At 48.6% G+C, this 72,089-nt stretch overlaps 1 protein-coding gene across 1 annotated transcript; it reads right to left on the bottom strand.

The window, feature by feature from the left end:
• Positions 1 to 40,534: 40,534 nt before the first annotated feature.
• LOC144168201 (uncharacterized) lies at positions 40,535 to 45,350 on the bottom strand. Its single transcript, XM_077697237.1, has 3 exons — positions 45,141 to 45,350; positions 42,385 to 42,557; positions 40,535 to 40,767 (listed from the first exon to the last, which is right to left on the bottom strand). Exons 1-3 carry the CDS (start codon positions 45,348 to 45,350, stop codon positions 40,647 to 40,649), a joined length of 504 nt encoding a protein of 167 aa, XP_077553363.1. The 3' UTR covers positions 40,535 to 40,646.
• Between the last annotated feature and the right edge of the window lie 26,739 nt (positions 45,351 to 72,089).

Below are 72,089 nucleotides of genomic sequence, written 5' to 3'. Positions count from 1 at the left end.
AATCTATCAACCTACAGAGACTTGCATTTTATCTTCACTGTCATTTAAAGTTGTGCTCGAGTATATTGTGCGAAGTAATATCTTTTTTATTGCTGCAAAAGCCATGACGGTTAATGTACTGGCACTTGGTTTTATGAAGCCTTTGCATTCCTAATTTAGGTACTGGAATTCGCAGGGAACCTGGCCTTACAATTTTATTACTGTACCGAATTATTCAGTTCATTTAACCATAGTGTCTGTTTTGAATTTTACGTGTGGGGCATTTTTTTTCTTTTTTGCTTTTTCAGGCAGATGTTCCTCTGACCCCCTGCCTGCATTCCGTGAACGGGGAAGTTAGCCTCCACATCGATGGCCAGCGTGTCTTGACTGCATCATCTTTACTTGGAGGACTGTGTAGTCTGTTTGCATCGTTCTGGGTTTTCAACATTCGATATCCCAAGAAGGCACACAGAGCTCTAACGTTTGTGGAACATGCCTTTTTGGACCTTGCCTGCACCAAACCACGTGTGAAGGATTAGAACTAATTAACTTTTATCGCATCAATATCGCTCACTAATATTTGTTTTCAATCCTGTACTCATTGCATAGTTTTCAAAAAGAATTCCGTATTATATTTCTGACTTTTTCTTTTTTCTTTTTTTTTACTGAAAAGGGGATATTTGATGGGCCGTTCTGTATGCTGATAATACAGCTATCTTTCAGTGAAGCAATAATATTAACAAACTAATTTAACTGTAAACAATTATCTAAATAATATTGGCAACTGGTACGAAATGAATCAACTAAAAATTATCCGAAAAACACGAATTTCATGGCTTTTTGTTCTCACTCTAAAGAAGCTGTCGCGATACCACCCATTCTGTTCTATATCATTGCAATTAACCCGTCAGACTCGGTCACTTTTCTTGGCGCATTTGTGTCTTTATCAAAACGCACTGGTATTTCCCGCAGCATATTTTTTGTTCTTTATATTACTCATTTATCCATAGCCATCTCACTGCAATCTGTCTACTACATCATTTATCTCTTGTGCCTTTACCACCGACTAAATGCTTGTTACCTTTCAATATCAAATCGTTGCACAGCTCTCGCTCATTTCACCACAAATTGAAAAATTGTTTTGTTGTTGTAAACCACTGCAACCATTTTTTATTCACTTTGTGTACTTTGTACTGATGCGTACTGATAAGTTCTGTTAAATACTGACGCGTTCTCGATCCTCTAGTATTATATAATGATTTCACTTACCATGCGGTTGTGTTTGTGCCTATCTGTTTTTTAAGTATTTCCAGTTCTTGTATTATTATTGTTTCTACAATTTGTTCAACTAGCAGACAGCTCTCGCTCATTTCACCACCTACTGAATTTTTTTTTGTTGTTGTAAACCACTGCATTCATTTTTTACACTGTGTACTGAGCGCTGATGCGTACTGATAAGTTCTGATAAGTACTGACGCGTTCTCGATCCGCTAGTATTCTATAATGATTTCACTTAACATGCGGTAGTGTTTGTGCCTATCTTTGTTTTTCGCGTATTTCCAGTTCTTGTAGTAATATTGTTTCTACGGTTTGTTCAACTAGCATCGTATTGCTGTCTTAAATTTCTAACTGGCGTGTTATTTAGCAATGTACCATTTGTACTTTCTTATAGGAGGTCGCCATAAGTATTTATTTGGGAACCTCCTTGTGTACACCATGTACCATGTAAACTTGTCTGCGAAAGTTCGTTTGAAATAAACCTGAAATCAAGAAAAACCGTGTGAAATCAGTACTCCCGCAGGGAACTAGAAATTCTCCCTTGTGGCCTTGAAAACCTCCTTTCGGAAGGCCTACAAAACTCCCCAAGCTTTCGTCAAACTCCATTCAAAAGAAGTAAATGCTTCCCTTGAACCTCCTAAAAACGCCCGTAAACTAACATAAGTACTTCCAAAGGGAGCCATAATAAGCTCCTATTCAACCGCCTAAAAATTCCATAAAAATCACTTAAAAACGCCCTTCAGGAAGTAAAGAATACTCCATTTTTACGTCCTTAAATTCTCCCGAACATTTCTTAACACTCCCTAAATACTACTTTCTATACCCTAAAAACGCCCTGTTTTGAGGAGGTAAACGAAACCTCCCGGTTCTATGTAGTAAAAAAACTCCTACAAGGAGGACCACTAGAGAACAGGCGAAAAAGAACCTCTAGGGAGTATATGGGAGGAAAGAAAGTTTAGAGTGAGTGCTGCACCAGAGAAATTGCATCACATATGACCCGAACTTCAGCTACCTAACATCTTCATTCGCGGAGTATTGCTGTTCGGACGTTCATATTCATAAGTGGTTGAATTTTACAAGAAAAACTATTGTAGCGGAAATTATTAGCTAGCTGTCATGTGACAGAAAAAAGGAATTTAGAATGTGCGAGCTCAAATACCTGCGTGCACAGAAGGTAGGCGGTGTGGGGACGGTTGGGGACGAGGGGATGCGGTGACGAGGGGGTGTTGGGCCTGCGCCTGCAATTAATGTTCTATCGCACACAACACACCACGCTTACGCCTTATCGAGGTCTTCTGTCACCACGACAATCACCCAATCTGTAAGGCCACTGATGAAAAAAAGGTAACGAAGAAACAGTAATCAGAAGCAGGAGCGTATATCCAAGGACGGGGGCCAGGTTCCCATTGAAATGCGTCATCTTACCCCTCACCCTCATGTTAGCTCAAATTACATTCATCAGACCGAAACTGTTTTTTTCTAAAGCCCATTTTTATGTCTGTTAGTACCTGCTTCATAATAATGTTCTCAGTCGTAGCTCACAAGCTCCGTGCACTTTTCTGACACGTGTCCGGCCTTGCATCTGTACGCAGCCGCTTTTTAATTAAAGAGGAGTGACCGGCTACAGGAACGAGGAGATTGAAAAGCACAAGGCCGTGAGCTTCAGCGCTGACCAGACCCAAGGGACCAAGAAACACTGTGGTGCATGGCATGCAGGCTGGAAGTAAAAGTAAGGCGGTTGCTGGAAGTTTGAAGATGGGAAGGTTTGTGCTATATCCACGTCGTAAACGTTTCTCTGGGAGTCCCGTCAATACGGCAAAGAGTAGGGCGTACCGAAAGCGTCATTCGCGAGTACAGACCCTGCTCAGACCTGTCAAAACATTTCTGCAGCCTACCTTGGGTGGTTCTACCTTGTAATCAAGCAGGTCGGTGATAGTTTGCTTTGAAATAAATCCGCGGCTCTGGCCGGGGCATTTAGGAATTTACGCCTGTGTGTGCTAGACTTACGTGCACGTTCACGATTGCCAGGCGGCCTAAATTAGCTCCCCGTTGCTGTGCACCTCACAGCCCACGTGTCGTCTCATTGTGTAAACCGGCAATTTGAGACATCGCTTTTGCGGGTTTTTTTACTGTGGTACACAGTACTAAATATGCAGTGTACTGTCCACCACTAACAAACAGTTGGCCACAGCATAGGCCCCGTGAACGTTATGGTTAGTTATAGCAAATACAACGGAAGTGGGCATTTGCAGTGCGTTGGTCTGCCTTTTTTTAAATAGGCCTGGTCTATATTTAGAGATCTAGTTTCGCGATCCGAAAGGAGCGGTTCCAGACATTTTGGAGCACAGTTATCACTTGAAATGTACGCTTAAATTCAAGGTGCCCTTTTCTAGGTCCTTTCCTCACTGCGAAAGCGGCCTACTTTGAGTGATCGTCGCCATCGCCCGTATACCAGCGCCCCTGTATTCATTCCTTCGTCCTCTCCTTCAAAGCTCAGAATATCGTAACTGATCTGAGGATACAGTGGGAGGGGAGAAGCACGGCACGCTGTTTATATTTGCTGCGTGTTATATCTGTTAGTAACTGTCCTAAGCCCGGCCCTGCCCATAGGATCGCTATAGCGCCATCTTGTCCGGTGCATCGAAGCCCCACACGGGGCGGGAGCGGCCACAGGCTTTCCGTTAAGCCTGAATCCTTGCAAAGCTCCTTCGACGAGTCGCCATAAGTACGCGGTCGATCAGCCACGCTCTTCCCGATCGGCTAGGTGAACCTGATGCAAGGGCAACCATGCTGGCAGGGAGATAGATAGATCTTCGAGGTGCTATTCATGGTTGCGGCCGCCGAACGCCAGCTGTCAAGACATTAGAGAAATGGAAGATATCAATAGCACGAAAATAAAGCTAAAATCTTCTCCGTCTAAGGACGAGTATGGTTTAAACGCGAGGCTTTTCTCGCGCGCGAAAATCAAACGGCGAAGTTCCAAAGTCAAATCCACTGCAAAGTACAAGCGCCAACGATCACATTGCGAACTGCCTGCGACTCAAAGTCTAAACTCAGTGGACAGCAAATGAGCCGCTCACCCCCTTCCCTATCCATCATGGTCGCTAGACCATAGTCACCGTTGGAAATAGGGAATTTGAAGTTTGTTTAAGAGAGAATGCGCTAAACGTGTAGTATGTGGTGTTTTTTTTAATGAAGAGGCGTCACGTAATTAAACACTTCTATTTTATTGCCTTGAAGTATTTGCTCTTGCTGTAAACGTTACGCATGGACACTTTCAACGACGGCTTTGAACTTGCACAGCATGGCCTTGTTGTTGCTGGGGTAGACGGTCAGAGGCTCTGCCATGGTGACTAGACACGGGTGGTTCGCAAAAGTAGGGTCTATGCAGGAATGGTTCTGCGTCGTGGGCTTCGGTGGCGACGTCTTCAGCTTCAACGATTAGTGTTTCAGCATGAAGCTCTCGATCGACTTGTCGGTCGGTTGGGAAACGTCTACGTTAGAGTCACCGCAGACGATGAGGTGGGCCCTGCGGCTTCAGCTGAAGGCCCACATAGTTTCTCCTGGGAAGGCTTTTTCGCCGTATGGAGACGTGTTCCGTCTTACGTACAGGCTAAGGCAATCACACACGTCGCACAGGGTACCAAAGTCGTGGTCCACGGACTCAGGCTTGAAGCGACTATAATGGCTCCCGCAAAGATCGGCTTCAGGTACCTTTTCCGTGCTGGTGGGTGTCCCGAAGAGCTTGGCACCACTTCTAGTTTGCTCTTACACGCGCTCTTTATCAGACCACACGCGTTTTCCTATTGTGCTTTATTGAGCTGACCATCAAAGCAGAGAAAATGCGAAGCGTCATGTACAACCCATTGTCTGCTGCGCCTCTGTCAAAGTACAAAGCCAACGCCCGCGCAACGAACCCAAAGAAAAAGCTGAGCGATTCGAATGCGGTTATGGCGCAATCGGCTAGACGTCGGCTTCATAAGCAGGGAGTCCTAGGTTGAAATTCGAAATTTGGAAGCACCCTTTTCTTGTTTCTTCATTTTTACCATCATAATGTGCCCTCCCACTACGTAAAGTTGGCTTTCGGCACCCAGTTTTGGTTACGCAACCGCCATCAGTGAGACCAAAAAAACGTTCGCTTTAATCTGCTTGTTCTCACGTAAATTCACAGTGTTGCTGTGAGCGCCAGCAGTGTTATCAAGAATTCACGTAGATGGGACCTCCATCTAAACACAAATTTTGTAATCTATCCATTGCCTAATAATAAATGAAAAATGTCCACACATCAGCTGACCTCACAGAAGAAAATGTGAAACTAAAACCTGGAGCATCAATGCATAATCTCCTAAGTGATTTGCATTGCACTGAAACCCTGAAAAATATTTGTAGATGAATACATTCCATGCCAAACGTCCCAGCCGTAAAATCGACCACCACGGATTTGCTCAGTAAAAATTGTGGGTCATCCACGAATAACCCACAATGCTCCTTGAAAGTGTTTTTGTCCAAAAAAAATTTCGTTCTGTTTCTAGCGGCCCTTTTATCTCCAGGGTTCCAAGCAAACTTACGTCTGTGAAAAAAATTATGAAAAAGTAAATTCTCTTACAATGGCCACCATTTTTTTGTGAACATCATGTTGAGGCTCTGGGCTGCTGTATGCCAAATGTTTCAAATGTTTTTTCCTTTTCTTTGCTGTGATTACGCCATTCAGAAAATACACGATGTCGAGCATTTTCAGACATTTTTAGCAAACAAAAGCACATTCTCTCAGCCAATGAAGCATTTGTACCTGTATCTCTGCATTGTGGAAAATTAGTAAAGACTATATTTACACTGAAAAAAGGTGAAGTGTGCGAGAAAACGTTTGTCAAACTTGGGAAAATCTCTCTTATGGCCCATGTTCACCTTGAGATTGCGCATTGTTGTGCTCGTAGTAAAAATATCAAATGCGAGCCATTCACTAGTACAAATGATCGTAGTTTATTTCAGAAAGTTTAATCAGAACAGTTTTTGTTTTAGCAGTGAAAAAAAAATTTCAATTTGTACAGCGACACTACCTCATCGCGTTGTTCCACCGAGCGTCTTCTCTGCACGGCATGCACCTGCCTGCATGAAAGAGCCGCGAGCCAGCGGGTTTGCACTACAAGAATACCTTTCGTCGCAATGGTAGTTCGTAGCGTCAGCACAGGAAAAGGAATAATTCGCGTGTTAGTGGGAAAAGTACAACGTGGAGCTAACGGTGGTGCGCCCATTCTATGAGCGCGGGTAAATCAACGGATGCACATCAGCTAGCCACCTTGCTTCCATTCATACAACCTTTACCTGACAACAACGCTTCAAGTCTAGACCTTTGAAATCCCGCGGAATAATCAGTGCTTCCATGAAGGCTCCCAGTTAAATGTTGGAAATGGACACATTTGTATGTAGAGTGAACTGCCATGACGCTGGAAGCAAGCTTACGCTGCGGGCAATGACAAGGTCGGAAGGCTTGTGAGCATAGCGCCTCATCCCAAACAACTATAATAATAAAATTAGCGAAAAGATGCGAAAACTAGAGAGGTGGCCAGAAATTGAAGCCACCAAAAAGTAGGCGTGACGAGCGGTGGCGAGCGCTTTCGCCATCGCCTCCACGCGTAGGCTCTCCAGCGGTGAACGCCTGGGCGGCAGGCTGCAGCCCAAAGTGGCTGGCGTGGCAGCGGCAGTCAGTCAAGCTAATACGACCGGCGAGAGCCTGCGGTCGCCTCTAACTCAATTTGCAGGACAGCTTCCCACTCTTCATTCTCGCCGCTCACCTCCCCATATCCTGTTTCTGCGGCATCCTTGTATATTTTTGCCTCTCCGGTCTCCTTTTCTGTCTCTTGCCTACCATAGTTTTACATCCTTGCGTAGCTTCCGTCCATCTACGCTATACCCTTGCCCGTTTGTCTTGCCCGTCACAGTTTCCCATGCCTCTACGTTCATTTGCTCTCTTTCATGTCTTCGCTATCTCTGTTGGCCCTTTCTCGCTTCTGCCGGTTACCAGCTTTTTTTTCTCTCGCCCTCACTTCTTTTTTTCTTTTTTTATTACCATGGTTGTCTGCATTTATTTCTCGCTACCTTCACCGTCGTCTGTTGTTTCCTAGTGCATCTTTCAGCGGGTTTTTTTTTTCGGAACTTGCGGCACCGTTTTACTTTTGTTGTTTTACTCCTTTAGGGCGGGTCTCGCATCCTTGACTTGCCCGAGAGCACTTTTGGGCGGCAGTTGACCGCCGCAGCTTGGTGTACCGGCCGAAGGCCACACTGCGCGGTTTATCTCACCGAAATACCTACCTGAGCGAGCTGTGGAAGTCGCGCGCTCTAACTTTGGCGAGAGGTGCACTTTTGCGCGAACTTGCGACCTGGCCGAATCGCAGACTTGTCGCATCTTCGTTAAGAGTCATCGTAGCAGAATGTGAGTGCAGAAACCACGGACAATGTTTGTAGCAAATTGCCAAAAACAAGAAAAAAAATTCCCGGCCATCCTCAATAACGTGAAACCTGGGGAGGGGCGAAGAATGCAGCGTATAAGTGTATTCTTGGCACCTTGGCGGTATTTCCCACGGAGATGGAACCGTTTGGGGGTAGAGGTATATACAGGTTTGCTGTAAAGGTCTCTTGTCTTTGAAGCACGAAGCTCTCTAGCGTAAGGCATAAAAGAGTGACCGGGTGTGTTTTTAGTACGCCTTACGAAGCGCTCCAGCGCAAGGCGTAAACGAGTGTCCCGGTGTTTTTTTTTAGTACGTGTTACGCTCTATCGCGAGGCGTGAAAGAGTTTCCCGATGTTTTAGCACCGGAACTACATGAGACGACGACAGGAGACGCCAACAGCCCCAGCCCTTATGGGGCTTCGCCCCTAAAACACTTGAAGAATGGACACTGTAAAGACACAATAAGATCAAGTGATCATCGCGCTTAAAGCAAGCACCTCTCCCAATGCTGCGGCTTCATTTCAATGCTGACTATATGCAGAGTTGGCAATGCAATTTCGAGAACAGAGGAAGGGTAATATGGGAGGATATTTAGTCGATGGGGCATCAATTGATACGCCACGTTTTAGCAGAAAGCTGGTGGTGTGCTCCGGCATTACTTGCACCGGTGGTCTTATGCTGCAGCTTGTGCTTTGTACTGAGCTGGATTAAAAATTGCATATAAGGACAAGGGGATTATCATGCACTGTACTTCACACGGTTAAAATAGTGCTGTAGATTTCTTAGAGGCTATTAAGTGCTTTGATTACGATTGGCCCGACTTTTATGCGATTTGTCATCTTAGAGAGAAAAAAAGCTGAAACATTTTTGTCCTACACGAAGGGGCAAAATTAGAAAACCCCACCACTGAATGCACGTCATATAAATTTCTCAGAATAGCTTTCCTTACTCCTGATCTTATATCGCCGCAACACACCCGAATTCCGTCGTCGTAGGTGAGAACTTTCCAAGACTATATAGTAATGTATTTGCATTCTCATTATCCTTCATAACTTTGGGAGATGATTTCCTGTCTTTCTAATTGAAAACCACACCATCTTAAGCCCACGAAAATGAAGTTTCAGATAAGCCATCCATCTTGCCTGCAGCTTGCTCAAACATGGTGTGTGACCTAATCTGTACTAGGGTTTGCTTAAACTGAATTGTCACAGATAATACAAATAAACTTTGAAAACAAGACGTAATGATAGGTGAGCAATCAATTCAAACAAAACTGGGAAAATGCGTCAAATTCGATGTTACAGAGCAGTGCTTTAGAAGAGGGCTCCTTGACCCACACATTGAAGATTGCGAGATTGGGAAACCTTGAGTGAACAGTCAAAAAGGTCGCCCCAGTCTCTTCAGGGCTCACTATCTACAGGGAAGTGAAAAAAGAAGGGAAAGAAAGGGCTCAAAAGAGAACACTTAAAAAACACGGCATGATAACAAAAACAAATCCAATCAAAGAAACAAAATCGGCCACCTTCGCAATTGAAATGCGGAAACTGAGGAAACTGCTGTGCTGGTGCTCTCCACTACCTTTAACTTGCTTTTCCTAGGTCTGCCCCTTTCGTGAGAGAAATGTGTTAAAAGCGAACAAGAAGAAGAAAACAACTTTATTTTCAAAAGGATCCCCTAGTCCGGAATTCCCGGGATAGCCGACAGGCCCTTCTCTGCGCGTTCAATGAGTGCCCTTTGCACTTCCGCGCTAGAGTCGGCGAGCCTCTTTTCCCACAAAGTGGGGGTAGCTTTCTCCATGAAAACTTAGATCAAGGTCCACAACCTACCGTCCTAAAGTCCAAAACCAAAGCTGTCAAAGTCTGAAGCCAAAGTCTATTTCAACTGAGCCAAAGTCCAAAGCCAACGCCCTCGCTACGAACCCAAAGTAAATTCTGAGCGCCCCGAATGAAATGGTAGCATAATCGGGTAGACGCCGGTTTCGTGACGCTTGGGACCCAGGTTCTATTCAGACCACGGGAAGCGGTTTAAAGACGATAATCTATCTTGGGCTACTAAAACGCAAACATTTAGGTCTGTCTGTTTGTCTGTCGGTGACTCGAATCAGCCACCCGGCCAAAGCGAAATAACATCTGCGCAATAGTCTTATATACTCCCAGCCAAGTCTAAACGTCTAAGCCCGGTGCTAGTGTTCATATACTTGTCAACATTCTTGAGCAAGAGCTTAGCATTACGCAAATATAAGGCAGAAAATCAATACCTAAGTGATATTTGCAGTGTTCCTTTATTAAAAATTCATGGATGCTTAGTTTTTGGGATAGCAAATAAAATACTACATCCACGGCAGAAAACCGTGGCCTGCTGTGGCAAGCGCTACCTCCTGGCGGCATTTAAGAAATCAAACGGCAATAGCAACGAAAGGTTCCACTGAATGGGATCTACGTTCCGGTTTGAACGCTCTTGCAGGAGGACATCGCGGTTCTATAAATGTTGTAGTATGGTACCTCAATTCACGCGCGTCTCCGCCGTGCGGCAGCGCTGGCATCGAGGCACCCGACTTGAAGCACTGCAGTAGAACCCGGTAAATTTCAATTGACTTGAGCAAATCTCCAGCGTGTTACCTTGGGAGGAACGAGACGGAAAGGAACAGCATAATAGGTAAGCGGGAAAGAGAAGGGAGGCGTTTACTTGGCAGGGGCGCCAGTCGTCTATCGTCTTTCGGAGATATTTGCAGCGAAAGGAGCATACACGCGGCCATTTTTTTAATGCCGAGCATGCAGTATTTGCCGAGTATCCCCCTATTAAAGGGACAGACAACCGATTTCTGTCGCGTATATGTTCTCTAGCTCATATAAAAGCCAGCGTTTTATATAGTCCGGTAACCACAAGCAATTTCTAAACAAATCGTCGGAAATAATTTTAATTTGGCAGCAAACTTCCTGAAATCAGAAGGGTGGCGGTTCATAGTGTCGACTGGAAATTTGGCAGCACGCTTAAGAGCCTGGTTTTCTTCCCTGAGCCTTTCGTTCTCCATGCGAAGCTGAGTCAGTTCTCTGCGAATCGTTCTCAGCTCATTTAGAAACGTTTCTGGAATTTGCGGGGGAGGGAGGGGAGATTGCAGTGAGCCAGCAAGAGGAAGTCGTTGGGTGCTCACCTTTGCTGTTGAGTTGAGAGAGTGAGACGCCTGGTCGGGCTTGCTCTTCAGGGCTTGTTTGGTTGAGCTTCCTGCGGAAGAGGTCTTTGGGACCTGTTTTGGTCCCTGTTGGGTCCCCACTGTGGAAAGCAGAGTGTTGGCGGCCACTTGCGCGTACGTGGGCGATTGCCTCCGCAGTTGGAAACGGCGGGGGCAGTCCGCGGAGCCTGTGGGGTGGGCTCCTTCACACACTATACACTTAGGAATGCACGGGTGGTTGTCTATAGGATTGGTGAGCCCACACAGTGAGCAGCGTGGCTGTGGCTGATTTTCAGGGCAGACGTCTTGGCGGTGGCCAGTACGCCAGCATGTTGTACAGGCTTCCGTCTTTCGTCTGAATGGCTTGCATCGGCACGTAGCTGCGGGGTACCGAACCCAGAAAGGCACCTTCGTTCCTTCGAAGAGGATTTGGACGATGTTCGAGGTATTGAGCCTTCTTGCCTCCAGAATCCCTATGTCGGGGTTATAGTGCATAAGGCTATGGAGAATTTGCTCAGCCGTGTCTGTGCTGGGGATATTGAAGATGACACCGAGCGCAGTGTTCGCCGGGGCTGAAACGTGCGTTGCGACCGGATACTGCTGCCCGTTGAGTTCGAGGTCAGTGACCCTGGTGTATCTCTTGGCACGTTCTTCATCGGGAGTACTGACGATGATGAAGTTCGCTTTGGTTGTATCCGGACTTGGTCTGTGTCGTTGGGTGTTAAGCATGCGGCCTTCATTATGAGGTCTGCCAACGTGGCAACGGGTACCGATGTAAGAGCAACCTCCGCAACCTCTCCCTGATCTCCCTATGGCCCCTCACGCAATCTCGCAACCTCTCCCTGATCTCCCTGATGGCGCTGAACAAGATTTCTAACACTCTTCGAGTTTGGCAGTGGAATTGTCGGGGGTACAGAAGGAAAAGGGACGCCCTTCTGCTTCATGTCCAATCCCAATCTAAAATTCCAGATATCATATCCAACCAAGAGGCAGGCATAAAAATCAAATTGCCAGGTTACAAAAGCTTCCAAAGCTCCGATTCAGACCTAACTGCTGTCTTGGTTCAACGTAATCTCACTGCGGATCTTGTGGAGCTAGCGGAAACGGAAATTCCGTACAACTTCATAGAAGTCATACCCAGTAAAGCGGACAGCAGTATTTTTATCTTGAATGTATACAGCAGCCCCCGAGCTCAGCATCATAGGTTCGGCTCCCTGCTCGAGGCGGCTAAACAGAAAGCAGCGCGAAATCCTCTCTTAATAGTTGGGGACTTCAACGCTCCTCACACGTCTTGGGGCTACTCATATACGACCAGAAAGGGAAGGCTACTATGGGAGCAGATTCACAAGTGTCACCTCACTCCTGAGTCTGACCCGTACACGGCCACCAGAATCGGCACAAGCGTGCAAAGAGACACGTCCCCAGACCTCACGCTATCTGTGGGAATCTCACAAATGCAGTGGACGTGCACGGAACATACGCTGGGTAGTGACCACTACATTATCCAGTCTGACATCCTTTCCGTTAAACAATACACAGCTCCGATCAGACACACCCACATCACGGACTGGGACAAATTTCGCAGAATCAGAGATCAGGAAACATCCGAAGACCCCTCAGAGCAGATGGATTTAGAGAGCTGGACGCAACAGTTAATTAAGGATGCTAAAGCAGCCAGTAGTAAAATTGATCCCGAAGTACCGTCAGAAAGAATGGACTCTTGCCTGCAGCATCTATGGATGGCCTACCGCAGCATGCAAAAGAGATGGCGGCGAAACAAACGCAACAGAATCCTCCGCCGAAAGATCGCTGAATTGGAAATTACCATACAAAATTACATTAAACAGTTGGCCAGAGAGCAATGGCACCACATCTGTGACCAGCTCAAGGGCGCGCTAAGTATGAGGAAAACATGGACTTTCCTGCGACGCCTCCTCAACCCCCAAAACAATAAAACAGATCAGACCCACAACATACAAAAACTCGTCCATCAAACCCCCGGCACAATCTCTCAACTCATGGATCGCCTTAGGTCAATCTACATCCCAGATGGTGCACGAGTGGTTCTCCCGGACTACAAGGGATATGAAAACGAAGCCCTAGATGCGGACATAACCGAAGCGGAAGTCAGAAGCGCCCTACAAAATGTCAAAACAGGCTCGGCCCCCGGTCCAGATTCTGTCACTAATAAAATTCTGAGGAACCTAGACGATAAATCCGTCGCCAAATTAACTGAGTATTACAATCACTATTGGCGAATGGGCACCCTACCTAAGCAGGGGCGCACAGCCAAAATAACGTTCATTCCCAAGCCGGGTAAGCCCATGGCTCTAGAACATCTCAGACCAATATCCCTTACGTCCTGCGTTGGCAAAGTCCTCGAACATATCATTCTAGCTCGGCTTACCCGGCACATCAACAAGACGGATGCACTACCATGTGAAATGGTAGGTTTTCGCCCTAAGTTGTCGACGCAAGACCTGTTGATTGATTGATTGATTGTTGGGTTTAACGCGCCGACGCAACGCAGGCGATGAGGCGCGCCGTGGTGGAGGGCCCCGGATTAATTTTGACCACCTGGGGATCTTTATCGTGCGCCGAAATCTCGTACACACGGGCGTTTTTGCTTTTCGCCTCCATCAGAAAAGCGGCCGCCGCGGCCGGGAATCGAACCCGCGACCTCGTGCTCAGCAGCGCAACGCCTTAGCCACTGAGCCACCGCGGCGGGTACGCAAGACCTGTTGCTGCAATTCTCGAATGAAGTCATACAGGCAACCAGTCAAGTTGATAGCACAGCACTGCTTGCACTAGACTTACAAAAGGCCTTTGATACGGTAGACCACACGGCCATTATGATCGGTCTAACCTCCATCAACCCGGGTCGCAGGGTCTACAATTATGTAAGGGCGTTTCTGACCGACCGCACCGCTACTATCCGAATGGGCCAAAATGAGGGTGGACCGTATGACTTGGCTAGTAGGGGCACTCCTCAAGGGGCGGTCATTTCCCCCCTTCTCTTTAACTTGGCCCTCCTGCCGGTCGCCCATGTACTAAGGCGGATCCCGCATCTCCGTTTTGGTATATACGCGGATGACATCACCCTATGTGTGGCTGGGGGAAGCGATGGACACACTGAGAGCACCCTCCAAGCAGGAGCAGATGTGGTATCACAACAGGCAGCCCTGGCTGGCCTTAAGTGCTCACCCACCAAATCCGAGTTACTGGTGCTTCCACCAAAGAAAAGAACGGCTACGACACCCCAAATCACCATCCAGGTGCAGGGCCACACGGTCCCGCAGGTCCCCAAAATTAAAGTCTTGGGCCTTACCATGCAGCAGAACAGGTCTAACTCGGAGCTCATTAAGCAGCTGAGCTCCCACGTGGACCAGCTCATTGCTCTCCTCAAAAGGATCACAAATCGAAATCGTGGCATGGACGAAAGTGACCGACTTCGGCTTATCCAAGCCTTCTTTATTAGCCGACTTCTCTACACTTTACCTTACATTAGAGCCAGTAAAAGTGAACTGGATAAAATTAATGGCCTCATTAGGAAAGCATACAGGGCTGCCCTTCAACTTCCCCCCAACGCGTCCACCGACAAGCTTAACAAACTCGGAGTGTATAATACCGCTGAAGAGCTCATTGAAGCTCACCTGTGCTCTCAGAGAACACGCTTAGAGCTCACTCGACCGGGACAACAGATTCTCTCGCGGCAAAACATTGCGGTCTCGCAGCAGACTCAGGAGTCATTACCTATCCCTGCTGATATAATTCAGCAAATAATCGTAAAGCCTCTACCTAGGCACATGCATCCTATTCACAATTCGGCACTACGCAAAGCAAGAGCCCGGTCTCTCGCCAGGCAGCTCAGAAATATTTCGGAAGTAGTATACTCTGACGCAGCGGAGTACAGGCATCACGGGGCATACGCTATAGCGATCACCGGTCAAAAAAGCACTGCTCCACTCAACGCCCTCACAGTCATAACCACCTCCCCTACTGTGGCGGAAGAGGCGGCAGTTGCCTTAGCCCTCACACATAGGCCACATCCGGTAATTATAATCACAGATTCGAAAATGGCCGTTCAAAATTTTGCCCGGGGACATATCTCTCCCACGGCACTCAAAATTCTCAAGCAAAATCCACCAGAGGACTCAGTGGAGCTCATATGGACCCCACCCCACACTGGCATGGAGGGGAATGAAACTGCACACGCTATGGCTCGCGAACTCACACACCGAGCCAGCGTGAGTATCGTTCCTCACCACGGGGCGCGCTCCGCCAGAGACCGACTGATCACATTTAATGACATAACAGAGCACTACCGCGTCTCGCGTCGACAATTTGCCCCGCCTCATCCATCCCTTACGATAAGCCAGGCGCGTATTTGGCGGCTCTTGCAAACGGACACCTTCCATAGCAGAGCTCGCCTCCACCACATCCATCCGACAGAATTCCATTCGTCAGCATGCCCCCTGAGTGGGGAGCACGCCTCACTAAGTCATTCCATATGGCAGTGCCCCCAAGACCCCTTCCCTCTAATCACCAGCAGCGAGCAGTGGAGGGAGGCGTTGGGTAGCTCCAACCGGGCTACACAAGAAGTCCTGGTCAAAAGAGCCACCGAAGTCGCTACCAGCCTTAGGCCGGTGGCCACCGCACTTCTCTGACCACTTGCTGGAATAAAGTTTTCTCCTCCTCCTCCTCCTCCTCCTCATAGTGTCGAAACTTGGCACTACAATATGTGTCCCTGTCACGTGACCTGAAGACCTAGCCGCTACTGTAACTGCTGAAACGTTTATTTACGTATTGAAAACCTTTTAACACAAGTATTTATACAAGGTTAAATTGTATATGTATTTCTAAACATTATTTTGAAAATTCTAAGGACACGCCGCCCGCCGCCGCTGGGTTGCTCTCAGTGTGGCTAACTGAGCCACCATGCCCAGAATCAACGGCAGCGTTCAGTTAACAGACCTAGTGAAGGAGCTTTGACGATTCTGCCTGAGGCAGAGGCGTTTGTTATGCCAAAATACTTGATTTCAGTTTCCAAATACGCCAACGGCAGCTTAAAAAAAAAAACTGTGCGCCCGGGGAGAATCGAACTTCCCACCTCCACAACGTGAAGCCAGATTCTACCTATCGTCTATACCAACAGATGGCGCATTCGTGCACAATAGACCGTTGCATTAAAAAACACATAACGGAACAGGAAAGCCTGCGATTCAAACTTTTTTAGCTGGGGACAAGTTTTTAAATATCGTTTTTCATTTGGCATACAGACAAAAGTACGTTGCCGAGCTACTCTATGTCATGGTTGCCAGCATCATTTTTGAGAGGGACACATACGGCTCGCAGATCTAAAAATTTCGATTTAGAAAGGTATAGGACATTATCAGCAAAACCGCTTTTCTTTAAGGTGCTTTAAGTGATGCCCTTTCATTTGGGATAGAGAATATATACTCGACAAAAATCGGTTGTCTGTCCCTTTAAGGACCGTGAAATGTCCTGCTGTTCCACAGAAATCGGGATGTAGCACCTTTAATCATTATAATTGCGTAAATAGAGATGATTGGTCCGAAAGAATTTTGAAAAAAAAAAAAATTTAAGAATCAAGAAAATCAAGAAGAATCAAGAAGAAAAAGCGAAACTGGTCCGCAAAATAACGTTCAAAATAACGTTCAACGAAAATGCAGATTTTACGGAAGTAACACCTTTAAAGGGACACTGAAGTGATATGTAAGCATTGCGGGATTACTGGCGCAAATTGTAGTCCGGAGTCCCCAGGCCATGTTTCGACCACTCTGGGCGCGTTTACGCGATTTTATTTAGTAGAAAAATTAATTCGAAAATGCTGTCCTCCTCTCTTTACGCTCGCCCATTTTCTGTGGCGTTTTCGTGTGACGTCGGGAGGAGCCGAGCTCGCAATTGGCTGCGCTACTGCACGGCTCCCCGGCCTTCAGACAGAGTCAGTCGGCCCAGCGTTTCGTCCGCCAGCCGCCGACGGGTCGTCGCAATTCGTTCGCTCAGTTGAAACGAAGCCAGGACACGTTTGTCAATGGAAGAATGTGCCTTTCTTTACTTGGTTAGTTTGTGCACTGTATCTAGCTCCAAGTCAAGATCGCTTCACACAAGCGCTGCACAAGCGCACATGCGACGCTTCGCTGACTGTACGCCTCTTGAAGGCGGGAGAACAGTCAGCGAAGTCAATATAGGTAGTAAGGAAATAAAATCAACTGATATTTTTACCTTACAGCGTAAAACTGGGGTGCGGGAAGCACTTTTTTGCGCTGGGCGAACAAGCACAGCGGCCAGCAGCACGACTACGCATCTGCGAACGCTTTTCCGTCTAAGAAATGCAATTGCTAGACGTGAGATATTGTGCAAACTTGGGGGATGCTTACTGCACGGGCGCTATACAACAAATAGTCACCTAAAGTACTTCAAATGATAAGACTAAATAAAAGTGTAAACTGGTTATACATTATATACCTTATATATCCAATCTCGGCAGAGCTGGCCTGTGGCCGAGTGGTCTGAGGCTCTAGGTTATCGTTTCGCAAGTTCGAATCCCTGAGGGTACATCGTTTTTTTTTTGCCAGTTGATTTTTTCGTTTTCGGCCGATGTTTTCTTAACTGAGTTCACTATTTTTGGGCCGTAACGTTGACTGCTCCACGAACGAGTTCGCAGAACGCGCGCAGACTGCCACTGACGCGCTAGCGAGTTGTCGTTAGCGTGCTGTTGCCACAAGCACCGACTGCTTGCGGGCAGTGGGCACAGGCCTGAATCAGCACAGCCTTGGCCTGGTGCGAACACGCTTTTTAATATACAGGCATGAGTGAGGCAAGCTCCGAATATGCGGAAAAAGCGCATGGCATTTGAGCGTCAGCGGTGACGCGGAGGGCGTTCATCCACTGCGTAGGCCTCGGCTAGTGATTTCGACTATTCCAAGCCGTCCTGGGAGGCTTATCTCAGGTATTTTACAGCCGACAATATGGCAGAAGGGCGGTACGGCGATTACTGAGATATCGAGAATGCCCATCCAACGATGCCGTCGGATGTCAAGCATGTTGTTTTACAGAACCGAAACCGAAACTTGTTTGAATGCTAACCTCGGACATCGTCCAATCACGGTGCCATCTCCTCGCGACGTCACAGCTCTAGTTGGTGCGGCCGCCACAGACCGCGCATGGTAGTTTTTCTTCTTTCCCGCTTTATAAAATAATTAACGACTTATCAACCGGATAAACGATGAAAAGTGTGGTAATTTGAGCCAGTCTACGCAGTGCAAGCAAAACCGGGTGCTTGACAAATTCACTTCAGTGTCCCTTTAATCGTTACAGTATCGTAAATAGAGATAGATGGTTGGACAGAATTGTGAAAAACCAAAAACTAAGAAACACAAAATAAAAGCCCGCAGCCGAACGTTGGAAATACGAATAAAAATAGCGTATACGGACCAACTGCGTAATACTCCTTGCATCTTCAGATAAAAAAAAACAGAATTAGTGAAGTAAAGGCACTTAATCGCTATAATGGTGTAAATTTGCATCTTTGACAAAATGAAAGAAACGAAAACGATACATCTAATAAAATAATCCCGTCTTTCGATAGTAGTGCTAGCCATATTTGGCTCTGAAGAACTTACACTCTAGACATGTGGCATAAGAATGCTACGCATTATAGACAATTCTCTGACTTTATGCAGATTTCTTTCTTCCCAATTGGCTGCACATGTTATTGCTTCCCGCCGCTGCTAACACCGTACCCTTCGGGCCTTCGGGTTGGCACAGTGTTTCAGGTGGCCCAGGTGGCCCAGGTTGTCGGTTTCACGGCGTGAAGGTCCCGGGGTCGCTTCCCCGGGACCTCCCTAACCACATTTCTTCTTGAGCGCTCCTTGCCTGCTCGCCACTTTCCCTCACACATTTGGCCTAGCATTTTTCACCTCTCTCATTCCCGTCTATCTTGGTAGTTTTCTGTTAACAATCCGCACGGATAGATCTCAAGCTTAAAAAGCTCTGTTGTTAAAAATTAAAGCCGTTCCACTCAATGCGAAAGCTGTCGGAAGTGCAGAGCAGTGATTCGCCATAATGGTCTGTAGCGCCGTTATCCGCTCATTGCTACCACCCAATGCAATTAAAATTTCCCGCCTAGACTTACAATCGCATACCGAAAAGGTTAGAGAACTTCGTACACTTCTAAAGCAGTGCACCCCAAAGGAGTTTTTGTCCCTAGCGGGCAATAAAGTTACCCAGTTCCAGCGCTCGCCATTCCACGTAGCAGTCGCTCGATTGCTCACTTTATTCGCCGTACGTCTATCGACACAAAATGGCGGGTAGTAGCGTAAGGCATTTGTTCAGACTACCGACGTAACAGCCATATCGTGCGCTATGGACGTAAAAACACGGCGTTTTACGCAGTTCGGTTAGCTGAGGCGTCAAATGACGTCATCATTTAAAAATTTTACGACAGTTGCGACAGCAGTCTGACCCCGGCCTAAGACGTGCCTAATCTGCTTCTAACAGAGCATACCTAGCCCAACGGTGAAGAAAGTTTTAAGCGGGAAGATACCAGTAGAGGCAACACTGAAACGCAACAGGAGGAATAAACTTAATTAAGCGATGCGGTGCGGTCACTGGAGTCGTTTCTCCTGAGCTGAAGAGCCTCAGAACAGGAACCTGGAGGAGCTTGCTGCTGTCCGACCTCGCGGCACCAGAACTTCCGGACCTTCAGGTGGCAACCGGTCAATGTTCCCTCCCACTGCTCAAGGGTGGGCAAACGGTTTGGAGGGAGGGACGGGGTGTTGGGCGTATTCCTGAGGTTCAAGGTGGCTGGTGTGAGGCTGTACGCACGTGTGACCGTAGGAAAAAGCGTTGGTATGTGTTACGCGTAAGGAGGTCTCTTCTGCCATGATGAGATCGGGCTGCGAAGGTCTGTCTGGTGGCCTAGGTTGTCGTTGTTGTGTGCGTTGATATGTTGTAGCGCTCGGTGTGGGTCGACGTACTTGGCACGGGCCGTCTCGGCGGGAAGGAAAGAATGGACGCAAGAGGGCTCTAGTAGGATGGACGAGACAAATTTACCACACACTGAGAAACCCCCAAGAAAACACAAACACCTCAAAATAACACAAAACCAAAATAATAAATTGCATAATCATTAAGAAGCGACAACGAACTGAACTATCAAAAACGCCAAGTAATGTTTAGAGTTCAAAACAAGTCCTCACGAAATGGCCCTTATCGCTACGCCTCCCCAGTAGGTCGTCGCCGTAGCGTTGTCATGTCATGGCTATTCTGTCGTGGCTATGGCATAGGCATGCTTGTATGGAGACGCGTCGCTGACGAAGCTCTGATTACTTTCGTGTGGTCGGTGCTCAGTGGCTGCGCCCGTCGTATTCGTGCAGCACAGAAGACAGCGCGCGGTTCCGGAAGCGTCGCCATTGTGGGGGCCGTCGAACCGTGGGCCAAGGGTGCGATGGCGCTGCGCAAAGGCACTCGCCCGTCGCTGCTGGGGCCGCCACAACGCAGGTTGGCGGTGCCTCGAGGATTCTGAAATCGCCGCGCCGGTCTCCTCCTCCACCCAAGCTTGGGTTGTGACGTCGATGTCTCGGCAGCGGCACCCTTGGCTTGCTGTCCCGGACCACGCCGTCTCCTCCTGGCATTCCTTCCTTGTTTTCGGCTGCACCTCCTTTGCGCCTTGAGATCCGCGCCTTAATGCTCTCCATGTACGTCGCCGCACTTGCGAATTTGGCTCTTTTGGATTCGATGGATGCGTCTGTCCTCTATATCGTGTTGCTGAAACTTGTATCCGCAGGGTGCTCAGTCATTGGGCGTTTCCTTGGCGGCAATTCGACTTTCCTCTAAGGGAAGTTTGGCTCCTCCCCTCTTAGGGGTTTGGCCTTGACTCGCGACATTACTCCTGAGGGAGTTCCCGAGGTATTAGCGCGCGGTCAGTAAACTGAACAACGTCATTCCCTTCTAAGACTTGTATCCAGGGGTCCAGGCGTTGTGAATCTCTGGGACCGGTTGAATAGCCTCCAAGATGCGGAGTGCAAGTTGGTGTAGGGGGCCTTGAAGGATATGACGGCAGGCTGTTGGAAGTAGGTGAACACTGTGAGGTGTTATGTGCATGTAGCTGCTGGTATGGCTATAGATGCCTCTGCGGCTGTTGTGACATGCGTGGTGGGTAAAGAAAAGAATGTGAGTGTGTCAACGTACGAGTCAACAACATTGAGATGTAATCGGTGCAGGACACCCATATTTTGTTTCACTATACGCTTCGAGGAGGATGATGCACAGATCTTTATTGAGCGAGATTTATTATCCAGATCTTTTTCATCCCGCCCGGTGGGGGCGCTCCTTAGTCCAGGATGTCAAGGCATCCGGTTCAGGCCTTCGTTACCAGTTAAAGCTGGATTACAAGCTCCGGGCTCATCAGGGGACCCAATGTTTGCAGACTTGGAAATTTCCTCGCGGGGAGAGAGAGAGAGAGAAAGCAAACTTTATTTGGCAGCTCAAGTCCGAGCCACGGAGTTATCAGTCCTCGGAGGAAGGGGGTGTTCCACGGTCCTCCGACGGTGGCGGGCTTGGCAGATGGGCACAAAGTGTTTCAATGTGGGCAGCCAAGAGGGAGCACAGGGTGGCCCGTAGGTTTCTGGGGAGAACGGTCCAGCTAGACCACGGGGTAATCTACTAGAAGCGTCAGTATCTCTTCACACAATACTGCAGCCAATATGTGCAGTTTTCATCTCAGGTCAGATACAGCCGTACTGCCGTCTTCATTGGAATACGGAACTGCAACGGCTAGACGCAGACTGTGCGACACTTTTGCGGCTGCATAAGAAATTATGTATTCCTTCTGGATACCAAGATGCCCTGGAAGCCACTGAATAGATATTTCTGGAACTCCTTGTTAGCACGCGTGTGCAATACATTTACAACTTTTCTGTGGTGTAGTGAGCATGGGGACGATATTTTCTAGTGGCTGTCGAGCCACTGCACCGTTGCCAAGGGTGAACACGCGGATATAGTGGATCACTATATCCGCAAAAGTTCCCTGATTGTCTACACCTCAATACTGCGCCCTCACGTTGCAGGGCACTGCCCTTCTTTGCCAGCAAAATCGCGCTCGCCCGGTGACAGACGCGAGAGTTCCCGGACTGTCGCATGTACTAGCTCGACCACAATAGGCACTGCGAAATGTTAACGTGGCGTGCTCGGACGGCACTATTTTTTCGCCCGGGATTAGTAGTTGCCTTCACCGACGCTTACTGTTTAACCGTCGGCATGGCAAACAACCTTGCTTGTGATGTGTGCCACTGAAGAGACAATTCGACTCATTTTGTGCTATTTAGTCCAGTTGAGAAACGCAGAGGAAGCGCTGCTCGGTAAATTCGATAACCGAATGTTTTTAGTACCGACCGTGTTTGGTTACAGGTGTGGCCCGCTCTCCGCCAAAAATTACAAAAACATTATTTTCTTACAGGCTTCCCTGAACGGTTGGTAGGGCATTGACAGCGTGCAGCGTCCGTTGTTCGTTTAGCAGCTTTGTTCTGTGCCTTCTTTTCTTATCCATGGTTTGTCCTTGTGCGTATAGCTTCGCCCCCGCGTTTAACAGCACAGCTGTTCTTGGTCGAGGCTTTCATAAAGCGAAGTGTGGTAATGCGGTCACAGTGATATGAAGAGGAGATAGCCTAGCGAGGAGGAGAGCAAGCGCTAAACACACATGCAGCAAATTCAAAGAATGCTTGAACGAGAGGCTTATATAGGCAAAGCTTTTCTAAACCACTACATCTGGCGGCAATGTTTATGCTTGTGAACATTGTTGAGCAACAAGAAAATATTAAATATATTTGAGGCCCCACATCAATACATAAGTGATACGTGCATCGTTTCTTTCAATTAAACAATACGTAACTGCTTTATTTCTACAATAGAAATTAAAAAAGTACACCGTGAGAAAAAAAAAAGCGCTTGCGGCGCCCCGCGGTCGTAGTGTTCAAAGTTTAGAAGCAACAAAAGGTTTCAGTAGATGGCGCGTGCAGTGGAACACGGCAAAAATGAATTGGCGCGAACGGGAATCTGCTGGCGTTGGTTGGGAAGTTCTATGAAGCTTAGGCTTTTGATTAGGGAACGACAGGCAGCTTCGCCGTTAACATCATCTTTCGCGACATTGAGTCGGTGAAGCTTAACTAATTAATTTTTTAGGGGCGAAGCCCCTTAGGGGCTGTTGCCGTCTCTTGTCGTCGTTGTAATCGTCGTGTCATGTCGTCACGGTACTAAAACACTGGGAAACTTGTCTACGCTTCGGGCTATAACGTAACGCATTCTAAAAAAACCGCCGGGACACTGCTTTACGCCTCTCGCTTGCGGCGGGGCCGGGTTCAGGCCGGGTTCAGGCTGTTGCCGGAACTGCCGCAATACCTTTAAAGAATGACGCCATTTCACTTCTCAGCCAACCGAACTGCGTGACACGCTGTTTTTTTACGTCCACAGATCATGATATGGCTTTTGCGCCGGTAGTCGGAACATAGCCTAACGCGCACTAAAAAAACCGAGACACTAGCTCGTTTACGCCTCGTACTAGAGAGCTTCGTGCTTCAAGGACAAGAGACTTTTGCAGCAAAACTGTATACCTCCACCCCCCAATGGTTTTATCTCCGTTGTCAAAATGGCCAAGGCGCCAAGAATACACTTATACGCTGCATGCTTTGCACCACCCCAGGTTTCACGTCGGTAGAGATGGCCCGGGATTTTTTTTCCTGAATTCTTTCTGCCTTTCCTTTTTTCTATCCCCCTTTCCTGTGTCCCGTGGGTAGAGCACCGATCCTGGCTCTTCCCTGGTTAACCCTCCCACCTTTCTTGCGTTGTTTTCTTCATTTCCTTTCGGGGGCACAAGCGCGAGAGGAGACCAGGGAGAGTCACATCTGAAGGGGAGAAACAAACAATTGTTTTCCAAGCCGGGCTCCAGATGGCAGCACAATCGCACATTCCCATGCGCAGCAGCTATCGCAGTTATCCCGTGCAGTGTTACCGTTTTGGCGGTTTTCCCACTAAATATAGGGGATTTAGAGTTCGTCTACCGGACCCACCGCGGTGGCTCAGTGGATGGTGTTGTGGTGCTGAGCCCAAGGGAGTGGATTCGGTTCCCGGCCGCTGTGGCCGCTTTTCTGATGGAGGCGAAAAGCAAAAACGCCCGTGTGTTCGCGATTTCGGCGCTCGTTAAAGTTCCCCTGGTGGTCTAAATGAATCCGGAACCCTCCACTAGGGCACGCCTCATGGCCTGTGTAGCGTCGGAGCGTTAAACCCCACAATCAATCAAGCAACGAGTTCCTTTAGCGTGATAATTGCGTGTGCAGTGGCTAGAGAATTTTTAAGTGGATTATAAAACGCTCATTAGTGGATTTTAGTATTTTAGTGATTTTAGTCAAGTTCAGTGGTTTACGAATTTGAGCAAACAAAAATAAATATTTATTTTCGGATATAGTCCACTTTGTAATCTAGTCAGGTCGCGTCAGTTACCTTTCTGACTGTTAATTGCTGTTCTGAAGATTCGTTTTCCTGTTTCACCTGGTTCCTATAATGAAAAATTGGTGTTCCTCAATGGAAAATAGATGTCGTAAATAGAGAGCGACGGAGCGTTGACTTCTGTTAGACGGACGGACACGACAAGGTCTGGTGTGGGGCCATGAGTTAGAGGAGGCCCGTCCGGCGTAAACCCATAAAAAAAAAACTCGCTGACATTGTTGTCTCAATCCTGGCTGTGCACCTAACTCGAACTCGTAAGTTGAACGATTGTGCGGTCGGTTAAATTTACGGAAAACAAAGCTGAGAAATTGGCTTGCGCCAGGCACGGTTACGCCATGGTCAGAGCTGGGCTAGAGAGAGAGAGATAAAAACTTTTATTGACGCCACTGGCCTAAGGGGCCGCCATGGCTGCCCGAAGGGCCGCCACCACGGCTTGTGCTCGGGGGACCAGTGGGCGCTGGGAGTCTTCGCCCGAGCGGCCCAGGGCCTCCATCCAGTGGTCAGGAGAAGTTATGGTGGGGTGGGGGTCAGAGGGGCAGGCCGACATGCGGTGTTGCACTGTGGATTTAGCGCCACAATGCGGGCAGAGCGGAGAGGGGTAGGCGGGTGGGTAATTGTGATGAATGAGGGCTCGCTTGGGGTGCGATTCCGTTTGGAGGAGGCGCCACAGCCGTTCATCCGAGGGGGTTATGGATGGGTGAGCCGGGGGCAGCGTGTTGCGGGAGAGGCGGTAGTAATCTGTTCAATTCAATATTTTTTTCCCAGAATCAACTGGACGACTTCCTGGCTAAAAGCTGCTTGAACAGCTTGACAAAGGCCTCCCTGCTTGAACAGCTTGACCTCCCTGTAAGTGGTGAGGGAGTCCCTGGCGGAGTAAACTCCTTGACGGGAAGTGGTCTCGTCAGGCGCACGGGTGACGAGTGCTCGTGCCGCCTTTTGAGCTCACTCCGCGCCGTCTAGTCCTGTGTGTGCCGGTAACCAGAAGAGCTACATAGGATGCTGGGGGGCTGAATTTTGAAGCAGAATTTTGCAGGCTAGCGTGGAGATACTACCGTTAGGAAAATGTTCGATGACCATTTTTGAATCACATAATATTAGATCAGGGGGAGGCCGGTGTGCGAGAGCCAGGGCTATGGCCACCTCTTTCGCAACATGTGGGGTTGTGGTGGGAATAGTGAGAGACGTGAGAGGAGTAGTAGTCGGCTAGGAGACGACAGCCGCAGTGAAGGCCGGCTTGTGCCTGTTGTAGTAGTCGGCGAGGAGACGACAGCCGCAGTGAAGGCCGGCTTGTGCCTGTGTGCTAGAAAGACATCAGGCTGTGGACTGAATACTCGAACTGACGCGTGCCTGCGCAACAAGTTCTCTCAGTTTTGATCTAGCCCCGCAGCAACATGAACTTTTAATAGACCCTATGCAAAATGCGCCCCGCCATCTCACGTCGACTCCGGTAACTAGGTCCGCCATTTTGGTACGGTCGTTTGAAACCGAAATCAATTAGCAAAACATGGAAGGCAGGCATTGACCGCTCTTGGTGATGGACTACAATGCCGGAACATTGCTTCGTGCCGCAGTGCACGCAATGCGGAAATACTGATCCAAATGGAGAAAAGGAACGTGAAGTTCCACGCTTTTGAACGAACTTTCTGACGCGAACTATGCCGGCGCGAGCAACCTTTGTGACACGCTGGGCGCGGTGCGCTGGGAGCGAATATTTGTCGTTGGTTCGCCAAGCGCGGAATTCTGTAGTCGCTGTCCGGATGAAATATACAGCTGCGTTGGAGTTATGTGGTCCAGCCTTTGTATTCTAAATGAAGCCTGAGCGTGCGTCACCTGCTCATGCGACTGACAGCGGCGCTCGACCGTGAAAACAGTACCCCACGTTGCCAAAATTAGGCTGTTTCTTCACTCGTCCCTGTGGCTCTGCGCCCGCTTCATTTCATTGTTAAATGGTACCGCTTAGCCCCTACACAAGCCTTTATCTTACCCAGGGCTGTAAACAAACTTTTCTTGCCGCAGTACGCCGTCACGGCGCGGTTGAAAATTTCCTCTATGGCGGGCGCGCATGGTATGGGAGTGTGTTGTTGGTTTCTTTTACGTTGCATTTAGCCGCGTGTCGTTGCAGAAGTAGTTTACACTGTTTTGTGATGATCTAAAGTTGTAAAATTCGAGCTTTTGCACTTGGTTCCCGATTTGCCGGGCTGAAAGGTTTGTTGTTACGTAAAGTTAACTTGGTGCCCATTGTCATTTCAGCCACGATGTATTTACTGCCGAATATTTTGCGACTAAAATACACACTCACTCCTCTAGTTTATCACATTCTGCATGCATGCCTCCGACGTAATGATGTAGGTAGCTGAGACAATTTGCAAGTTTTATTCAAAAAAAAAAAAAAAAGAAAACGGCCAGAGATGCATCAGGCCGCCGCGCATCAGCTTGAGTGCTTTTGCTTTTTAGTATCCACAGTGAAAATCCCAGTAAACTAAACTTCTTAGCTGATTTATAGCGCGTGCAGTATAGCAAACTGTGGATATAAATGGAACAAAGGGAAGCATTCGCGCAACCCTGCATGCCGCGGTCTAGTAAACACGACGTTTCCCAGCCTCTGCGTGCTCGCGAGATTACCACGGCGAAATGTGGCATGAATACTTGCTGGTAGCTCATAGGTGACCCTTCAGGTGCCATGCCAGTCACTGTCATGACAGTCATTCTGTCACTGTGGGGGGTGAGACCAGCACAACTGGGGCAAAAAAGCCATTCCCAAGGCTACCAAGTTTTCTCCCAAGCGCCTGCACGGCACTTTGTTGCTGCTCGCATTGCTCCTGTACTCGACGTGCATCGAACAGACGCATTGTCAAGGGAAAGGAGGGGCCATTTTCTCGCGGGCTTCTCCAGTCAATGTCTTGGACACTCGCTGGCTTGATGCCCTGCTGTTTCGGACGTCCCCACTGTTGTGGCAGCTCAGTGCACGCAAGCTCCAGTGGCGCCTCTTAAAACCTTCGGCTTGCAAGAAGGCGAGTAGGTGCACAGCAGCCAGGATGTGACTCCATGCTCCACTGCAACCCGCCGGGCACTCGCACGCTGCCTCCACAATGGCCCCACTGTCCGTCTCAAACGTGAGGCACACAACATAGGGCCGGCCACTTTTCTTATGGGAGCGAAAGCAGCTGCTGAGCACATGGATGAGGCCCAACCTGCAAGAACAGAGAGATTAACAGTAAATAGCACTCAGGGAAGAACAGGACTAGTCCGCTACAGTTTATGGTAAAGGGACCGAGCAGAAAACAGTGGCCGCAAGGAACAGACTCAAAATGACCAGATTTTGTGTCTTGCTTAACACTGTTGCAAGGGCAATAATCTACACCTCAAACAGCAATGATGAAAAAATTGTTTGTCAAGTTCGAGCGTGCAAATATCTCTGCATGCTTTGTTAATGCATTTTCAAGAGACGGAAGTTTCACATTTAAAAACCTCACCATGGGCAATGATACCAGTACGTGCATAATCGTGTTCGTCATAACTTAAGCAAGCAATATTATGATTATCTGGGACTCACTTCCACCAGCTCGAGATAAACAGGTAAACATTCGGGCTATACCGTTGACCCATCGAATTAAAAAAAATCTGGTTCAGTGATATCGAGCTAACGAGGTTTTACTGCATTATCTGTTCGTGCACACCAAAAACATGCGCTTTAGAAACAAACACAACCACCCCACCGCCAAAAAAAGGAGAAGAAAGACACACAAACCGATTTTTGCGGCAGAACATGCGCAATAAATAATGAAAACACACAAAAAAAGAAAATTCAAGGCGTACGTGCACTTTTGTAGTTGACTTCGCCGCAAAGCGCGATTGCTTTGCGGCAAACTCACGGGCGACGACCGTCACGGAAAACGGCCGCAACCTTTCCGTAAACATGTTCGCCAAAAATCATCCCGTGGATTCGATGTACAGCATTTGAAAATACCTAATCCACCCACTAGCGGTACGGTCTGGCGATTGTCGCTTTCCACTTCCAGGGTTACTGCAACAGGGTCGCCGCTACGCATTTGCATAGTAAACAACGGCGAACAAAATGCTATACAAGTGCTCATACCGTTTAACTCGCGTCAAGGAAAAAACAAAGAAGGATTTACTTACTGCGAGTCGCACGTGTTTGTCCGCACCGATGAAGGCGAGCAATGCGCCTCGGTGGCTAGGCGGCATGCCCGGCTCCGCTGCCGCTCGGGTGGGTCTTTCGCGCGGCACCCCGAGTGCTATGAGTCTTCCGACACACTCGGCAGCGCAGACAAGTCCTTTGTCCACAATCCGCGGTCGGGAGCCGGAAAACGCCGTCCAGTTTGAGCCATACCGCGTTACCGCCACCTACTGTTCCACAGTAAACAATACGAGACTTCCCGATCGGCGCCCGAACCAATATGGCCGGCGGTCTCGATTACATCAGTGTTGCTAGATCACCAAGCAATTTCGCATAAGGTCTATTGCATGTTTGATATTTACGCAAGGAGTTCTATTCTTCCCCTCATTTGTAAACTCAGTTCAATTTGTTCATTCTAATCGATTGATTGTAGGGTTTAACACGTCGACTCAACGTAGGCGATGAGGCGCGATGTAGTGTAGGGCTCCGGAGTAATTTTGACCACCTGGGGATCTTCAACGTGCGTCGAAATCTCGTACACACGGGCGTTCTTGCTTCTTGCCTCCGTGAGAAAAGCGGCTGCCGCGGCCGGGAAACGAAATTTGTTCATTCCAAATAACTCCAATAAATTTTGCGGAAATATGGAAATATCGGTCTATGCAGAGTCTTCTTCACACCCTTTATGTCACACTTCGGTTTGGGGCCAATGTTTTAGATGTCCACGGAAAGAGATTTCAATAAAAAGTTTTAGTACTACTACTGAACTTGTAAAAAAAAAATCCCTAGTAGTAATTTCCAGGCCATTTGCGAATAAGTTAGTTGCTTTTGGCTGCTCAGTAAATTTATTTTTTCCATCGCAATGCTCCCTCAGCCCTCCGCGTCCTGCAGTCCATCCCTAACACCCTTGACTTGTACATTCTCTGAACCCCGGGACATGAGTCTCTGGAGGGGAACGAGGTGGCTAATGCGGCCGCCCCAGCGCATATCTACCGGGAGTTCCTTCGACACTCCACCGTCACCGTCGGAAGAGTACCATTCTTTGCCCCAAAAATACAAAAATATCCTCGAACACCACCGCCTGGAACGCCGCATCTTACCCTCCCCCACGACAGGCTGACCAAGGAGAAAGCCACCACCTACCGCTGCGCACGGGAACTATCGACCAATATCTCTCCTTTGTTCTTTCTCAAAAGTTTTCGAAAAAGTAGTACACCGTTATCTCTTGTCCAAAATCCGGCCCCTCATTCATAGTAATCAGCACGGTTTTATACCTGCCCGGTCCGTCGAATCAAACCTTGCCTGCTTTCTGAGTGACGCCAGCAAGTACATACTTTCACGTCAACAAATGGATGCCATCTACTTCGACTGCAGCAAGGCCTTCGACCGCGTAAACCATGATTTGCTCCTTCGCAAACTGTCTGCTTATGGCTTGGCTCCTGCTTTCTGCGAGTGGTTTGCAACCTACCTCAAACAGAGAACAAACTTTGTTCAGTACGCTGGTGCTAAGTCTCGCAGCTTCACTGTACCGTCCGGGGTTCTCTCGGTCCTTTATTGTTTAACTTATTTGTGAATGATGTGCAGTTAATTATAAAGCATTCATCTCTATTGCAGTTTGCAGACGACATGAAACTCTATCGCGCAGTGGGATCACAGGCGGACTGCGCCCAGCTTCAACGCGACGTACAAGCAATCTCCCTCTGGTGCAAAACTAACTACTTAGATTTGAATCCATTGAAGACCGTTACAATTACATACACTCGAAAAACCTCTCCTTTAACCTTCCCATACCACCTCGACTCTCTGACGATAAGAAAAGTAAGCGAAACACGCGATTTGGGCGTTCTGATGGATTCGAAACTACGATTCACACCGCATGTTAACTACCTCGCACGCTCATCTCTTCGGACTTTGGGCGCTATCTCTCGTGCAACAAGGGACTTCTCAGGAGGTTCGTGTTTCCTTGCTCTGTACAAAGCCCTTGTACTCCCAAAGCTGGAGTTTGCATCGGCAGTCTGGAACTGCATGAGTGCGTCGTCGTCTTTGCGCTTGGAAAGGGTTCAGAAAAGGTTCACGCGCACCTTCTCTCGCCGCTACACCCTACACGAGAAATACGCTTACAAGGATGTCATCAAGCGGCTGAAGCTCGAAGAACTGCAATCTAGACGCACAAACCGCGATTTAGTGTTTTTGTTCAAGTGTATCCACTCCAGATTCGACAGCCCGAAATTAGTGAGCTCTGTTCGGCTAAGGGCACCAATTCGAGCTCTCCGCCCCCACCTTTGCTTTGATGTGACCACCTCAGAGATGCTGTCTCCAGTGTGCCGTGTGCAGCATGTGTATAATGATGACTTTCGTGCATCTTTGGACGTCTTTTCCGGCAATGTTAACTCTTTTAAACGCGCCCTGAAAAATGCATGCATTTGAAGCCGCTGTTGCCCATTCAGTATGGTATAGAAGTTATCTCGTGTTCGTGTTTTCCGTTCCCTTCCCATTTTCTACACTTGCACCGTTTGACGTACACATACTCCCGTGTACCTATGTATGTGTGTCCGCACGTGTGTGTGCATGCATGCACGTGCGCATTAGCCTGCACTTGTTCACCTTCACATGCACCCGCGTGGGCATGCGTGTATGTATGTTTTGTTTGCACTCACGAGCGTACGTGCCGTGCATACATATAAATTTTGCTTTATATGTACTTATTTCCAGTATCCATGTTCCCCAGTAAGTTACGACGGTGGATTGTACTGAACTTGCGTGTATGCCAATGTACTTTGTAGTATACCTTGTCACAAGCCCTGTCTCAGCGCGTGCTAATGTACCTGACTGTAATCTTAATTCCTTAAATGTATAAATTGAGTGTGTGTGTGTGTGTGTGTGTGTGTGTGTGTGTGTGTGTGTGTGTGTGTGTGTGTGTGTGTGTGCGTGTGTGTGTGTGTGCGTGTGTGTGTGTGTGTGCGTGCGCGCATGCGTGCGTGCTTACGTGTGTGTGAGTGCGTGTGCGTGCCTGCGAGCACGCGCGTGTGCGGTGGTACTATGTACTTTGTGACCCCTGCACTTCATAACCAGTCTCCATGTTTTACCGTTTGTTTATCTGTGTGTCGCCCTGTCCTTTTTGTGTGCACCACCCAAGAAGGCCTAGTGCTGTTGGTGGGCACCACCCCAATAAACAATAATCAATAAACAATAAACGGCACCTTCCTTCACGCCAACCACACCGCCTTCTACTCCGCTACCTGCAAGTACTGTCCCCAACCCTGTACACTCTACCATATGATTTAGGCGTGCTCCCACACACCATCCCTCCTCCCTCCATCCCGTCCCCCTACCACGAGCAGTGGGAAAGCATGCTAGCCAGCCCAGACCCGGGCGACCATCCTCGGCTGGTTGAAAGGGCCCGCCTTGGAGCGACCGCCCATGGGACTTCTGGACTGAGAAGACTCCCCATGGCCATGACTCCAGAATTAATATAAAAATAAAGTTTATTCCTTCTCCTCCGGCTGCGTGTTCACACTCTTAATACATGAATTGGCGGTTGTTTTGGCGGTTTTCGACATTTTTTCGCGGATTTCGGAGGTTTTTTGGACCGGTTCGGGATTCTCCGACGTAAAGATGGCAACAGTGATCCCATGCTTCTTGGGAGCGAAGCGGCCGTTGTCCTGTGTTGTACGTATGTACAGTGCTCAGCAATTGAAACGCGATACTCGGAGCGCGTGGCTGCCGGTGCTTGTTGCGCCACAGGTGAGTGCTTGCGAAAGCGAGCTGACGCATTGTGCTATACGGTGAGTGTGAGAGCGTTCGTGACGCATGCTGTCTGCATCCGAGAGACCGCCCTTCAGTGTGTGGTTCTTGGCGGCGCCATAGGGGTGCTACATGCAATGGCTTCAAAACGCTGCGCCTGCGTGCCGTGCGCGCCACGATAACACATAGCGATTAATGCGCCTTCAGATTCTTCATAACGCGCGCGGTGCCACCTCCCATAGCTTCGCACGGTACGGCACGAAGTTTTTTTTAAAGGCGCAGTATGTTTTATTTTTTCAGTTTCGTAAGTTATTCATTGCGTTCTTACGTCTGCGCAACTGATATCATCTCTATAGGGACCGGGCAGCTGGACGGGTGGCGCCACCACTCGGCGCTCCCCTCGTCAGTGGAATGAGCCGGTGCATTGGACACACAGCCTCCCGTTGTTTTTGTCGTGTTTGCTTCGGTGCTTTGTGTGTTTTGGTGGCGTTGTGAGCAGACATGTGAGATGAAACGAAGTCTAAACAGATGTGTTGGGTTCTTAGATGCAGTAATGACTACGTAAACTTGTCGGACGCGTCTAAAGTTGGGTATCGGCTGCAATGGCATGAGCGCTTTTTGCAGCGATCTGCGCTTGGCTCCACCCGTTCTGAGTACGAATAAAACTACTATTATTAGTATTATTTTCTTCTTAAATGCACTCACGGATACGCAAACTTATTGGATGCTTGTAAGGTTGGGGAAGGGCTAGATTGACACGAGCGCTTTTTGCAGCGCTCTGCGCCTGGCTGCGCGCGATCTGAGTAGGAATAAAACTATAGCAATATTAGAATTCTTTTCTACCACTTTAAATGATCTTCACTGGTTTCAATGACTACAGTTTCCACGCCAGCCATAGCGCTGGGATACCTCGATACCTGTGCTTTAAATAGAAAGGCACCTGCATACGAGATGGATTACCGTGTAGTCGTAGAAATGTTGCGGTAGTTTACACTTTCTGTAACCGTGATCTTTGTACCTTCGGTTTTGGTGAGTGACACTGTGACAGCATGGGAGCCTGAAAGCCGAAGTGGAAATCCCACGTTTGTGTGGTGGTCATTTTATCAAGAGCCAAAGTTATTCACCAACTCAACAGCCCAAGCTACAAACCATCCCTCCTCCCCTTCCCGTTTTACCCCCTGCGTGGAATAAAGGCTGGCACCGATAGTTCAAAAATGTGGCAGTGTTAACGTCAGCCGGTGTTTTTTAATGCTTAAGTATTCTTTACAGAGTAGCTATAAAAATCGTGTAATGCCCGGTGAAGACACCAAAAACGCGCGATTAGTTGCCTCAAATATAGGTGCATGAGCCCGAGTCCTCCACCACAGACACATTTCCAACACGCTGGAAAAAGTTTAGATTCGGAGAGGGGGCATGGAAGTTCAAAATTAAACAGCAAAATCATCTAGCCCTCGGTCTAATGATTATGGTGGTTGAACACAAAGCTTTCTTCGTGCGAAATCGAATGGGAAATGATCAAAGTCAAAGACGCTGCGATCAAAAGACCAAACTGCGTGCTGGTCAAATTCGACGCTTAACTAGTCAACGTTTAAATCCAGAAGGCAACCAAGGAAACCCATACGATAGAGCTGTGCGATAAACCATCATCGTCGTTAGACGGAGGTGTGCATGATTTTTCAAGCGTAGGTAGCAGCTTGTAAACCGACCGCAGCATTCAGTTGCGAAGTTGAGTACAGGTTTCGGGCACCCTCCTGTCTCGCGTCCTTCTGCCACGCAGGAATTGGTTTTTGAAAAACCATTTACCAACTAGCCAGCAACCATTGCAATTCTTGTAAAGCAATGCTTCTCCACGACAAGCAATAACATTCTACTATCATGCTGTATTTATTCTATCAATGATTCCCGATGACTGTATGATTCCGAAATGCTCTTGCATTTCTCTGAAATTAAACACGTTTCAGCCGTAGGTAATGAAGATACGGAAGCGTCGTCCGTCACAATTTCTGTTTTGAGGTAAATCTTCGAAGACACCCTCCAACTTTGTCTTTCGCTTGTGCACGACGTCGGCGCCGTTTCGTCATCAACTGCCAAAGGCCAGCGCCGCAGCATTCCTAGATCGGTTGCACACACCGGCTTTGTGGGAGCATTTAGCGGCAATATACTCCTCGATTCGCGAAACTGCATGCAGGCATGAAAAAATTGCATGGAGCAACGAACTTTCACTTCCAGCTTGACTTCCAGCTTGGCGCATTGAGCATCGTCTACTATTTGTAAATACCGAGTATGGGCGTAAATAACACACATGACATGCCTCGTAAACATCACATCCACACTCAAGATTTACCGATCTGAAAAATGCACGTGGGGTTACGTTCGCTTTGCAAGCCGCACCGCAAAAAAAACGACAGAAAGCCACGCACAACTACGCTGCGCTGACCGCCACCGGCATTCCACTGACGAGCGGTTCGCCACGGGCGGCGCTGTTCGCTGACACGACGGTGGCGCCATACAACGGCCGCCCGGTCCCTATGGCCTCGACCAATAAGCGCCCCTGGGGGCACTCCGGCACGGCAGAGGTCTGATTTGAAATTGTAATTTTTCTCTCCGCCTACAGAACACTATATGCCAAAATAAATCCAGTAGCCCATCAAAATGCTTTCAAGCTTGCGTAAAGCCGTCGACGAGAAGTTTTGACTCTTTTGGTGCCGCCGGAAGACCGTAGATTAGGCGCCGCATACGACATTGCTCAATCGACGACGCATCTCTTCTAACGAGCGGTCGCATTTTTTTCACTACTCTTGCTTCGAGTGCATATAAAACATTTGCATGGTCGAGCACATTGGGATCCTTCAGACCAACAAATTTCTGTAAGCACCCAAATGCCATTTTTCGCCCAGGTCGTCGAGCGGCGAAGCACGTTATGTAGTTTATTTTCTTACCAACAGATGGCCCCATTGTGCACAAAATTTAAAACAGTGAACCAATCATAGGGACGTTTTTTGACGCATGGGGCCTATGGGGAGTTTCGAAACTCCTATGTCAAGTAACTCTGCGCGCTGACGTGGCGTACACGTTGCGTGGCCGCGACACAGTGCCAGCTGTAGCCGTCAGGTGTGGCCGTCCTGGCGTCGCTGTGCGCGGTCGCTGCGCGCGGCGTCGGCGCCGCGGATCCCGACGTGTGTACTGTGTGGCTACCGCTGTTCCAGAAGCGTCACCATGTGGGGGCCATCACAGCATAGGTTCAAGGGCGTTGATGCTTGCCCCTGCTGTGTCCCTGCGCTCTCCCAACCCAGCCGGCTTGTACCGGGCTAACATTAAATTTAACAGCAGAGCTGTATAAGCTTTTAGTTCCGCCGCATAGCGCGACCAGGAGATAATGCCAAGAAAAAAGACCGAGAGCAGGTGAGCGTGCGCCTCGTGATGAGCGCTCGTCAGCAGCCAGGCTTGTGCCACGTGAGGAGCTCGCAAAAAAATAAAAATACCCAGCGCACGTGATCGTGCGCATCATGTGGAGCACCCGGTGTAGGCCTGCTCGACCTGCGAGAACATAAGGTTCATCCTAAGCGCAGAAAAAAAAAAAAAAACAGGGACACAGCAGACAAGGAAGAGCGCTTGTCCTTGTACGCTGTGTCCCTCTTTTTTTCTGCGCTTAGGATGAACGTTATGGAATACCAACTAGCCCGAACGCAAGAGCCCTTCTGCGAGAACAGTCTGCACAGCGTTCGTGGCGTGATCTCCCGCGTGCTCTTCTACTCGACAGTTCAGCGCGTTCGCGCCTGAAGACGCCGAGATTGTGAAGTTGGTTGCCGCGTGTTCTAGCGAGTGTTAACGCAGTCCACTTTGGGAAGAGGTATGAAAGCCTGTGGACAAAACGATCCGGGACTGCTAGTCATGGAGACGTTTCAGCGGGAAGTTCGAAAATCCATGTGAGCTGCAACAGCCGGGTCTCCATCGAAGGGACAGGGGCCGCCATCTCTGCTTTTTCACCAGCCTTGCACCACTAGTGGAAGTTGCACAAACTCATCTTAATTTTTTTTTTTGTTAAAGCAGAGCTTTCTAGCTCTACCAGCCAACGGTTCTTTCGTGGCGTGCGGGACAACAAACTCCCAACGCGTCGGAGGAGGTGGCGGGGGGAGGGAGGGGGGCGGAAGGTTTCACTCACGGATTACACTAGAAATGGCGGGGCGAATTAATCCAGTGTTCCCCGCGCGCAAGTGCCTGCTTGCGGGCGTCGGCGTCGGCGGTACGGCTTTGTCGCCTGCTTTAGCAACGGTTGTTTTGGGCCTGTTTTGGTGCAGCTTCGCGTCCACTGCGCGGTGCCTTCACACGGATTGATTAACTTGTTCGATAGCACCTCCAGGGTAACCCGCATCTGACGGAATTAAGTGATCGTACGGCAAACATACGTTAAGGATTTTTTCTGTAGTCGCGGCGTTCTTGAATTTACTGCTTTCTTTCGGCCACACGCGTCGTTCCCCCATTCGTCGCTACCTCCCGTGTAGTTGTCGGAGTTTTACTCCGATGGCCCATTTCTTGCGGAAAATTCAAATTTCTTTCTCTTCATTGTCCTCGACTATTGTTTTTGAATGCAATGTCGTCATAGTCATCACAATCTCTTCCGGGAACGCCCCCTGAACCGTGACATGGTTAAAGGGGCGGCCGCTGAGTTGAACAGAAAGTTTTGCAACACTCCCTCCATCCACCTCACTACTTTGCCATCCAGTCTATTTTCTCGGAGGCTATTAACCACAAACGAGGCCAGGTGTCCACGCAGTGACGCTCCTTGTGCTATTGCTGTAACATTTAAAAATGGCTACCGAATATGCCAAATGCATTATCAGTACCGCGAAAGCTGTCGACTAGCGTCTGTTTATAAAATTCTTATGCAGTTCTGAAAATAAATGTATTCATGCTTGACATGAAACGTAAACGAAACACAAACAAGCGTATGTTGTTTTTTACGGAGCATTTTTTACATGCGGAGCATCTCATGCTCGGGGCTGTCTCCCTCCCTCCCTTGTCGTCCGCCGCCCGCACTCTACTGCGTATGCGTGTCTCTTCAGCCCCGTCAGCGCTTAGGCTGACGTCAGCGCAGTCCACTATAAAATAAAATAGTTAGGCAGCGCCCGGTTTCGCTCCCACGACTCTCGGTCCGCAACGGGAGGTACGTGGCGCTCTCCCCACTGCGATACAAACCGAGACGGGAGCATGTGCTACGATCGCGCCTTATGTCCTTCACTCATTCAAACTACGTCAAGAAGCTACTGATACAACGAAGGAACGCGAAGCTGAACGTGAACGGAAACGACGAACTGAAAACTAATGGGAACTTCAGTCGACCCCATGGATGCTTCGCATACTACTCGGGGTTTCCCTACGGGAAGATGGTGTAATTTTTATTAGCAGTCCGTGTGTTTGCAAACGTAGTGATAGCGTCATTCAGAAGATACAACATTCCTTTTCATATACGAGCACCCCCCCCCCCCCCTCCTACTACCCCCCATTACCTCACACCTCTCGTATGTTTGAGGAAAATGTAATCACACCACGCCGGCTTTCGAGATTATTTTATGCCTGTCCTTTTCCGCCACAATATCGGTTATGCGAAATAAAGTTGCACTGGTAAGTCCTATTGGTCGCAGACAGAAAATACGTACTGGCTGTACAAGCGATGAGCGTGGCCACTGAAATCGCCCTAGCGGGCTGTTTCGATAGCTGCTGCGGGTGGCTCCGTCCTATTTTCCACAGTCGCCGCTGGTTTTGCGGCACGTGGGCGGCTGAGATTTCCCATTTGTATGCAGTGGAAACGAATATTTATGCGGAGCAGTGCCTCTGTTCGCAAATGTAGTGTATTCACGAAAGAGCAAATGCTTAAATGTTTATGATACGACGTTAGTGTGGAATCAATCAGCCTGTATAATTAAGCGCTAGATGTGTGCAACAGACCAGTGCCACGCATACGCATGGTGCTGACTAATTCGATGGCCTTGGAATTTACTAACGATGTCTTTGTAAGCAATGTTTACTCAGATGGCCATGTACGGCCATGCACTGATTTAAATCGTTATTCACAGCATGTTTACAAGAAGTATTCAGAACATTAGATTGGGAGCAGGTAGGAGTAAGGGTTAATGGAAAATACCACAGTAACCTCAGATTTGCTGATGACGTTGACGAATAGCAAAGCATGCTTTCCGCACTGGACAAACAGAGTAGAACCGTGGGCCTGAAAATTAATATGGAGAAAACGAAAGTAGATCAATAACCTCGTGACACCACAGAGGTTTGAAATAGGTGGCGAGGCTGTGGAAGTGGTAAGCGAATATATCTACTTAGGCCAAGTTGTGACCACGGATCCAAACCAGGAGGCAGAGATAATTAGAAGGATAAGAATGGGGTGGAGTGCATACGGCAGACATTCTCAGATAATGAATGGCAGCCTACTATTATCCCTGAAGAAGAGAGTGTATGACAGCTGCATCTTGCCGGTACTCACCTACGGGGCAGAAACTTGGAGGCTCACTAAGAGGGTTCAACTTAAATTGAGGACGACGCAGCGAGCAAAGGAACGGCAGATGATAGGTGTAACATTAAGGGACAAGAAGACAGCGGAGTTGGTGAGGGGACAAACGCGTGTTAAGGACATATTAGTAGATATTAAGAAGAAGGAATGGACGTGGGCAGGGCATATAATGCAAAGGCAAGATAACCGTGGTCATTAAGGGTAACAGAGTGGATCCCTAGAGAAGGCAAGCGTGGCAGGGGGTGGCCGAAAGTTAGATGGGCAGATGAGATCAACAAGTTTGCGGGGATAAATTGGTCGCAATTAGCACAGGACAGGGATAATTGGAGAGTAATAGGATAGGCCTTTGTCCTGCAGGGGACGTAGATAGGCTCGTGATGATGATGATTATTATGATTATGATAATTTAGTGGAGCACTAACACTCCACAGCAAGCCAGTTACGCTCGCCAATATCGTACCTCGGTTGTTGCCCACTAGCAAATGTGGCATAAAGTTTACGAACATTATGCGAAAGAAGTACGGTGTATAAGACAAAACTGTACTCGGTGATAAGCACAGGACAAACTATTTAGGGCTGAATAGTCTTGTCCTGAGGTAAAAAGCCGCAAACATTCGCCGTCTGCTAGACGGCCTCCACAGGCAGCGCCGCGCAAACGGGCTCATCAAGAAAGCCCCGTCCGTGACTAAACACCTCTTGTAAACATCTGCAGATGACGCCTAGTTTCTTGATGTACCGTATTCGGACGAAATGATAGTTAAGACTTTCCGCTATGTCCAGTAGTGCCTTTCGGACCTAGTTGAGTCTGGTGAGTCATACTTATCTAAGTTGAGCCGAACTTCACTGACGTTTTTGAGGATGCATCAGGTATTTTTCATTCCCGTACGAGCTATTCTGTTTTAGACTTGCAGCACATTTATTATGGCGTGGTTTCATTAGTGTCCTGTTTTTGCTAAAGGCAGTCAATGTTTACACATATAACAATATATAGCCTTGCCCTACGCTTATTATTTTTGCGGGCCTCATATTTAGATAAAATGCACAGGTGGTTGCCAGGCATTGTATAATCTTGTAACATATTTTTCTGCAATCTATATATTTGAAACGAACATACGTTCTACGCTCTACAAGACGAAACCAAGCTGTCGCTGCACAGGAATCAGCTGTAAGTGAGGCGACAGAATAATTCCCTTTTGCCAGACATGTTCAGGGGTGACAGCGGTGATATGTTATCGCTGATGCTCCTAAAAGCCGTCGTGAAGCGCGCATAATGCATCCCTGGGTAGCTTTTTTAAGCGTTTGAGTACACTACATAAGTATAAGCTGTTGTTTGAAGCGCCCTCGACGTACTATTTCCTTACATACGTGACTATAACAAGTGTAAATAGAGCGTGGAAAGGCAAAACGAAGCAAGAGACAACGAAAACACTTCATAAGCCCCGGTCAGCCGCGCAGCGCTCATCCCGTAGACGCCGCGGAAAGGCGGCGGCAGGTGGTGCAGCAATCGCAAAGCCAGGCGCCTATCGGTGTATTGTTTTTTTATTGCATATAAGGCAAATCCAAGGATGTATTTATAGGCCCGATGGAGTTAATGTTCTTGTTCACCGTATTCCCAGAAGTATTCGTGGTATTGGGCCATTTAGAGGTAGTAAAGTTTTGGAAGAGAACTGATTGCTTCATCCTACTTATTCTATATTTTGGAGTCCACGCTTGTTCAACGATTTTACAAACCCAGTTCTTTATTAGGAGAAGAAAAAGAAGTCCGCCACGATCACATATGTCGATAGAAGAAAAAAAAACAAAGTTGTACAGAGGAATTAAAACCCCAAGTTTATCCAGTTTGCGCTCTCATACTGAGTGGTGGTGCCGAGGCCTGCCTTCGTAGCCAGTTGCGCGCCCGTAGTACACGGGTGCTTGGTTGAACCCGCTTTCGAGGTCATAGGGCCAAGCGGGAGGCATTCTTCCTGGCCTGCGCATTAAAACAACAAACCAAAGGATGCGAACAGTTAGAAACGAGCTGTAGTTTCAAACTTCTGGGTTGGAAACAGTTTAACCTCGAAGCTCGAACTGTAAACATTGCGTTAAGAATAATTCGTCGGCACAAAGACGTGGGTTTCATTGAACAGAAATTGAGGACGGCTAAACACACCTCAGGAGTTGTGAACGCGAAAGAATTATTCTCCTAAAATAAATGTCGCTGAGTGCTCCTTCTTACAGTTTCGCACTGCGAGTCATTGACTGTTGCGCCGCTGTGCCAGGTCAAAGGGGCGCATGTATGCCACCGAACGCCGCACTCACAGCCTCAGCTGCAACTCTACCCTTTCCAAGTGGCTCTTCCACGTGGCCTGGCAGCACGGTTCATAACTCGTGTTTTAACTATGGCTAGGATCCACCAGATCGTCTCCCACCGCAGCGATGCAGAAGCCTTTATATATGGGCAACTAAAGATCTCTCCCTCTCTTTTCCTCTTCCCCCTCTCGCCTTATGTCCCACCATACCTCCCTCCGTCCCTCCTCTCCTCCCCTCTCTCTCTTCCTTCCTTTCTCTCTCCCTCGTTCTCCAGCGACATACTGAGCATAGACCAAGCATTTTCGACATTATGGGAAAACTTCAGAAACGAGTAAAAATATCCTAGGGCCTCCATATTTGATATAGAACAGCCTTTATTGACCCTTAAAAAGTCTTCCCCGCAATGCCATTGTGTTTACAGGTGAAGCTGTCTTTAAGGGGATCAGTGTATACCTGGTCTTTGTAAGCTGGCTTTTTCACATTGAGCCATGGACTCTTACAAAGGGGGGTGTGGTTACAGGCCACTTTGGACTCCTCTCACCGCCGCCGCGTCTTCACCAAGTATTATTATTTTTCTTCCTCCAAGTTTATTCAAGGCAACGTGTTATTATACTATTCGTATCTCTCCACCTGACATTGCGCAGTGCCGCGACGATCTTTGGCGGCCACGTGTGCGGCGCACTAGAGACGTCATTGTCTATGCCCAGCGATCCTATGCGTCCTGTGTCTGTGATGTAGAGATCACGCCACTCTCCGCACAATACAACCCGATCATCATAGCACATCCACAATATAGCTAAACCTCAACATAGCAAGGGCGGTGATTTTATTCTACGGATTAGCTCGAGGCTTGCTTATGGCGCCAAAACTACCCTGTCGGCGGTGTCCTGCTCTCAGCTTTCTCTCCACCGCTCGAACAGCAGATCAGTCAACAGCCCGTCACCGTGCACGCGCTGCACCGAAATGGCGGCTACAGTGACGCCAGTGCAAGGACGAGGGACCCCTTCATCTATGGAAAGCGCTTTTCTTTTTTTTTGCCAGTACGCCAACGCCGGGCGCGGGATTTTTCGCACAGTGGACCCTTTATTACCTGGCATTTAATATATAGGCAGTGCAGCGGGCGCTCACAACGGTCACGAAGGGTTCGCGGCGTGTACCCTTGCACGCGCTTTAGTGACACATGCAAAATAATGCGCTAGCTTTTGTACTTATCGTTATTTGTAAGAGGTAAACAATGTCATGTACAGAACGGGTAATGCCAGGGCTATCCACAACGAGATGAGCAAACAGAGCTCACGTCATTGGGTGCTCGATCGGCGAACGTGCCGACACGTCGCTCCTGCCACTGCTGCTGCTCGTGCTCGTTCCATCGTCGTCCTCGTCTTCCTCGTCTTCGTCGTCTTCCTCGTCCTCCTCGTCTTCCTCATCCTCCTCGTCGTCGTATGACTCACCGCTGCTGAAACTCGTCGACTGCTCGCCGTCCGTCGTCATCAGGTACGAAGCATACGGTGACATACGGAAAAAGACGTTCGATTGAAGCAAACTCCGTGACAATTTTCCCGGCCTGCACGCTTTTCTGAATGAAAATTAAATTGGTGGAGCCCACGCATAAGTGGGAACTGATTTAACGTGAAGCTTTAATCATGGCCTACCCCGGTTAAAATGACCTTGTCTGTGGTATTGTTTTTTGTGCTAGTTTGCTTGGTGTAATTGCTGATTTTTAAAAACGGTGAGCAGTGGTGAGTGCGTCGAGAAATATGAGGCTTAACGAGACAGTCTTAACGTCTCATCTCCTGGCCAAAACGCCAACAGCTCTAAGCGCAGAGAACCAAGTTCCCTCCACCCCGCAACTTTCATCCCCTCCTGAATCCTTGGGAGTGGTTCGTGGAGGCTAGCGTTATCCGGTGTAACTTTTTCCGCCCCCCCACGTCCCCCCCCCTCCACCGCGGGCGCGATCCGTGGAGGCCAGCCTTATCTGGTGCAAGATAGAACCCAGCGGCTCACCTGGCCAGAAAGTAGTAGTAGCAACAGCAGCAGCAGCAGCAGCAGCAGCAGCAGCAGCAGCAGCAAAATCTGCCACCTCCCCTCCCCCCCCCTCCCTTCCCTCCCCCCCCCCCGCGCCAAACTGTGATAAAAGCTAAGGCACGCAATTTTTGGTGTGCGCAAATACGTTTTGGGAGCGAAAATGCTGAAGACAGCCGAAATCACGCCGAAGGTGCTGCGTGGTTTCTACTAAAAAGGGACGCGCCGGTTAAGAGCCACGGTGCCTTGCACATCCGGCGGCAAAATGAGCCGGGGCACGCGAGCGCGTGGCAAAATGCATTGCCGCGCCATCTGACGCTACACTTCTGGTGTTGACACACCGGTGGGCGCGTGCGCGTCCAACTCCCATATACTGTCTTGTATTTTTCTTGGCTGCAGACGACAAACCTGGGGCCAAATTCTCTAAAAAACGGGCGTCGTTTCGAAACGACGGGGTAGCGCCATGCAAATGCATGTGTTCTGGGGTTGGGGCCGTCGCTTTGGGGTTATGCAAATGCATGTGTTCTGGGGTTGGGGCCGTCGCTTTGGGGTTCTCAGAAGGTGCAAGCCACAGCGCTTTTCTGCTGTGGCTTGCACCTTCTGAGAACCCCAAAGCGACGGCCCCAACCCCAGAACACATGCATTTGCATGGCGCTACCCCGTCGTTTCGAAACGACGCCCGTTTTTTAGAGAATTTGGCCCCTGATAGCATTGAGCGCTTGGCTCTAGGGCCCACTTCTTGGCATCAACACATCTTGCTGGTACACGCTTCGGCGGCGGACGGCGAGGGTGAAGCGGGCTTTGCTCTATCTGCCCGGATCTGACAAAAGACGCCTTGCAACAAGATTTTCATATATCATAGTTTTAAAGGCGAACTCGTTTGTTTGATGGTCTAAAAGGGGAATATTGGTCGGTGACTAATTGAACGCGTATGGAAACAAAATATCTATTTTTATTCTTTTTGTAAAACCCATAACCGCGCCGATTTCTTCTCACGTGCATATTTTACGCAAGTAATACAAAGACATGATGGAATATCTGCAGCAAAAAGTTCGCCCCCCAGACAGGCAAGATATGTTATCTGTCGTACTGGGGCAGAGTGAGCAACGCACACTTCCCCCTCACCTTTCGCCACCGAAGCGTGTGCGAGCGAGGCATGTTATCAAGGAAAGTGTCCCGTGTCGCCAAACGCTGAATGTGACCAGCTTTGCCGCTTGAAGTGAAGAAAAATAGAGGATAACGAGCGTGGTTGGACGCGCACGCGCGCATGCTGTCTCGACACCAGAAGTGCAACGTCAGATGGCGCGGCGATGCATTTTGCCACGCGCTCGCCTCATTTTGGCGCCGGGTATACATTCCGACATGTTTACCGAAGGAGGGGACCCACGCCTGCAAAACGATCCCGAAAACCGATCACACAAAAGTTATACTTGTGTATTCATAAGGCCTCTCAAAGCGTTTCGCGGAAGCTCCCTTAAAAAAGCTTTCCCCTTTGGCCGCATGGTAATTCCGCCTCTTCGCCGCGTTTTCCACATCACGACAGGCGTCATCCTGTCTGGCCTGTACTTACGGCCGGCATCCCTATCATGCCATGGCGCGATCTCCTCCGGCGTTTTTTCGCCCGTGTTTCTTCAGCGTCCACGAAAAATCGCTGAATGAGCTTCAGCCGTTCTCTCGCGCTAAAAGAGGATCAAACTAAGTAAGGGCCCGGTCCATGACACGGATTGTGTTTTCACGCGCTTTATCCTACTCGGTTAAGCCGATGTCGTCATTAACGTGCGCTGCACGAGAATGCACTGTTAAATCACCGGTAATTCCCATAGTAGAAAACAAGCTTCGGAATGATGTTCCAGTTCTAACAGCGAGCCTTCCGCGGGGTTTTAAACGAACCTTGTTCAAGCGGCTGCCTTATAACAACCGGATGTACACTGTCTACGATGCCGATACTTAATGCGTCATGGTTGTGAACTATGCCAGGTTCGCCATCAAATACTGCAGAGACGGTTGTTATGATATGTGCACGCAACTGACCTCACTGGATGACGAATGGCCGCGATCGCCCATCTCGTCGAGGTGGTGGCGCCGATGGCGATGCACGACCCTAGACGCTGGCTGCTGGACTGCATCACCACCGGCCACAAGCACTTCCTGCAGCTCACCGGCGTCTCCCGCGGCCGGCGTGCCCCTGCAAACGCGCGGCAGCCAACGATCGGGGTACGGCAGGGATTGCAGCAGGCCCATGGTCAACAGAAAGAGGTGTCGATGCAGTTCCACTGCTGTTGGTGTCCGATGTCCAGTCGGAGGTGCAGCACAGCTTTTCGTGGGAACAGGTCGAGGAAACCAGGCTGCTGGTGGGGAGGGCACCGGGCAGAACTTCGACAATGCTGGAATGAGCCGATTCACCCTCTTCTTCTTCTACTTCAGGGTAATGGCGCATACCCATTGAGTGGGGATTGACCAGAGGTTGAGATTGGTCTAACCCAAAAAGCTTCTTTATAAGGGAATACAATGATAGGTTTAAAGAATACTGGAAAAGTCCGGAGGGGCGGGGGACGACAGATGATTGTAGGGGTCAGCACAGGATTGTCAAGTGGCCATAATGAACTCATGCACGACGGGAGTAAATTTCTTTTTTTGATTTGCCTACGCTTCTTCTTCGTCTTTTTATTGCACTGATGAGGCAATGGATCTTGGTGGTTGAGGGTTGGTAGCATTGGCTTTATTGCCACTACTGACTGGTGAGGTTCGAGACACCGTCTGCGCGCTTGCCAAAACCGAACGACGTTGTCTTCCTTCGGCCGTCAGCCGATAATCATCGCCGGTGGTGGCCTGATGATGACAGAGAGAGGTTAGCTCCAGAACAGGAGATAGTGCGGTTGACCGTTCAGCGTGTCATAAAATACTAATCATTGCGGCAATACTACTACCCCCGTCCCATCCGCCTCCCCTTTATCTTCCCAAAGCAGCAACCTTTCTTCTGCGCTTACTCTCCCCAGCCTGGCTCGCTTTACCATATGGCATGGGCATGCCAATGCGCCCTACATTATCCCCCCCTCGCCATCCCCTCCTTCGAGCATTGAGGGCTTCCCTTACTGCGTATTTCCAAACGCTTCGCTACACAGCGCCCCTCTTGAAATGTCACTTCGTGCGACGCAGAGCGTTAGTTAAACGTGGACGCAGGTTACGCCCAGAATCTAAAGCGACTTGAAACATATCAAATCGGCAATATTAACGAAAACAACCGGTAGAATCGAGTTTAAAAAAACGATAAAAAGCAAACCCACTGGGTCTCGAACCGAGGCCGCCAGCGCCAGTACCCAGAACTCTACCTCGAGGCGGGCTCCGTTCAGCAGGAGCTCAATAGAATAGCGAGCGCAGTGACTTAACATATGTCACGTGGGGCGCTTCAGCGATGCATTTGGAAATACGCTATCTGGCCAGCACAGGCCCGGATACCCAACCTGGCGAACCAAGCGAGGACAGCCAGTCGAAGCCAAGGATTCCCGGAATATGAAGACGGGGCGAGGCCGATAGCGGTAGCCTCTGCTCGACAAATAAAAGTTTAATCTCCCTCTCTGTATCTCCCCCTTCCACTACTTTTTCTTTAGTTTATCGCAAGGGGTGGCCCATGCTCAGGCACGAGGATTGACCAAGGTTTTAAAAGCGGCTGCTGTTCCACTGACGTGTTTTCAACACTTCGCTGCACAGTACCCCCCACGGGGTATGATATGTCACTTCGCGCGGCTCAGAACGCTAATTAAAGGCAGTGGCTTTTTTACCGGCAGCCGGAAGATTAGACTGGGAGAAAAGTAGCCTTCAGTTCCTTTTCATTGACTGGCCCAGACCACTTGATTACCCTGCCGGCCCATTGTCGCGGGGGATAGCATCGCCTCCTGTATTTTAAAGACGATAGTATTTTTTGGGCTACGTAAACCCAGAAATTTTGGTCTGTCTGTCTGTCTGTATGTCTGTCTGTCTGTCCGTGACTCGATTCAGACACCCGGGCAAAGTAAAATTGATATTGCGCAATAGTCTATATACTCACAGCCACATGTAAACGTCTAAGCCTGGTTTATATGTTCATACTTCTCAACTTTGTTCAACAAGAATAGGACATTACGCAAATATAAGACAGGAAATTAGTACACAATGCATATTTACAGTGTTCCTTTATTAAAAAAATCATGGATGCATCGTTTTTCGATAGCAAATGATATTCTACATCTACTGCAGAAAACCGCCGCCTCCTGGCGGCATATGAAAAATTACGCGGCAACAGCAACGAAGGTTCCACTAGCTAGGTTCCACGTTCTGCTTGGAACGCACGTGGAGCACGGCCACGCGGCTCTATAAACCTTCTAGTCGGCCGCCTCCATTCACGCGTGTCTCCGCCGTACTGCAGCGCTGGCATCGAGGAACCCGGCCTGTAGCAGTGGAACGTGGTAAATTCAAATCGTCTTGCGCAAACCTTTAGTGTGTTTACCTTGGAATGAGCGTGAAGGTACAGGAACAGCATGAGAGGTGAGAGGGAAAGCAAAGGGGGGCATTTCCTTGGCAAATGTCTACAAGCACTATCGTCTTTTAACGACATTTGCAACAAAAGGAGAAGATACGCGGCCAATTTTTTTACAATGCCAAACGCATCATCCCGCACCGGCCGACCAGGCCCTCTCCTTCTACTCCGGCCACTCTCCCCCAATCGGTAGCCTTCAAAGCGCTTCAATCATGTGACCAGCTCAGGTTGGGGCGACGCGTGGTGGAGAGCGGCAACTTTGGCAAAACATGCTCCGCCACGGCTCTGAGCTTTCTAGCGCTGGCGCGAGCGCACCATGGTCATTCAGGAATGGTCATTCAGGAAGACGATATAAGCCACAAATACTCTCAGCAAGCTTGGCAAGACGGCTCAACAGCTGGCCAGAGTAGTAAGAAGGATTACAAGAGCTAAGAAGGGCATAAGAGAGGAGGACACCCTCCGCCTTGTTAAAGCCCTCATAATGAGCCGGATTGCATATAGCCTCCCCTTCCACCGGATGGATCAGAAACAAGGGGAAAGGGCCGATGCAATAAGAATAACTCACAAGACCGCTCTAGGCCTACCAATTTACACATCCAACGAAAAATTCCTGAAGCTCGGCGTACACAACAGCTTCAGAGAAATCAACACGCTATTAGATGCCCAGAAAGAACGGCTCTTCAAAACCAGAACGGACAGAGAAATTCTCAGAAGATCTAGAGAGGAGGTTCTTGCAGCCTTCATTAATAGGATGGTCGATTCAACACCCGCTCAAAGACACTGAATCAAGACCTCTCCAATTCCCAAGAAAATGGACCCCACTCACAATAAGGGCAAAGATTGGCAAGAACTCGCTACATTCGAAAAACATATCAGAACAATCCAAACGCAATCTATACCGATGCTGCCGTAAACAAGCAAGGCAATGCATCAGCCGTAGCTACCAATGAACATGGGAAGATGCTGGATTTCATAATTACCAAAACACTAAATATTCAAGAAGCAGAAACTGCTGCCGTCATACTAGCAATCAGGTGGGCTGAATTCAAGAATAAGGACTCAATAACTATCACTGACTCGACTAGGGCCCTAAGGGAGTTCGTCTGTGGCATCGTCCCAACGAATGCTGAAAGACGTCTTCCAAAAATTCTAAAACAGAACCACACACTTGTCTGGACTCCCACCCATCAGGGGCTAGAGAGTAACGAGGCGGCCGATTCTCTTGCGATGCGTACCATACACCGCAGAGATCCGGAACATTCGTACGCCCTCCCTGCTTACTGTCAGGCAAAGACAAATTAACATCATATAGTCTTAACCGAAGATCAATGCCTACGCCACACCCCAGCCTAACTGCTGAAGAAGCGAGAAATCTTAGAAAAATACAGACGAACACCTACTTACCTAATAAGTCCAGACTATCACTTATGTTCCCAGCAAAGTATAATGAGGAGTGCAAGCAATGTCACCAGAAGGCCGATTTATTCCATAAGTCTGGAATTGACCAATTACTTCGGACAAAAATACCCACCAAACCTCATTAGAGTCCTGGGAGGGAGCCCTGTTCAGCTCGGACCCTGCACAGCAGCTTGCGCTCCTTAGTAGGGCCAGGGATGGCCACAAAGCTTCTGGGGTCCTGAAATTTGGATCCCACCCTTGATCTCTCCCCATTTCCCTCACCCCTTTTCACAAAATAAAGTTTACTACTACTACTACTTGACAATCTCAAACATCGGTTGCCTTGGCAACCAGGCACAAACCGCTCTCGAAGTCAGTTACGGTTGCGTCATCCCGGTTCAATTCGGGGCCCCACCTCGCGACATGTGGGCACTGCAGGCGTACCACTCACTCCCATTGGGAAGCACGCGAGGCGTTTGGCATTGTAAAAATACAGGAGGCGATGGTGCTAGTCTCCCGCCAGCCGGCAGATTAGCCCGGGAGAAAAGTTGCCGTCAGTTTCCCGTCAATGCTGCCCGTAGGCCCCAATGTTGCTGCAACCAGAGATTTCAACTACGGTGAATACTCCTTGCTGTTTCCTTTGCAGGATTTCAAGCCAAGTAGCACAATAAAAATTCTCAGCTAAAAAAAAACAAGATTTCACCGCTAGAAATTCGCGATTGTTTATTTCAATGCTACCAAATTTCAAACAACTTCAGTAAGAACAATATATCCGCATGGAATTATGCAAAGCAGACAGATATCTGAAAAAGATTTAATTTTGCTTTCTTACACCAAATGCAATAGGACGGATTAAAAACAGCGATTTATGCACAATACCTACTATGCCGCACTTTGGCTCATGGCTGCTTGCTGAGACGCACACACGGCAGGTGGTACCACAACAAGCACCAATGACCAAGAACCAATCACACGTACATGACCGAGTCGTGTGCGTCAAGATCATTCTTACATGAGCTACCCTCCCACTCCTGCTTTTGTAGCTTATATGACGTCAGGACACTCTTCCCTGCCAAACAAGCAGCTTCTTAAAAATAAGTTCGCGCAGCGTTCACATCCGAGTTTGCATCCAGAATGCTACAGTGAACATGCCGCAGTGCACACTGCAGCAAGGAACATTGACTGAAGTTGACATCTACGGGGCAGCAGCATTGACAACCAGGGGCAGCACTGCCGGGGAACTGCCGGCGACTTTTCTCCCGGGGTAATGTGCCGGCAAATTAGCCCCCGCGAAAATGTGGCGGCAGCCTGCCAGATCACACCCGCGGCAAGGTGCCGGCAGCCGGCAAAATAGTACCAGCAAAAGTGTGCCTGCAGAATATAACATGGTCTGGTTCAGCCAATGGCAAAGAATTTGCCGGCTGCAGGCGAAATAGCCACTGCCCTAATTTAAACGTGGTCATAGGCTGCGCCGAAAACCTAAAGTGACGTAAAAGACAACACATCACTTTTTAGGACGAGAGGCACGTAGAATTGATGTTGGAAAACGTTGTTATAATAATAATAAAAAAACACCAGCGGGACTGCAGCTCTAGTACCCACAATTTACCTCGAGGCCACAGCGGCCGGACGGCGAGCTCGTTCTAGCGGTTCTAGCGAGCTCGTTCTAGCGGCTCGTTCTAGTCCCCGGCTGTTGTCAGTAGACCATGGCGCTCTGAATCCATGTACGGGGCGACGCATGGCTAAGTGCGGACGGTGGGCCTGAGCAGTATCATGAAGCAATCTTGGAGGACGAGCGATAAACGAGGCAGCAAAACGCGTTTGGCCGTTTGCCACAGCCGTAATCGCCATACCGAGAATTGCGTGAAGCACCTGCCCTGGCTACGTCATTTTCTGACGCCACGAAGCACACGTTTTAACGAGAGATTTAAAAATTTGCTTTAAATTCTTCGATTTCTTCGTGAATAAAGCATCATTAGCTGCTGGACAAGCACTGGGAGGACTATAAAAGACCAAATATTTCGAATCAAACAAACTTTTATTTTTGCTTCATGGTATCTTTAACTTAAGTACTGGACAGTAGCTGGTGATTAGCGTGCCTATTCTCTTTTCCTTAGTCTGAAGCCGATTTTATTGAAATTTTCGTTAAAAGAAGTGTCCGTGTTACTCTAATCAGACGATACCTTTCAAATCATCTAGACTTGTAAATTTTGTTTTTTATGCGACTTCAAATCCAGGGAAACGAAGCGCTGAATATAATGTTACGCCAGGCATAGAAATCCGCATTGGGGTTACCTCCAAAAGCTTTCACCCGAAAACTCTTGTAAATGGGCAAACATAGAAAGCACATAAAACTTCGCAATTCGCAGTCTTCACAAACTCAACGACGGAGTGAGCAGCGATCGCCCGCCTTTAATTCTTTTTCGTCTACTGTCCCCTCAATCACCTTCATTAAAGGGACACTGAAGTGAATTTGTCAAGCTCCCGGTTTTGCTTGCACTGCGTAGCCTGGCTCAAATTACCACGTTTTTCATCGTTTATCCGGTGGATAAGTCGGTAATTATTTTATAAAGCCGGAAAGAAGAAAAGCTACCACGCGCGGTCTGTGGCGGCCGCACGAGCTGGGACGACAGGAGGAGATGCACCTTGATTGGACGATGTCCAAGGTTAGCATTCAAACAAGTTTCGGTTTCGATTCTGTAAAACAACATGCTTGACACCCGAAGGCATCGTTGATGGGCATTCTCGATATCTCAGTAATCGTTATACCGCGCTTCTGCCATGCTGTCGGCTGCAAAATTTCCAAGATAAGCCTCTCAGGACGGATTGGAATCGTAGCAATCACTAGCCGAGGCCTACGCAGTGGATGAACGTCCTCCGCGTCACCGAAGACGCTCAAATGCCATGCGCTTTTACCGTATATTCGGAGCTTGCCTCACTCATGCCTGTATCGTAAAAAGCGTGTTCGCACCAGGCCAAGTGTCTGCTTATTCTAGCGCGTGCCCACTGCCCGCAAGTAGTCGGTGCTTGTGGCAACAGCACGCCAACGAGAACTCGCTAGCGCGTCAGTGTCAGTGTGCGCGCGTTCTGCGAACTCGCTCGTCAATCAGTGAACGTTACGCCCCAAAAATGGTGAACTCACTTTTTAAAACATCGGCCGCAAACGAAGAAATCAACTCACACAAAAAAAAGCATGTACTCTCAGGGATTTCTAACTTGCGACTTGCAATATAATAATCCTAGCGCTTCAGACCACTCGGCCACGAGCACACGCTGCCAAAGCAGGATATACAAGGTATATAATGTACAACCAGTTTACAATTTTGTTTACTTTTAGCATTTCATTACCTTGGGTGACTATTTGTTGTTTTGCGCTGGTGCAGTAAACGTCCCCCAAACTTCCACTATATCTCAAGTCTAGCAATTGCATTTCTTTCGTAGATGTGTGGTTCGCAGATGTGTGGTCGTGCTGCTGACCGCTGTGCTTGTTCACCCAGCGCAAAAAAGTGCTTCCTGCTCCCTAAGTTTGCGCTGTACGGTAAAAGTTTCAGTTGATTTTATTTCCTTCGCACCTATATTGACTTCGCTGACTCTTCTTCCGCCTTCAAGTGGCCTTCGATTTTCCTAATAGCGTACCAGTCAGCGAAGCGTCGCATGTGCACTTGTGCAGCGCTTGTGTGGAGCGACCCGGACTCGGAGCTTGATACAGTGTACAAACTAACAAAGTAAAGAAAGGCACATTCTTCCATTCACAAACGCATTGTGGCTTAGTTTCAACTGAGCGAGCGAATTGCGACGACCCGTCGTCGGCCGGCGGACTGAACGCTGGGCCGAGTGACTCTGTCGGAACGTACGCGAGCCGTGCAGTAGCGCACCCAATTGCCAGCTCATCTCCTCCTGACGTCACACGAAAACGCCACAGAAAATGGGCGAGGGTGCAGGGAGGAGTGCAGCATTTTCAAATTGATTTTTCTACTAAATAAATTCGCGTAAACGCGCTCAGAGTGGTCGAAACATGGCCTATGGACTCCGGACTACAATTCGCGCTAGTAATGCCGCAATGTTTACAAATTACCTTAGTGTCCCTTTAAGATGACACTCAAGGGACGGTTGTTTCCAAACGATTCCCTGCACAGCACCACGTTACCTGTGTGATGCCACTTTACGTGTTATTCTGTGGCTAAGACTGCTAAAACGAGCCCGCCGTCCGGCCCCTCTGGCCTCGAGGTAAATTGTGGGTACTAGGGCTGGAATCCCGCTGGTTATTTTTTTATCACAAAAACGCTTTCAAAGATCAATACTACGTGTCTCTCGTCCTAAAAAGTGATGTGTTGTCCTTTACGTCGCTGTAGGTGTGGGGCGCAGCTTATGACCACGTTGAAATAAAGGCAGTGGCTATTTTTCCCGCAGTCGGCACATTAGCCCGGCAGGCAAGTTGCGGGCATTTTGTTGCTATTGTCTGGTCTAGACCACGTTATATTCTGCAGGCACATTTTTGCTGGTGCTGTTTTGCAGGCTACCGGCTACTGCCACCTTGTTGCGGGTGCGATTTGGCAGGCTGCCGGCACATTTCCGCGGGGGCTATTTTTTCACCAGCGGGAAGATTGATTGATTGATTGTGGGGTTTTAACGCGCCGACGCAACGCAGGCGATGAGGCGCGCCGTAGTGGAGGGCTCCGGATTAATTTTGACCACCTGGGGATCTTTATCGTGCGCCGAAATCTCGTACACACGGGCGTTTTTGCTTTTCGCCTCCATCAGAAACCAGCGGGAAGATTGCCCCGGGGAAAAAGTTGCCGGCAGTTCCCCGGCAATGCTACCCGTGGGCGCCAATGCTGCTGCCGCGGAAATGTCAACTTCAGCGAATGTTACTTGCTGTGCGCTCCGGCATGTTAACTGTACCATTCTGGATGTAAACGCTGATGTGAACGCTGTGGGAAGATATTTTTCAGAAGCTGATTGGATGGCAGTGATAGATAGATAGAAGAAACTTTATTTAGTCGCCTGCAGAGTGACACTACGATTAAATGGCGCCGCGACGCGGGCCCTTACGTCTTCTTAGCGGGAGGTCTTTACTCAACTACGGCGCGTGCTACTCCCACGTTCGGTCGTCCTTGGGGGCAACGTCCCAGCAGTTTCGCTCGGCCTTTGTCTTTCAAGAGCCGCGAAGACCTGCTGAACACGTCCCAGGTTTGAATTTATTTTTCGTAGCACTTCGCCGCAGCCGCGAGGCGCGGAGGAATCGTTGTACTTGTCTACGCGTCGCCGGGGAACTTGCGTCCCAGAGGATGTGCGTCAGGGTGGCCCTCTCCCACTGGCACACGCGGTACACATCACTCACAAACACTTGCGGGTACACATACTTCATCAACACTGGGCGGCTGGATAAGGACCCAGTCTGTAGTTGTCTGAACAGCACCGCCTCCGCTCGGCTCAGCCCTGGGTGCGGGGGTGGGAGTGTCGTTAGAGCCAAGCAGTGGAACTGTGTAAGTTCGTTGAACGTCGTGATACTGTCCTTGGAGCTACACCACAGTGGATGGTCGGTTGCAGCGGCATGGTTGTTTAGCGCTCGCGCCACTTATGTTTGTCGTCTCGTTGTGGTTGTCCTGTTTGTCCGACGCATCGTTGCCCGCGTGCGCCGTGAACCACTTGGTTTTAACACACCTGTTCTTTCGTTCGGTCGAGCGCAGAACGCGCACAGCCTCACCACACTTTGCCCTTGGCGTATCTTGTCGACCTCCGGGATCAGCTGGCCGCTCCTTTTCACGATCTTTATCGCCTCGAAATCCCTCGGCTCGCTCTTGTTTCGGCTGACGTAATAAGGTGGTAACACCAGCTGCTCCGACTTGTTCGGCGAGCAGTTCAAGCCGGATCCGTTGAGCTGGTCCTCGATCGGGTCGACGGCCTCTTGCACCGTGCTCTCGATGTGACCATCGCTGCCTCCCGCAACCCACAGAGTGATGTCATCAAAGTAGATGGTGTGCCGGACCCCCTGAACTCGGACAGCCGCTCGGCCACCCCGATAATAACGAGGTTGAATAAATAACAACGGCGAGATGACCAAGCCCTGGGGGGTCCCGACACTGCCGAGCCTCTTCTCCTGCAGTCGCAGATCGCTGGCGCAAAGCTGGGTGGTCCGACCTGTCAGAAAGGTTTTGATGTAGTTATACGTTCTTGCGCCCATGTTGAGTCTGAACACCTGGGCTAGGATCGCAGAGTGCTTCACTTTGTCGAAGGCGCTCTGCAGGTACAGCCCCAGGATGGCCTTGTTAGTCTTTCGTTAGTTTGCCGTCAATGATCTCATTCTTCAACATAATCATCGCGTCTGATACGAAAAGGGAAAGCCGATCTTCAGTGTTTATTCGCGCCGTGAAGAGAGCGACGCAAGGCCGTGCACAGTCGTACCAGCGCAGCGTTCCGAACACAATCACGAGCCAACGTGCCCGCACGCATCGCCAGGCGCGTGAACGTGCCACTTCGTTGTCGGCGTCTCTCTAATCATTATTACTGTTGATGTTGGCGGTAAACTATAAATCCGCAACAGCGTCTTGAGCGTCGAGGCAGCGCCGAAACCCGATGATCGTGCCCGGGTACAGTACCGACTCCTCCAGGTAGTGCTGCCACCTACACATGAGGACGTGCTCCGACACTTTGCCCACGCAGGACGTGAGCGAGATTGGCCGGAGGTTGTCCGTGTTCGGTGGCTTGCCCGTTTTGTAGATGAGGATGGTCTTGGCAGTCTTCCACTGCTGGGGCAGTGAGCCCGCCCTCCGGCACTTGTTGTAGCAACCAGTGAGGTTCTCGATGGCCGCATCGCTGAGGTTCTTGAGCGCTCTGTTCACGATGTGATCCGGGCCGGCCGCCGACTTGCTGTTTAGATGGTCAGGGCCGCTCGCACCTCCTCGACTCTGATGTCGCGGTCGAGCTTATCGTTGGTTTGACCCCCGTACTCGGGATGCCTTTCTGTGGGTGTGACCGGGAGGTGCTTGCTGTCGATGCGTCTGATTACTTCTTGTTCCCCGTGTTCCTTGACTGCTCCGTGAATGATCTTTGCGAGGCGGTCGCGTTGATAGGATTTTGTTTTGGTCTCATCGAGCAGATGCCGCATCAAGTTCCAGGTCTTGCCGCAATGCATCTGCCCGTCCGCAGTGCTACAGACTTCATTCCACTGTTGCCTGCATAACACGCGACAGTGGGTTTAGATGGCGCGCTTCAGCTCCGCTATCTTCCTCAGTCGCCGATTCAGCCGTTGTTTCATCCACCTCTTTAGGATGAATTGTTTCACTTCGATTAAGTGCGCCAGACAGCTGTCTATCTTGTCGACCTTCGCGTCCATTTCTATGATCTTGGTCGCTGCCTTGATCTTCCCCGCGATGAGGGCCGACAATTTTTCTATGTTCTCGATGTCCTCCTCCTCCATCGGTAACAAGCTATGGAAGGAATCAGAATTAGTAAATTTGTGCTTTCTGGTGTCTTCTGAGGCATTGACCTTTTCTGGTATGATGACCTCCATGATATGGTGGTCGCTGCCGAGCTCGGACACGGTGTTGCGCCAGGTGATCTTGCCCTTCTCGTAGTTCTTCATGAACGTGAGGTCCGGCGTCGTGTAGCTGGCCACGTAGCTTCCGATACTCGTAGGAGCCGTCGGGTCCGTGATGAGGGTGAAGCCCAGGTCCCTTGTGTCTTGAAACAGATCTCGTCCCTTTGCCAATCGCTTGCTGTATCCCCATGCCGGATGGACCGCGTGAAAGTCCCCGCAGGCGACGATCGTGGGGGTCCCCGCCGCAGTGCTGGCTCTGTGCAGAAGTGTCTTGAACTTTTGTTTCCGGTGCGAAGGGCTACTGTAGATGTTGAGCAGAAGGTGCTGTTCTTGTGTTTCTTGCCCGAAGCGACCTCGATGAGTGTATTCTATTTTACTCTTGTGCACCTCGTGTTCGATTAAAGTGACTACCTTGCGAACCAATGTGCATACCCCTCTACCGCCGGTGACGTCTGGAGACTTGGTGTAAACCCTGTAACCGGGGACCGATACCGCATCGGTGCAAACCTCTTGTATCATGATTATATCAGACTTGCGTGCTACATGTGTTATGTATTGCTGCAAGACTGCCCTCCTGCTAGCGAAACCATTACACTTCCAGTGCCAGGTAACCAGACCCTTCACTGCTGCTGTTGTTGCTGTTGCTGGAGCGGCCATGATTGTTGCTGATTGTACTGCTGCGTTGTGATTTGCTGTATGGCGTTCGCTAGCTGCAGACATGTCTGCTCGATGTCGGCGAACTTGTAGAAAATCATCTTAGTGAAGATTGTCTTAATACATTCCTCAAGCCCGTCAAAGCGTTTGTCGATTCGGTCGACCTTGTCTTCCACGTTGTACACCCGGTCGTTAAGTTTGTGGCACTTCAGGTTCTCGATCGCTCGTATCTTGGGTGCCGGTTCTTTGCTGTGGATGTTGGCGGTACAGCACTGCTGGTGCTGGGGTAATTCACATGGTACCGCTGGGGGCGTTTCGTTATTGGTGGAACTGGTCGTCAGAAGCTTCTTAATTTCCGCGATCTATATTGCCATCTTGCTGATAGTCGTCTCCTCCCTTGTGACTGTCGTCTCGAGCTCGTTGTTCTTGCGCCGGAGTTCCTCGTTGGCTTCCTTTAACCCTCTCGTTGCCTCGTCTTCCTTCGTATTGCTGCTGTTTACGCCGACGTTCTTCGTTGTGGTAACGGTCTTGGTGGTTGCGGTGGCGTTGGAGGGGGGTGGTTGTACCACCCTGTGCTTTCATGGCATCATTTCTTGTTGCATCGGCCCAACTCACGTGGTCACGTGATTGGGATCGCTTAAGGTTAACGCTACACCATGTACTCTCGCTGCCTGTGCGCTTCGAGGCTGAGCGCGCTGCACGGCGACCAGCTGGGCCTGCAGCTGTTGCAACTGCTGATGTCAGCGGTGGAAATTCCTCAACTTCGAGCGCCGCTTGTTGCTGCTGCTTCGCTTGCTGTTCGGCCATCCTGCGCTCCTAATGCCTCTTTCTAACTACGTATGAGGTCTTGTACTTATTCTTGCAAACCTTGTCCCCGGACAGATGTGGCCCACCGCACAATTCACATGTGGGGCACAGATATGGTCGTCCTTGGGCTGTACGGCTCCTCAAGCGAAGCAAGTCTTGTATAAGGGTTCGGACAAACGTTGCCGCGGGGGCCCACCTTTCCGCAGTGCTTACACACATCTAATTGCTTTCGGTATAGGCAGCACTTGGTGAGAACGGGACCGTAGCACACGTAATTTGGGACCTTCAGGCCCGCCAAAGCCACGATGACCGTGGTCAAGCTACCAATACTCTTCGCGCCAAGTGCCAGGGGATTTCTCCAGTTTACAATGTTCGGGTCAATCGCGGGCTGGGAGTCCTCAATCGGGATACCTGTAATCACTCCTTTAACGGTGCCTAATGACGTGGTTTGGTATGCGCCAACCACGTGTTCCTTGCCACCAATGCAGTTCGATTGTATCTTGCCGTAACGTAAAGCACGTGCATCGTCGAGGCTACTCCCCACAATGATGTTTTGTTGCAAATTTGGGCAGAAGGTGTCCGCTGCCCCGTCCTTTATTGATACATTCTCCGCCGACATGATTTCCGAAGCCACAATGGCGGTCTAAGGCCTCCCCGAGGCTGCACCACCAGCTTGGTCTCCTCTCTCGGCAGAACGTCCGGCATCCTTGCTGTCCTCGTCACCGAAGCTTTTACGTTTCTAGCGAAGTTCGTCGTAGACCTCGACTGGCGAGGGGCAGTGCCCTAGCCGGCTTGGGCATTTATACGCTGGTTCACGTGCGACCGGCTCGCACCGTCATTGAATTCCTTTGAAAAAATTTCTTCCCCTTCAACTTCAATACACATCCGGCTAACGCCGGAATTCGCCGGCTCCCGATCAATGGACGTCTCCATCTCGGTCGTCATGTGGACGTCTTCATCTCGGTCGTCATGTTTGTACAGCCACCGCCCGAGGACGACAGCCCTCCCTCGCCGAGGTTAGGCCTACCTAGCTGTGGACTCCAGCTGTTCGATTAGGATTAACGGAACGCCGCGGGGCATCACCAGAAAAGTCCCGAAAAATTGACGAAAAGCGTAGCTTTTGTTAGCGACTGGTACTGGTTGATAACCCGCACCTTCACGGACACATTGGTTATAGTTATGCCGCGGTAACCAATAATTAGCACTGCAAAAATGATCATAAAAGCCGGAGCCGATGTGAGCACATCAGCTCTCGTCGACGACCGCAGCGCCCTCCCACATATCTAGAGGAACCTTTCATTGCGTTTGGCGTTTGATTTCTTAAATGCTGCTAGGAGCTATAGTAGCGCTGGCAACATTGGGCGACGGTTTTCGTCAGTTGATGTTGTATTGCATTTGTTATCGCAAAAACAAAGGATACATAAATTTTAGATAAAGGAACACTGAAACTATCAATTGTGTATTGTTGTGCTTCCTTATATTTGCGTAATGTCTTGTTCTTGCTCAACAGTGTTGATAAATATGAACATTTACATTGGACTTGGAGCTTTAGATTTAGCTGCCGGTATATGACATTGTGCGGCTTCTGTTTCACTTTGGCGGGGTGGCTGAGCCTAGTCACCGACAGGTACACAGACAGACAGACAGACAGACAGACAGACAGACAGACAGACAGACAGACAGACAGACGGACAGACAGACCAAAATTTCTTCTTTTTAGTAGCCCAATAAAGACTATCGGATTTAAAAAATTCTGGAACATCTCCACTGACGTGAAATCTGGATAGGGGCGAAGCATGGAAGGTACAAGAGTATTCTTGGGGCATCGGCGTTTTGGTCCACGCAGATGAAACCGTTACAGGCAGAGGTATACATAATGTATACCATTTTTGTCGATGCACCAACCATACACATTTTTGGCCAAAATAGATGAGTGGGCAAGTTTACTAGCACTGGCCAGCTGCGGAAGAAGAGCATGTGCTTGGGGCTTTCAGAAGCGAGTTTCGGCGCGACGCGCTTGCGAGCCTGACAGGGTTGCTGCGCTGTCCCGTCTTTATTTATTTATTTAGTTATTTATTTATTTATTTCTACTATTATACCTCAAAGGCCCCTGTGGAGGTGTTTTGCACAAAGTGTGGGCATACACTTAGTTGAAAGTCAGTACACAATTTTTCTATGGCTTCGTGAAAACGAATGGGACTGGAGTGGACCTCGGCGTCGGCGGGAAAATCATTCCAGTCTTTCGCGGTTTCGATAAACAAGAATTCTGATGGGAAAAAGTGAGCGTCTTTCCTAGGTAAACAGCCAAAGATGGTGGGCGCGGCAAGAGTGACGATGTACTTCTTTATTGACATTGGGAGCTGTTCGACAATGATAGAACTTACGCTCCTGTGATAGGAGTAGTCCGAAAAAATAATCCTTGCCGCGAGGTTTTGTACAGATTCAAATGTATTAGATAAGTAAAAAAGGTTGGGATCCCAGATTGCACATGCGCATTCCAGCTTCGACAGTATAAGTGTTTGATAAGTTAGCAATTTGACGGATGTTGAACAAAAAACGGAAACTATGGCGCTAATACTTAAGAACGCGATTGGTATTATTGGTCACGTTCGTAATGTGAGTTGTCCAAGTAAGATAATTGGTTAAAGTTACACCTAGATACTGATAGGTTTTTACAGATGAAACGTTAGAATTACCACTAACATAGCAATGCGAAGTGGAGGCCGGCCTGCGATAGAATGACAATACCGAGGTTTTAGTGACATAATGACATTACCCATGCATCACACGAATTTTTAATACTAATAAATTCACGCTGGAGAATTATATGATCGTTGCTATTGCATATGGTACGATGTAGGACGCAATCATCACTGAATAGTCGTATGTTAGTTGGCAAGTGTTTGATGTAAATTAAGTATAGCAAGGGTCCAAAAGCTGTTCCTTGACGCACTCTTGAATGAACGGGAGATAGGCTAGAGGAATGAGAGTTTTCGAATACTGCTTCTTATGGTTAGTTAAAAAATTTTGCAACCAAGCGAACACAGCGGGGTCAAGGTTTAGACGAGATAACTTTAGAAATATCGTGTTATGCGGGACTTTATCAAATGCCCTTTCGAAATCTAGAAATAAGAAGTCGACAGGTACATTCATGCCCAGGCTGGTACAAATAAAGCTAACAGGGTATCGCATCATAGTCCTTTAAGAAAGGCATGTTGATCGGGGTGTAAAAAATTAAGCGAAGTTAACAAGTTTGTAGTGTGGGAATAAATATATCATGTTTTATTAGTTTACACGATATAATAGTGAGCGAAATAGGACGGTAGGTGTTTGGCTACAATATATTACATTTTTTTGGTACTGGAATGATCTTGCCCACCTTACAGTCCTGTGGGGCCACTGCAGATGATAGCGACTGCTGGAGAATGAGCGAAAGTATCACGCTGGATATGTGTTTAGTATTTTTTAGGATTCTGTGAATTGATGCCATCCATGCCTGATGAAGAAGTGAGCTTGAGCAATTCAATGAGTTTCAAAATATCGTTAGCCCCAAAGGTAATACCGAACATGACTGGGTGGTCGCGCAAAGGGAAGTTAGGCAATTTTGTATCGGGCTCCTTCGTGAACGCCGAGCAAAAGGTAGAATTTATTTTGCGGGCAACATCTGACACTGGAATGGGACAATTACGTTCGTCACGCAAGCAGATGGGTGACGAATCCCGCACATTTGGTTGTGTCAGTAGCCGAAAAGGTGCTTAAAGAGGCTAAGATGGCAGAGCGAGACACGCGGCCAGCAGGTGACGGGTATCCCGAGGACAAACGAAGGATCGCGGTGATTCCTTACATCTACCAGTTGAGCCACAACCTCAAGCGTATCGCTCGACGTGCAGGGACGAATGTAGTTTTTTTTCTGCGCCCGACGAGCTTGCAAAGCTTTGCCGCCAGGTCAACGGTACTCGTAAAGAAGAGAATGGGTGCCGCACGAAGCACCAAAGGAAGTTCGTTGCCTGCCCGTAGAAAGCGGTGTACTTGATTCCGTTGCCCTGCAAAAAGGTATATATCGGTCAAACTTGCAGATGTATTAATGAGAGACTCTGTGAGCACAAAAGTACTGCTAGTAATGCGATAAGATCTTAGCATTCATTGCCGTGACTGTAAATGTGCTCCACTTTCTGAAAAAACGAAGGTACTCGCTAGGAGCCGTGACTCGCTTATTCGGGAGATAATGGAGGCGCCTGAAATTGTGCCCGCGGGGGATGGTTGCATAAGTGTTGCTTCAATATCGATGTTGGGCAAGGAAATCACGTTTGTTGACGGCGTCTAATCTGGTTGAGACAGCATTTGTCATGGTGAAAGTGTGCGTTTTTTTATTTTAGTTGTGTATATTAAACTTTTCGTGGTTCCACATGTCTACTTGTTAGTAGCATATCTGCGCATGGAATCAGCACAGTTTGTTAGTCTGCGCTGTGCCGTGTGTACTCTTCTGTCTTCCGCTCCTTGTAGCGCTAAGTTTATTTCCATCATGTCAGAACAACTATCCCGCCAGAATGCTTTAATGGTTCGGGTTTATTGCTTTCCATAATTGTTGGGGGTTTTTGTGTAGTATGCTGGGCAGGGACTTAAAGAAAGACCGTTTAGCTTTAGCCGAAAGCGAAAGCAAGAGTTTCTCAGATTGGTGGTACCTATCCCAAGCACGAGCATTATTTTTTAGTTTAGCTGTTTTATATTGGCGCTTCTGTTTGTTCTTAAGGCGTTTGAGTCAGTTTTTAAGGTAAGGAGACGTTGGTCGTTCAGTCACAGAAATAGTGGAGTCGTATTTTTTTATTAGAGTCTGTATTTTATTTTTGAAGAGTAGACAGTTACTTTCAATGGAACGGTTAAAAAAGTTTAGAACAAAAATTCTGCATAAAAAGTTTCAATGTTGGCATTCATACTACGGTAATCGTCCTTGTCGTAAAGGGTTATCGTTTTTCTAATTCGCGGCTGAACTGGCACATTACCTTCAACTGAAACGCGGATAATAGAGTGGTCCGGTAGTCCTGGGTGATATGTAATAGATGAAGCGCTATCTGGGTTAGATGAAAGCACAAGTCCAAGGACCGTTCAAGTGTGGTGCGTCTGTCTTGTCGGATTCGTGACGAGCTGTGCTAACCCAAAAGTGAGGCACGTGTTTACAAAGTCCGCTCCCGTGTTATGCCTCCCTGTTGGCGCTCCAAGATTTAACCAGTTGATTGCGGAAAGTTAAAATACCCCAATAGAAGAATTAAAGTCTGGCGATGGGAAGAAATTAGAGAACGAAGCGCTTCATGCAGAGAGATGATAAAGGAATGTTCCGCGTCTGCGGACGGTAATAAACGCCAATGGAAATTGGCGGATAGGAAGAATTACAGCGAATAAAGAGCAGTTCAAGAGGGGAAGGGACGTTTATGACTGAGTACTGTAAGCTGCTGTGAGCCGCTATCAGTACGCCGCCACCACGTTTACCAGATCGATGACAGCGAAAAATGTCAAAGTTAGGAAATGAAGATTAAATTTCGGAGTCGTTCATTGCACTATTAGCCACGTTTCGGTTAGAGCAACGAGATTACATTCCATTGTATCAATTAAAGCATGAAGCGAATCACGTTTGGGTAGAACACTTCTTATATAAGTAGAAATGCACGCAAAGAAGTAGTATTCGAGAGTTTTTGGGTCTTGTTTCATTTCTATCCTTGGCGCGGACTAACACTGCTACAGCTGTTGTCAAATACATAAGTGGTGTCTCCAATTACAAGCTTGTAGTAACGAAGTTTAAGAGATATCTTTTCAGATTTAGTAAACAACAGCCAATATTTACGAGCTAAGCTAGTGTTTGCCGAATAGTCCTCAGAAATACTGAAGCCCGTATCTTTCGGTTCCTTGGTGTTAAAAAAGATTGCTTATTTAAATATAAAGTTGGAGAACATAACAATAACAGGCCTGTTCTTCCCGGCAACAAACTTACCGAGCATATGAACACACTTGATATCTTTAGGTGCCACATCAATTTGCAGGTTATATTGAGGTTATATTGACGTGCCCTTTCGTCAGAATCATCCATCTTAGACACTAACCTCTGCAACACCAACGAACAAGAGGTTACATTGACGTGCCCTGTCGTCAGAATCATCCATGTTAGACACTAACCTGGCAATGTCGGATGCATTACCCTCTATCAGGTGTCGGATGATTTGAACCTCACTTTTTACGCTCTTTAAAGGACAGTCCTCTGTCATAGAAAGTCCCTGCTCAATTTCAGTAAACATGATATCTGTTTCGGGCAGCTTATCTTTAATTGATTTAACTTCAGCGAGAAGAGAGGCTTGACCACACTGGAGTTGCTGAAGAAGTTTCACAATTACAGAGGAATCGTCCTCCGTAGTAGCGCTGTTAGGTCCACGATTCAGTTCAATATCTCCCGACAACAACAATAACTCAGATATAACGAGGCAACAGTCACAAACAATAGCAGCACAGCAGCATGGGCTGGGAGCGCTAACAAAGCACGATAACGAGTACACGGTGCAACTACGGCAAAACGAGTATTTCCCTGCGTGAAAAGTAGCGGGAACTTGAAAGAGCGGCGCATCGCATGCCTGCTGCCGAGCCAACTAAACTGTGCCTTCGCTGTGGCTCGCTTTATACAGTGGTGGTCTGATGTCGGTGACGAATCTGTCACACGTGATGCTGATGTAGACAAAAATATGCTGGTTGCCGGTTCGTGGAAAGGACCAGGAAGGGAGCAGAATTGGTCAAACCATGGTGCAGAGGGTGATGAAACGCTGTACTTCCACACCGCTGGGTTCAGGAGGGGGGTATATCCGTTCGGCACAGGGAAATGAAGCAATGGTTGGCCAACTGCATGCGTCGTTCAGCAAGAGATGTGTGAAGCTGACAAAAGCTGCAACGTGCGTGAAAAGTACAGTCGCGTGCGATTTGAAGGTAATCGCGCGAGCCTCGACCGATAAAGACGATAGCGCCCCCGCGCGGCCTTTTTCGAAGCGACTGGGACCTAGTTTATGCATTCTCCTCTCTCTCGGTCGCTGTTCCTTCAAGGAGTGATCACTCCCGCGGCTAGTAAACCACCCTTTCCGCTTTGTGGTGATTGCAATCACGCGTGGGTTTTTTTCTTGGTTATCGTGAGCAACGATAGCACCCATTGTTATAAATGTCCAGTATTTCCCGAGAATGCGTTTATGCGCACCCTTTTGAGAACTGCTGTAAAATACGACAAGTGGGACGTCGTCGCTGGGTGCGCGATAAAAAAAGAGGAAGGGGTTATTCGTTTTGCTGCTGGAGTGATGGCTGCTGGAATAAACAGCGACATAGGGAGAGAAGAATGCGTAAACCAGGAACCAGGCAAACTAAAACAACCCGCGTGGGGGCGTTATCGTCGTGGTCGGTCGACGCTCGCGCGATTACCTTCAAATCGCACGCGACTGTACTTGTCAGAGCGGCGTACCGCGTACATACTGCCGAAGCGTTCTACCTTTTGGCGCGCAGTGTTGGAAAACGAGTGTACCGGTCTTTTAGTACCGTTACTACATGATACTACGACGACGACAACAGGAAACGCCAACAACAGGAAACGCCGACAACCCGAACTCCTAAGCGGCTTGGCCCCTAAAATCTATATTTCTACAAAAACCATGTATCGTCCGTGACTGCGTAGCAATGCTCTAAAATGTCGGATTCATGTCTACACCGATGGCTCGGTAATGAACTCCAGTTTAGCGGGAGCTGTAATTGTGCCAGCCAGATCGGTAGACATTCAATTCAAGCTGTCCAATTTAACAACGTCAACTGCATCCGAACTCACAGCTATTCGCGAGGCTCTTCTGTACCTAAATCAAGAATTACCACTAAAATGGGCTTTGCTTTGCGACTCCAGGCCAGCTCTCCAGTGTCTGCACTCTGCTCTTCGCCGCGGCCCGTACGAACAGCTTGTGGCCGAGATTCGTCAAGAGTATGACGTCCTAGTAAGGCATGGGCACAATATTATTTTTCAATGGCTCCCTTGCCACTGTGGCATTTCTGGGAATGAATGTGCCGACAAAGCGGCTATCATGCCCATGGAAGTGCTCAATGGGCCGACATTCTGTTACCGCGGAATGATTCGGCAAAGATACGCTCCATCGCCCGCCAAATCGCGCTGACTGTTTCGAATATGCCGGAGTTTTCAAACTCCCGCCTGCACTTGCTCGACCCTGACCTGCAGCGCCACTTACCCACTAACATGCCACGCTCGGATGCTACCCTACTGTGCCGACTGTGGATTAGAGTTGCTTTCATCAAGCTTACTCATTCACTATCGGCATGACTGACAGCCCTTCTTGTGACGTGTGCGCCACGGACGAGACAATAGAACACCTCTGATGTCACTGTGCCCGATTTGCAACGTAGAAGACTGCACCTGTCAACCGCTCTCTGGAAACTCGACAACCAGCCATAAACTGCGCAAACTGTTTGTGTCACAGGCGTTGTCCATCACAGTCCAAAAAGCAACAAGAGCATTAATTCATTTCTTAAAGGACACAGGCCTGTCTGAACGCTTGTACAGACACTGTGTACCATTGTTCATTTGTCATTTGGTTAGGTTAGCGTTTGAGTTTAGGCCTTATTATCGCCAATTGTTTTGTTTTTGTAGTTATCCTTAATTTTTCTTTTCTTGCTCCTCAAGCTGTGTTCCCTGTCTTTTCAATACCATTTCTTTCTCTTTATATCCCTCCTTCCCCACTTCCCATGCGTAGGGTAGCCAACCGGACTTTAACCTGGTTAACCTCCCTGCCTTTCATGCACTGTGTTATCCTTCCTTCCTTCCTTCCTTCCTTCCTTCCTTCCTTCCTTCCTTCCTTCCTTCCTTCCTTCCTTCCTTCCTTCCTTCTGATAAACAAACAATTACCACCCAAAACTTCGCGTTTTCCTAGTATCGTTCTACAATTACCACGACGGTTTGTTACAGGAATTAGCCGTTGGCAGTGGTACAATATTTATATTCAAAGGTAGATTGGCCAGATAGACCGATTACACTTCATGAGGTGAGAAATGCACGCATACACTGCTTTCACTGCAAGGCAGAAGTTGCTTTTAGGGCACCGAAGTTACTTCGAAAAAATTTCACCTGTGACTGCATTCAATAGTTTATTGCATATAATCCATATTGACTTTTGAGCGGAAGTTTTAAGACCTAGAATATTGGTCATCAGCAGCAGAAGGAAAGCCCCCACCTGACGTATGTGGCCACAACAACAACTAGCGCAGGGAACAAAGAGGCCAAAGTCGTTATTATTTTGTGGTATAACAACAGCGCCCTTATGAAAAAAAGAATCAGGAAGGGATGAAGATGTTAATCATCCTTATCTGCTCCTCATTCTTTTGTACCATTTCTACAATATTTTTTATACACTTATTACCACTTTGAAGGCAGTAAAGCGATGTCTCAATGGTTTTGACTGTGTTTTCATGGTATCTCTGCTTTCAAAGTCCAGATTTTTACACATTTGGTAATTAATTTTTATTAAGTTACAGGCTTTACAGCTTATATCAAAAATTTGAGCCGCCACGTCCTTTAGTCACTGACGCCATACATACTGCGTGTCAAGCAACTGCCGGTGCTAAAATATGTATTTTGAAGAAGCAAATATACTGCAAAATTGCACCATTATAACAACGAGAAATACTGCTACGGGAATCACATGCATAATTGTTTTCTTAGGCGGAAGAAAAATTCAGGCTCAGTTGGTGCGTGACATAATACTTACAGGAGTTTTAGCCATGCATGAAAGAAACTGAAATAACTTCGCGTGGCCCACATTCAAATGAAGTTATTTAAAATTAGCCCACTATAATCCCTAGACGTTATAAATTCCCACCTCTCCACTCCGCATCTCTAACTGGCACAATCGGCCAATCACGCGTAGCATCCAATGCACAAGTCGCGTAGATCAGGATGTCTTCTTCGCGAAGTGACGACACAAGTGCAAGCTGCCCAAATTCTTATCGTTGCCAGCACGCCAGATGAGTCCTGCGTCAAATCGCTGCGAAACATCACCACTCTACAGCTTGGCGCCGCAACGTACAAGGTGGCGTATCTAGAAACATATCACGGGAACAGTTCGCGGAGTAATTCACGGCATCGACCGAAGCATCGTGCAAGATTAACTGTACACTATTATCGCTACGGCGGGGCCAGACATCATCAGCTCCCTCATGCTGGGAAGGCCTGTATATCCCCTTCTACATTAAGACCCGCAAAATTCTCACGCGATTCCACCATTATCGGCAAACCATCCAGAGTTGCTCCGTGTGTGGGGATCTCGGACACCATCAAGGTGTGTTCCCGAATCCTGACCCTCTGCCTGGGCGCATGCCACGAGGTGAAGTGAAAACGATAATGAAGACGCGCTCCACGGGTATGCTTGAAACACCCCGGCCATCATCATCGTCGTCTCCAAACATAATCATCGTCGTCTTGCCAAGCATCCAAGGCTAACAGGCCAGCAATGACGGAGGGATGCGATGACGGGGAAGAAGAAGACGTGTGCTGGATGCTGCAGTGATAAAGATTTCTTTTTCTACTCTCAATGTTTTTTGTCGTACTTCTTTTTTTCTTTCTTTCTAAAATAAACCGGGTCACAGCCTAATTATTACAGGCAGCTTCTTGGCCAATCTTCCGCGTGGGTACGTGCGATGACATAAGGAACCAACCAACAAACCAACCCGCTGCCCGGCGTTCGGATCCGAACACTTAGCAGCAGTAATCGACGGGTGACGTCCGCACCTACCGTCAGCCGGTGAGCCACTCAAGCATCGGGAGGGGTCGACCGTGCGTCCACGATGGCCGCGGTTGCTGCCAGCGCGAGAGCCCGGAACACGGTTCACCACAGGGAACCTCCATGCGTGATCTGGCCCACCCCAACGAAGCCATACCGCGACAGGCCCATACCGACGCCGGCACGCCTTTACCGGACTGAAGGTGCGACGGGACTGCAGACTCGTGAAACTGTAAGCCGTGCGCTGTGCTCTTCCGAGTAGTTGAACTTTTGTTGTGGTCTTTGCCGCATTGTTGAGCTGTCCTCTTTCCGAGTAGTTGAACTTTTGTTGTGGTCTTTGCCGCATTGTTGAGCTGTCCCCTTTTTGGTTATAAGTGTCTTGTTCTGTGTGTCTGTCGTGGGTTGACCGGTATAAAACGCAGTTATCCCTGGTGCTTTTCTCCATTACTTCTCTTCGACTGAGCACCTGGCAGCGCAATATCACGTGAGAGAGAGAGAGAGAAAACTTTATTTTTGTCTATTATCGCAGTGGTTGGGGTGACATCCGTCAGCCGCCTCCGTCCAGGCAGCTGCTGGTAGCACTTCGGACGAAGGCCACCAGGTCCCGTTGATCTTGGTGATTGTAGGCGGTAGCCAGCCACTCCTTAGTGTGATGGGGTCGGAGTGCTGAGGTGTTAGTGCATTCCCACAATATATGTTCTTGGTTAAGGGTGGCGTTGCAGTGGCTGCACTGGGGGGGGGGTGGGCTGGTGGTGCCATGCCTTAGGCGGTGTAACCATGCCGGAGTTTGTAGTGTGTTTGTGCTTGTCTGAGTAGTGTTTATTCTTCTCTGTCCAACAAAGGATGGGGGGGGGGATACTCCATCCTCTCGTAGAGGTACTGTCTCATTTTGATACGATGTTGGGGGTGAGATTTCAGGGTACATACATGGTCAGCAGGAGCCCGGATGAGTGCTCTCACGGGGGAGTTGATTGGCTCGTTCGTTCCCAGCTAATCCCATGTGCCCAGGTAACCAGTGAATTCTGGCCTGTCCTCTTCCTGTGGCTAAAAGTTGCAGTGCACATGGAAATGTGATTCCGCTTGCAAGTAGGTGACATGCCTTCTTGGAGTCCGTGTAAATATTTGTAAGTGTGGGGGGGGGGGGGGTCGTCGTTTGGCCAATTGCGAGTGCTATGGCTAGCATTTCAGCTTCTGCCGGAGTGTTACAGCTGGTGTGCATCGAGCATTCGTCTTCTTTGAGGTTCGTATAGGCTATTCCACACATAGGTCCTCTCTTGGCTGCATCCGTGAATATGTGTTTTTGGTGGGGATCTCTGACAACCTTCTTTGAATAAAATGCCCCTCTAATTTGTCGTCAAGATGGATTCCTTTCTTTGTCCATGTGCCGTGGGATGGGTGCCACCTGTATGTGCTTGAGGATGTCTTGCTTGATGGGGGTTGTTTCTTTGTCCATGTGCCGTGGGATGGGTGCCACCTGTATGTGCTTGAGGATGTCTTGCTTGATGGGGGTTGTAGCGACCTGGGTGGGGCTTGGTTGGTATCCGAGTTCTGTGAGTATAGCTCGTCCCGAGTGAGTGCTGTTTAGCCATATTAGTTGGTTGTGACGCTGTGTGGTTATAATTTCTTCGGTGGTATGGAGAGTCCCTGTGCTGAGAAGCTTCGTTGTGCTGGCGCTGAAGGGAATTCCCAGGGCAAGTTTTGTTGCTTTCCTGATTAGTGCATCCAGCCGATTTTCTAATGTTTTGGTGAGGTTTTTGTAAGGGGCTTGATATCTGATGCGGGTGGTAATGAGGGCGTCCCTGAGGCGGATTAATTCTCCTTCCTTGAGCCCTTTATTTCTGTTTGACACTCTTCTCATCATGTGTAAGGTCTGCTCACACTGCTGTATGATTTGGCTCACCGCTGTGTCCTCCGCGGTCACTTTATATGTGGAGGCCCAGAATTTTTATGGAGGGCTTGGGGTATATGTCGTGGTTTTCGTGGCTTAGGTGTATGGTGGGGGCTTCCATCGAGGATTGTGCACTACTAAGAGTTCCGTTTTCTCTGCGGAGCATTCTAGTCCTATGGGGTGGGCTGCTCTTCCTACTTCATTCAGGGCCAATTGCAGGCTGTCTTGGATGTGACCTGGACTTCCCTTATTGATCCAAAGTGTGATATCATCTGCGTAAAGGGAGAATTTTATGTCCGGAATCTTGCATAATTCTCTGTGGACCTTCAGCATGGCAAGATTAAATAGTGTTGGTGAAAGTACAGACCCTTAGGGTATGCCTTTTTGTGGGTGAGAGAAGGGAGCATTGAGATGGTCGCCAATGCCGATGGTGAGTTGCCTGTCTTGTAGGAAGTTTCTTACATAGTTGTACATTCTGCTTCCACAATTAGTGTTTCCCAGTTCTTCGAGCATAGCGTCGTGGTCAATGTGGTCAAACGGCTTCTTCAGGTCAATGGCTAAGATTGCTTTTAGTTGTGCTAGACTCGGTTCTTGGTGTATATCTTCGTAGATGCGAAGTAAAGCATCTTGGGTGGAAAGGTTGCTCCTGAAGCCGACCATGTTAGGAAGTAGCATCTCTTGATCTTCAAGATACTGTTGGGGTCTTTTTAATGCCATCCTTTCCATTACCTTCCCCACATTGGACGTCAGGGTGATTGGTCTTAGGTTGCTGAGTTTAAGGGGTTTGCCTGGTTTGGGGATGAATATCATGTGCCCCAACTTCCATTTTGCGTAAAGTGGGCTTCCACTCCATATGTAGCTGATTTCTGTGAGCAGGAATTCCATATCACTTTCCGCCAGGTTTCTTAGGTGGGCTGTAGTTATCTGGTCAGGGCCTGGCGCTTTGCGTACTGTGCACTTCTTGATTGCTATTTTAAGTTCGTCCATGGTGAAGTCCTTATCAAGATCTTCATTGTTGGCTCCCGAGTAGTTCCGGTAGTCAGGTTGGGTCGCGGAGGGGATATACAGGTTTTGTAAGTCTTTCAGCATTTTTTGCGGATTTTCGTGCTCATCAATTAGCGTTTGCATTTTGTTCCTAGTCATGGTCTTGGTGGCCTCTGGATCGATGAGGGATATCAAGATACGCCATGTCTCACTTGTGCTTAGGGTTCCTTGAAGTTGTTCGCACGCCGTCTGCCATTGTTCTCTTCTGAGTTTATCTGAGTACGTCTGGATATGTTGGTTTAGCTTGGCTATTCTTGCTCTGAGCTTGCGATTTGTTTTGCATTTGTTCCAGCGCTTGATAAGCGCGTTTCTTGCCTCCCAGCAATGGGCTAGGTGCTTGTCCACG

This window comes from Haemaphysalis longicornis, unplaced genomic scaffold (assembly GCF_048455015.1).
Source record: "Haemaphysalis longicornis isolate Haplotype H1 unplaced genomic scaffold, Haemaphysalis longicornis Haplotype H1 scaffold_2, whole genome shotgun sequence".
Lineage (NCBI taxonomy): Eukaryota > Metazoa > Arthropoda > Arachnida > Ixodida > Ixodidae > Haemaphysalis > Haemaphysalis longicornis.
Note: the sequence above shows the minus strand (reverse complement) of the source record. Positions and strands in the feature narration are given on the sequence as shown.

Excerpts from the sequence above, each read along its gene's own strand:
- LOC144168201 (XM_077697237.1), bottom strand. The coding sequence starts at position 45,350 with ATGGGCCTGCTGCAATCCCTGCCGTACCCCGATCGTTGGCTGCCGCGC. Across the intron at positions 42,558-45,140 it reads GCCATTCGTCATCCAGTGAG|TCGACGAGTTTCAGCAGCGG; the intron begins GTCAGTTGCGTG and ends GACGGCGAGCAG. Across the intron at positions 40,768-42,384 it reads CCGATCGAGCACCCAATGAC|GCCAGGAAGAATGCCTCCCG; the intron begins GTGAGCTCTGTT and ends TTTAATGCGCAG.